The sequence below is a fragment of the Phacochoerus africanus genome, chromosome 10 (genome assembly GCF_016906955.1).
Source record: "Phacochoerus africanus isolate WHEZ1 chromosome 10, ROS_Pafr_v1, whole genome shotgun sequence".
Classification (NCBI taxonomy): Eukaryota; Metazoa; Chordata; class Mammalia; order Artiodactyla; family Suidae; genus Phacochoerus; species Phacochoerus africanus.
In genome coordinates, this window is record NC_062553.1 from 95,568,219 (window position 1) to 95,640,307 (window position 72,089).

Genomic DNA, 72,089 nt, shown 5'->3' on the forward strand with positions numbered 1-72,089 from the left:
CATCACACTTATACTTGCTTGACTTCACAACTGCAATATGCCCCTCTAGAGAGAGGTTCATTGTTGGTGTCATGAGCATCGATCGATCGTATCTAAGCTGCTCTCACAATGATTACACTGTCCCTCACTCCCCTTAAGTTTCATGGCCTAGAGCATGCCCAGGGCTCTCTGCAGGCACACTCATTCTGATCAATGCAACACTAGCATACAGCATGCGTTTATAAAGCCAAAGGCAGTCAGGGTCCCAAGGTACTCCAATTGTAGACAGAATTTCAGCTTTATTAGGTAACTGTCAAATTTGCCTTAGTATCTCTTAAAATTTTAAATCGGGAGAAAACATAAATGTGGAAAAGCCATGATATGTTAACTTAGCAATCTGTTGTAATAAACATGTGCACTATGAACATACATTATGGAAATCAGATGGAGAGCCCAGAGAGCGATAATAGAGCCAGAAATCTGAGCATAGTGAGATTACAACAATCATAAGTGCTATATATCAACAAGAGCTTTTCTTTTTAAGCATCCTGGTCAAGATTCCTACTTAACGTATTTGAGGATCAACCCACCCCTCTATTTAAAAAGTAGTCATTCAAAGAGTACAATAATACAAAGAAAGTTTGAAAACAAAGAGATATTATACACAATAAAAGTGGGAAAAGGAGGTATTACAGTGTGGAAGATGATATCCATGTGTATTTACTGTCTCTATCGAGATTCAGACATGGACAATTATTTAATTCCTCTAATTTCTTTGTCTCTGTAAGGTTCTACTATATATTCATTCCAACATATCTTTCTTTAATCATGAGCTGGAAAAGAAAAAATCCTACATCTAAAGCTTCTTTTTGTACAAGCCTCAGATGAGGGTGTGAGAGAGGGGTAGGGACTACTTCTTTAAAAGCTGGTAGAGAAATTCTTAGGTAAAGAAATGTATTGCTTAGAAAATTATAGCCTTAAAAGGCTGTTATATGTATGGATAGATTCCTTAGCATGACTAGAATAGACTGTCAATGAGACAAAGAAAACTCTGCAAAATAAAAAAGGGAAAAATTTGAGTTTCCACTAACCATCCTATAGAGGAGGATAACAGTCCTAGGAACCTGGAAAAGCAGAGGAACAGGGGAGAAAGCCCAACAAAATGGTAGGAGGGTAGGACACGAGGAGGAGAAACAGCCAGTGGGAAGTTCCTAAAGCTGGTTTGGCCATAAAATGTCTCTCTGTTGTACTCTGATGAAACTCAGTCTTCTTCCAGAATGATCCCTCATCTTCAGTAAAAATCTATTCATAGAATTGTCTTTGTGAATTTCAGGATGAAAACTGTGGAATAGGAGCTGGACAACTCAGAACAAACAGAAAGAAATGGAAAATATTATAAATGAAAAAGATCAATGGGGATTTCATCAGGCTTAACAAATTGGAATAAGTGATTAGAAGAAATGAAAATCTGAGATTCTTTGGAAACATTGATTAGTTTACCATACATGAAGTTGAGATAGATAAGGAATTTATTGAACAATGGAAAGACCCAAATAGGCTAGAAAACTTGGAGACATAGTGACAAGTGAATTCAAGATTAAGCACATGAAAATTGGCTGTTACTATATGATTCTTGGTGACATTAAAGTAGAATAAAGCAGCTGTTTCAACTCCGTCTTTTAGAGATGCTTTAAGATCTGACAAGGAATAGGAGGGTAGATTAGTGCAGTCTGAATGGGAGAGATTCTAGGTCCCTATTTCAACTAAGAAAGGTCCAATTTTACATGATTTGCAAACTGAGATTCTGTGTAATTAAATTTTGATAAGGGCCCATATGGTAAAATACAGGTACAAATAAATATTTATAAAGTTTTGACACTATTACTGAAAATACCTAAACACTGGCTGAATCAAACTAGAAAGTATTTACAGTGTGTGATATAATTTATAATTCTTCAAGAAGCAGCAAAATGGAGGAGAAAAGAAGAAAGGAGAATGAAGAGAACAGGATAGCTGGTAGCCAGTCATTAAATTCAATCTTTTTTTTTTTTTCTTTTTAGTGCCACACATGCAGCATATGGAGGTTCACAACCCACTGAGTGAGGCCAGAGATAGAACCCGCAACCTCGTGGTTACTAGTGGGATTCGTTTCCACTGTGCCACAACTGGAGCTCCTGTTTAAATAATCAATTTTTAATTCAGGCTTAATTCCACCTTCTTGCCCTAATCTCAGAAGTTAAAATTCCCACCTCATAACCTATGGCAATCTTGGTAGCAACCAGATGAATAAAGGTTTTTTGTTGTTGTTCTTCTTCTTCTATGGTCCTATGAATACAGTGAAATACTGTTGCCTAGACCAGATGGCTGTTCACCTCTTCTTCCTGGACACATCTAGACTAGCATTCTCAGCCTCATCTAATTAGCTGTGATGTTGTGACTGAGTACTAGCCAACAAAATGTGTGTGGAAGTAAACTTCACACTTCCAGGCCTGGCCCATTAAAACTGTCCATATTCTTTTCCCTACTAGCTGCTGGGTGTTAATGCCCAGGGCAGCCTTAAAGCTTCAAACTGAAGAGGGCAGAGCCTCTACCAGCCTGAATCTATGAAGTACTTCAGTAAACTGCAACTACCTCTATGTTGCTGAGCCACTAAAACACTTTAGGATTCACTTGTTATATGATGGTTATTTGCTATATTCTTGATGTATCTAAACCAGCGTAAATATTTAAACTCTCTGACATACAGTTTATTTTTTTAACCACTTAGCAAATCTCCATAAGTGTTTCATTAAATTTCTCAATTAATTTTTCTCTAGAACTGATAGAGAAGACAGTGAAATAAGTATTCATTTATACCAAACATGTAAAATTCCATTCAATTTAGGGTCTATAAATGCTACCAATTTATCAGAAGATATTTTCTGACAAGATTCCTCTAGAGCACTAACATGGTATTATGGAAGAGTGGAGAATTATCTACTCTAAAATAGTTTTCCAGCTATATTTTCTATCCAAATATTTACTATATACCCAAACAGTTTAAAGAAAGTTGAATAATATAAGCTTATCCAATAATATTTTGGTGCCTTAGCAGTTATAAAATACTAAGCAACTTAACAAATCATGGTAAATTGCCTCTTATTTTGCTGGTAGAGATGTGAAAAAGCAAAATCCCATGTTGGATATTTGGAGCAGTTCAGAAGTTCTATTTTGGAATTTTTTTAGTTGTCATTCTCAATCACTGCAGCATGCTTATTTGCAAATATCTCTTTCATTTGCAATAATTCACACTTCTTTAACATGTGAGAAAACCCTTGCACATATTCATATATTCTAATTTATAGGCTTTTCTTCAGGCATATTCAGAATAAACTACCTATGACATGGTAGATGACCTTTTGATTTTTTTTTAATAATAAAGGGAATCTGACTGAAGGGATTAACTGAGACTCTGGGTAACTTAAGTGTCTACATTTTTTCCTAAAGGACTCAGAAGAGAGGAAAGCAGTAAAAATTTAAATACAACATGTCCAAAGGAATCTGCTATAATATATTATGTTTACCACCAGTGTGAAATTCAAAATAATGGTTACACATCAGATTGTGGTGAGGTGATTATTAAAACCAAAGTCTGAAAAGCTTTATTTCAAGTCTTATCTGATTCTCTTCTTGTGTAATCCCAAAAATGTAGACACAAAAATCAATGGAAAAGACATGAAATGATGAGGCAGGTTAAGTATGGTTTCAAGCTCAAGTTTATACCGTAACCCCCACCTATAGCAACGTTTAAATTTTCCTTACGAGGAGAGAGTTTTAAAAGAGGAGAGAGGCACTGGACATGAAATTTTCCCTCTCTGCTTGTCTCAAATACATGGTGATCATTGAGTAACTTAACTTCCCTTTCTCAGTTTAGTGGAAAAATATATTTTCATTTATTTCTGTGCAGACATATAAATAAAATGCCATCTAAATGGCATTGCTTTTATAGGGATAAGCAGGTGATCTCACATGGGTTTCAGTTCAGACTGATTATTCCATCTCTTTACAAAAGAAATACACTTAAAAACAAATTTAGTTTAGAGGAGTCTAGCAATAATGGCTGTCTAATAGAAACAATTTCTTACTGCCTTCAACAGGCCCTGATAACAAAGTGCGTAACAGCTGCAAAAGAAGTAGCCCAATGAGTATCTTCTGCCGATGGTGATTGATCCAGTCTCATAATGAAATGAAAGCTTTTTTAGAGCCAAAGCAATTTTTGCCCACATCCTTTATCAGGAGAAACCATAATGAATTGTGTTAGTTGCCAGAGTTTATTGAAAATTTCATCTTAGAATGTTGGCCAGATGTCATTATACCAGAATTAAGTGCAGCCTGAGAGCCTTGCTGTAATGTACAGAATCTCTTTCCATCACTGTTCAGAAGTCAGTTTGGGTCTGCCTCCAAATATTATGGAGACGTAAAAGAAGCTTTAAACTATAATTGTTTTATGCATATCTTGTAAAGAAATGTACTTACCTAAATTCTGCATGCAGTTTCAATGCACAAATGTTAGTCTAATAAGCAAGATAAAAATATTTTTAAAACCTCACACTGACCTCTGATGTGCCCAAAAATTGTAAAACATTTAATATTTTTGCTTTCTTAAAACTATTTTATTAATGCTCTCAGGTTATTACGAAGGGAATGAGAATTACATATCATTCTAAAGAGTAAATAGTGCATTAAAAGCATTTTCATTATAAAGGTTGTATTTCATGGATTAGCTAGCCTAATGTACTGAAATCATGTGATATATTCTACTTTTACATTATTTCATGTCATCAGACATAATCACTTCCCCTGATTTGATGAGTCTAAGAGAATTACTGTCAAGCTATCTTTGGCTGAGAGAACTGTTTATGTGAAACTGATTTGTAGTTTTGCAGCTAAGTAAAAAGATAAATCCATCTGCTGTCTGTCATCTCACCTTTTTATGAAAGGCTGCAGTGTGAAGCCTAGAACATATAAGACACATAAAAAAATCTTTCCTCAGCTGCTTCATTTTCACATGTTAAACTAGAGTTTTCAGCATTTTAGATGGAATATTCTCTCAACTGTGCTTATAAAAACCATTAATTCTCATTTCTAACATCAGTATATTGAGTTGACTACATATATTCAGATGCAAAGCACGTCGCTAGCTTTAGACAAGAGTTACAGTATAAGAAATATTAAGAGTCAGTCCAGGAGTTCCTGTCATAGGGCAGCAGAAACGAATCCGACTAGGAACCATGAGGTGGCGGGTTCGATCCCTGGCGTTGCTCAGTGGGTTAAGGACCCAGTGTTGCCATGAGCAGTGGTATAGGTCACAGACGTGGCTCAGATCCCGTGTTGCTATGGTGTAGGCCAACAGCCACAGCTCTGATTGGACCCCTAGCCTGGGAACCTCCATATGCCTGGGTGTGGCCCTAAAAAGACAAAAGACAAAAAGAAGAGTCAAACCATAACATATGGCCTGATGAACTCCATGCTCTATAGAGCAGAAAAAAAAGAGTGGAGGCTTCATCTGAAGTGCAGCTAATATGTTAAATATATTTCATCCTCAGGTATAATAAGCCAAGTTATCATATTGCAACTAGCATATTACAACTAAGAAAGCTTTCAAGTTTAAGTATTAGCAGCAATATATTTACTCTTATTGAAACTGCCATTTGTTTTTAAAGTATCCTGTTCTACTTTTACCTAACAATGCCATGTGCATTAAATTAAATCTCTAAGGTGCTCTCAAAAGCTTTACTTTTTGCACATTCTAATCAATTACAATTGTTTTTGGATTAGATTAAGAAGTATAAAACCAGAAAATCCAGAAATGTAAAAGACATCTTATGTATATGTGGTATTTTTGATGAAGTTGGTGGTTATAAAGTTTGCTGTGACTGATATGTCCATATCAGAATATGTCTGTGCAAGAAATTACAAATTGTCATGAATTCAACCAGTTCATTAATTAGCTTACAGTTTTTCTATCCTGCTGGTCCAAGTAACACTTTTAGTATTATTACATTGGCAAGGGAAATGAACAGTTTATTACATATACATTCTCATACCTGAATCCATGAATAGATTTGTGTACTAAACTATGCAAAAAAAATTTTTTTTCAAGTGTAAGAGTCAAAAAAAAATTTAATGTATAACTTTCTACTTGTGCTTCTATTCAACAAACCCCCTCAGTACCTGAGCACTAGGAGAATTAAGATTTACAGTTGAATCTTATAGCTCAGAGCATGTTTGGGAAATAATGCCTCTCTGCTGAGAATAAAATACTTTCTGGTACTATGACTTGAGGGAATTGCTATTTGGAGATCTCAACAGGATGTTTCTGCCAGGAAAAGGATAGAATACACTAAGGTGCATACTGGTCTTGCCCTGAAATGTGAATCTGTCCCCAAAATAATAAACTCCTAGATTTAATACTATATAAAATACTCTTTCATACAACAAACAATTCTTCTTACGTGGCTTCCCCTCGGGAATGAAACACTATGAAACAAATGAATTTTTTTCCAACACACACATATACGAAAAAGCAGTGCATGTTCTGATGAGTGAACCCTCAGACCCATAGACACATGTTCAAAAAGAGAATATTTTTAACAATGCCTCATTATAAGTTAAAAGCATTACCCTACAGCACTATGGCATCCCTGTACAATTCGGGTGAATGTTTCTCTGCCTTCAGATGCATATTTTTAATAGTAACCAGTGCAGTCTACTTGTCTATTCTGAAAGTTCATTACCATTCTTTCCCCTTCTCTATTTAGAGTATCATATTTCTTGTACTTTTAATTTTGGTACTCCTTAGCACCTATAAAGGGTAGTAGGTAGTCTCTTTTAGAGCCTGAATTCTTCTATTCATGTACTGAGTAAAATCAGAGAGCTGTCTTCTCTCTTCTATAACCCCTTCTAGAGAGACCAGCTTTCACGGTGGGAGGTTATTTGACATCTCTTCTTGTTTGGTCCCTAGTGACTCCACTGAACCTGCCTTTGAGACCACAGACCTAGAAATAAAAATCCTGTTCATGGGGAAAATTCAAGATGGTCAGCTTATCACTCATAAGCTATTAGTTGTTTATAAGTACCTTCATTTAGCTGGGGAACTCCAGAGGAAAAGCAAACCACAAAACTGAGGCTACTTAAGCTTTCCACATGTTTTTAAAGACCAGAGATTAAATATTGTTGGTACAGATTTAAAAGAATGTCCAGTTAACTTTGATCTCTTTGTATAAAGAAAAAAAAAATCACCATTCTAATCTACCTGACTCCTACATATTTGTATTTCAGAATATATTTCCAAAGTATCAATCTGGAGAAATAAATTTCTATAATGATTTCTTAAATAGGAGTCAATATCATGATTGAATCTGTGATATAAGATTAGCTGCATTATACGTTAAATTTCTAATTTAAAAATTCTTGATTACTTGATTTCTCCTTGGTGATATCTAAATTCCACCCTTTATTAGCTTAGCTACATTTTACAGTTTCACATCTTTTCATTATTTTCCCTGTTTGAAAATAATCCATTGTGTCAGATTCTTCATCACCCACAAGTGATTGGTTTTTTATAAATCATAAATCTTATGAATTTATATGAAATAAAATATACTAGTGCCTAATTCATTAGCTAAATGCACAGGTCATGACTCAAGCAAGATCACCTTTAGACCATACAATGATGTTCAAATTAGATTTCCCCTTTTATGAAAACACATCTCTGTTGTGGAATCTTCACATAGGTGAAAAAATAATATTCTCTCCTCCAGATGAATGAAGATTTGAGCTCAGCAAGCTAAAGGTGGACAGCATATCATTTACCAATTGAGCCAGGTGCCCCTGTTAGGTAGGATAGGATACAGACTGGGACTAGGGTGATTCAAAACAGGCCATTTACTGATTACCAAGAACAGGAGGCTTGAGATCAAACAATGAAGACACATGCACACACCAAAGGAATGCTCTTTGGAGCACCTCCCTCTAAACTTTTTCCCATGCAAATAAAGCCTCCTTTCCTAAAACCAATCAGAGGATCCGAACGCACCCTCCAAACCGAGATCAAAACAACACTCAGACCTTAGGCATGGTGCAAGGGGGTTGGAACAAGAAATTAGTGGGCTTGGGGCAAGAGAATAGGTGTCCCCAAACAGGTCCACAATATAGGAATATAAGGAAGGACCCAGTTGCAGCCTGGGCCAGTCCCTACACTAGGGCCGCCCACTTTCTCAGAGGGCCTAAATAAAATTTGCTCTACACTGCTACCTGACTCTTGACTGCAACCTCCGAGGAAAGGGGCAGCAGTGCTTTTTGCTCCAGGGTGACGGACCAAAACAGCTCATTAAAAGAGCCCAGGTCAGAGCTATTACACTAAGATCTCGATTCCACGATCCATGACCCAGAACCTCTCCAGAGCCGCTTCCGTGCTGAGACCACCTGCCTCCATCCCTACGCGGCAAAACCATGGGTCTATCCCAGCGCTGTTGCAGCATCTCCCGGCTGGAACAACCTCCTGCCAGACTGTCTGCCTCCATCCTTGAGGGAAGAAGCCTGCTTGCTGGTCTATCCCGGCGCTGCAACCACGCTTCTCAGCCTGTACCTCCAAATCCCTGTTGTATGTAGGCAAGGACGGAGAGAAATAGCACAGAGCAGACGAACCTGACCACCCCCATTATACCCGCTGGCCAATGATACAAAACTGCAAAATACACGCTGTAACATGAGAGAGTTTGCTTTTACAGTGGAAACACTTTTACTCAACTCAGAGGCCATACTGCTGACAAGAATCAGCTACTTTGGAAATCTGATTCCTTAGTCATGTGAAACACCAGGTGATCTAGGAGTATAAGAAAATAAGTCAGTGTGTGTGTGTGTGTGTGTGTGTGTGTGTGTGTGTCATGTCCATGTCATATGTAGATATGTATGTGAGAGGGTGAGATGGTAACAGACATAGATGTAACGGGGAGCTCAATTCACCTCAGTGTAGTTCCCCGAGATCCTCTACATACACATACACGCAGCACACACATATGTGAAAACCCATCACGACTTCTACAGAAAAAGCCTCAAGTCATGTTTTCTGGTTTATAGCACATTTATACTACTTTTCTATACAAGTCATGGTTTTGTCACTGGCAAAGGCCATTAACAATTCCTGGAAAATAAAAACAGAATATGGATAATAAAATAAAGTCTAACCTCTTTTTTCCCTTTTCCTTTGTGGGCTAGTCTCCCTTGCTCGTAGCATGCCCATGCTGGGGGCCTGCACTCCTGCCAGAGTTCCTAGTGCGGAAACCACCACCCGGACAGTGCAGCTCCGGACAGAAAGCAGAAGCGTTGCACACACTGCACTTCAAGATGGCGGAGGGCCATGCGCAGAGACACTGAGCACGAGGAAATCTGGAGCTCCGCCCCCTCACGGCTCCAGAGAATCCAATAAAGCAGTCCCGCCCACCGCCTTTCTCCAGCTGCCTGTGATCTAGTGCAAGATAAGTTGGCATCTCCATTCCTTAATCAAAGAACCAAGCTTTCCTTTGCTTCTGAACTGACTACAGTCCTGTTCTACTGGCTTGAATGACACTGGGCAGCAGGACCCTTCTTGCGGCCCAACTCGAAAGGGTGGTTAAGTTTCGCTGGAATTTGGGGAATGAGATTTCTTTGCATTCTCGGTTCAGAAAGATTCAAGAAGCAATTAATGACTAGCATTTGTCACACTGGTAGGACTATAGAATTCTGGTATTATTACTATCGTGTGGAATGGCATGTGGAAAGTAATTTGCTCCCTGTGATCCATGGCTTTTATATCCAATGTAATATTTCTTTTTATTTAGAAATATTACTTTGAATATAAAAGCTATTGATTACAGACAAAAAAAATATACTTACCAATTACTGCCTTAAAGAAGAATATAAAGTGCTCTCCAGCTGAAGTGGTTATAGCTGGCTTCATACAATAAACCACCACACCGGTGTTTCTCAGCTCACATAGTGTATCAGAGAGGTTCCAGATTCTTCTTAAACAAATGCTTGCATGTTTATTTTTTTCTTTTAGCTTAAAATCCACGGTAGAGTTTCAGCAAAAATAAATAGGAAAACGTGAGGCAGGAATGCCTGCCGAGAGATTGGCGGTCTAAAGAACCTGCTATGTAATCAGCTAAGGCAGTTAGTGGCTTTTTACAGCTTCAAAGCTGAACTTTTTCAGAGGTTGAATTTTTTCAGCCCATGCATCCTGCCCACAATTTAAAAGAATGCCAAGGACACTGGATTGCTGCTTGGGTAAACAATGACTTTAAATATTGCAGTTGATCTAAGCCACCCTTCAGCTTTATATTGGAATGAGCGCATACAAATATGCTCTCCTAAATTAATAGATTCTGTGGTCTATTTACACACTTTCAATCAACCCACCATCTCTGCACTCAGTAATCAGCCCACAATGAGTGACCTCACCCCTCACTGCCCTTCTCTTTGGGAGAAAAGAAAATCCCCTCCGTACCCACCTTATTGATTGCCTTTCCAAGCCACAAAGAATTTTTTTTCAGTTGGTGTTCCATTTAAATGTTGTATACATTTGGCTGTGCCATTAACAACTCCCCAGAGGGCATGCCATGCCTGAGAGCAGGGTAAGGCTGCCCAAAGAAAGATGAGAAAGAATAATTTAAAGTTACTACTCATACACCCTGGGGCCAGCCCACGACTAATTTTTAACTAACAAGCAGCTCTATCAAATTGCACTGTGTTTGTCACACTGCATTTCAACCCAGAGATTTCTCTCACTACTCGATTTGCTCTCTGGCACCAACTAATTGCTGTATGCAGTAACCAGGCTCTGGAAACTTGCAGGGATGGAGCTGTAGTGACCTAACAGATAATAATACAGAAATATTTTTAAGAAATCATCTTTTCACAGAAACTCTCACTATCATCACTCCCAGAAGACATTTCAGGCAATGGTGTTCTACTCCACACTATGCCTCCTCAGAAACAAGAAAATTCTTTTCTACCTTGTAGTAGCTAAGTATTAATATATCAGAGATGTTCTTACTTGCCATCTGGCTTTCCCACAGTCTTTAGGTTTTAAATCAAGCATGAATCATGAATAGATGTAAATAGCAAAAGTCTGATAAAGCACTTCTTTAATATTTTCAGGTTTCATTTTGTTTAGACAATGTGTTGGATAAATGAAATTAGGACTTCAACACATCTCCTCTGACTTACAGTGAGGATTGCACCTTTTTCAAAAGTTTCTCTGCTTTTAAACAATTGCTGCATCATAAGACCAAAGAAATTTCTTAGGGATGGTTATTCAGCTAAGACCATTATGTAAAGACAGTTTAGATTATTAAAAGGTTTATATCTGATGTATAAAGAAGAGTAAGGAAAAAAGAAATCAACTATTAATATTTAAACTGGAGAGAGAGACTAGTAATAGGAAGATTTATCCTGGTGTGGAAAAAATACACCACAGCAGCTAAGCAATATTCATTTTTATGGCATAGTATACAAAATATATAAACCATTTGTTTGAGATAAGATTGACCAAAGGAAATATTATCCTCATGGTTTTTCTCTACACAGGTAATAACTTTTAAAGTGAAACGAGCAGATCTATAAACCAGTAGAAATATCAAACTCTTTCTCTCTGAAAACTGTCTTTTTTAAAAAAGCACCTAAAACCTGATACTGAACCTACTAGAAATATATACAAGTAAAAAAGAATTACCTTGTAAACTTTCTCTCTCTCTCTCACCTTAACACTGCAATTTAATTGAGAAACAGTGGTGAAAAATACCAAAGCAATTTTTAAAAATGTTTCTATGGCTTTAGCTATTCTCCTAAAGTGGAGATCTTCTTAAATATCCAAAGAGACTGAGGTTTTGAAATGCTCTTATCAACTTTTTAGATCAGAGATGTTATGCACACAGTCTAGCTTTGGGGCACTATTCTGAATTTAACAGATTTGAAGGAGGCTTGTCAACTGTAGACTGAAAGCGGCTGTTTCAAGATTTGTGACTGCATTTCCAGCAACGGTTTCTACCCGTTACCTACCATGCACCACTTATTAAATACAAAACCCATTGCCCTGAAGAATCTGTTCACAATCTCTGTAACTGTGGCATCTGCAGAGGGGAGCTCCAGCCACTTGAAACTCATTAAAACATACTTGAGATTGACAATGAGTAGAGAACATCTGTCAGACTTGGCCAAGATTTCAATCAAGTGTGATGTTGCTGTGTTACTTGACTACATTGACTTAATAAATGAGTCGGCTGCTGTCAGCACAAGGAAAGTTTGGTTGTAATTACTATCCAGTTCTGTTTTCTATTTTCTGAAATGTTCTTTCACTTAAATGTTCATATTCTACGTGAAATGTATGAAAATGAACTTGATGGAATAATATACCATTTAGAGAAGGAATACAAGATTTATTTTCAGCTGACTGAGTTTAACAAGATGTCCACTTCTGTAATGAGCTTGCAAGCCTATACCCTTGAAACGGCACATAAAATCACACTCATCTCCACTCTGTAGAAGTGACTCCAACTGCATGTCCAGAAGAATGGAGTCTTCACTTTGATCAATAGATTGAATGGCTATAATAAAGGCCCATATGTATGCAACTGGGGAGGAAATCAAAAGCATTTCTCAATACCAAAGATTATTTATTGATCTTCAATAAATAATACCCTACCTTATACAGGATATTAAGCTTTGTATTTATATTTCACATTTAGTGCCAGAACAACCCATTTTGCAGATGATTAAACAGAGATTCAAAGAGATTCACTGATTTACCCTGGTAACATAATTACTAAGCAACTGAATGGGGATTCCAACCCTAAGTCTGGAGCTTTTCCACTATTGCATGTGCTATGTTTGCCTTTTAAAAATGTTTGTTGAGGGCTCACATTTACGTACAAGATGGTGGCTCTGATCAATATTATTTCCAGGGGGTAGAAAGTAATAATTATTTCTGCTGTCAAGATAGCATGATCTGGGAGTTCCCGTCATGGCTCAGTGATTAATGGATCCGACTAGGGGCCATGGGGTTATGGGTTTGATCCCTGGCCTGGCTCAGTGGGTTAAGGATATGGTGTTGCTGAGAGCTGTGGTGTAGATCGCAGAAACAGCTCAGACCCGCATTGCTGTGGCTCTGGGGTAGGCCGGCAGCTATAGCTCCAATTGAACCCCTAGCCTGGGAACCTCCATGTGCCACAGGTGTGGCCCTAGAAAGATTAAAAAAAAAAAAAAAAAGATAGCATGATCTGCTTAAAGATGGAAGGATATGAAATTTATTCATAGAGGCCACGCAAGTCCAGCAGGATTTGTAAGAAACAATCACAATTCAATGAGCACAAAACTGGACTCAAAGCAGAATTAATTCTAATCTCTGCATTTAGGGCACTGGGACATCCATTTACCAGGCATGGCAAGTTTGGGCTCACCAACTAGTGGAACTGAGCCTGCACATGCCTGGGAAAACGGAGGCTGACCACCACCACCTACATACATGGGTGTGTCCATGGGGTACGGTCCTTCTAGTTTGGTGGTATCTGCACAGATGAGGTGCACAGCTGTCTCACCATGAAGGGTAGAATGTCACTTCACATATTCAACTTGTTTCCCCATGAGCAGAGCATTAGCACTTGTACCCAGAGAAAAAGGCTATCATTTGTATATTAATTATACTTCCTGATTTTCTCAATTTTTTCCCTTTGCCTATTGCCGGCAATTAAAACTACACACCAGCTCACACTTAACAGTTACAGCCCCCAAGTCTGGCTAATGCTAAGCCTCCATTTCTTTTACCTCCACTCAACCAGAGCTTAAATCCACTGAAACTATCCAGCTTTGATGTCATTACACTGCCAACCTGCAGATGCTCTGTAGTTGGACTAAGTCTATTTTATAAATAGGATGTTTTTAATGAAGACTATCCCCTATAGAAGGTCAAAGTCATTGCAAAATTAACATCACCATGGTTGAAATGAGCCACATAGCTAAGATTATCATACTGTGAGTAAAAATAGGTCAGCCACACAGTAATGTGTGAATTCTCCTTCCTCTGAACTCCCTTAGCATTTTATTTTTATCTCTCATATGGCACTTATCATTTTCTACCTTGTATGATAATTATTTGTATGCAAGTTTTATCTCTTTTACACTATTAAAAGATCACAAAATTCTTTTTGTTCCTCACGACACATAACACAGTGTCCTGCACATAGTAGGCCCTCATTAAGTGTTATCTGCTTAACAGAACTCTAAAAATAACCAGGTAAGGAAAACCTTAATGTTTAATACCTACTTTTTGGAGTTCCCATTTGTGGTGCAGTGGAAACAAATCTGACTAGGAACCATGAAGTTTAAGGTTCGATCCCTGACCTTGCTTTGTGGGTTAAGGATCCGGCATTGTCATGAGCTCGTAGATGCGGCTTGGATCTGGCGTTGCTGTGGCTGCGGCGTAAGCCGGCAGCTGTAGCTCTGATTAGACCCCTAGCTGGGAACCTCCGCATGTGGTGGGTGCGCCCCTAAAAAGACAAAAATAAATAAATAAATAAATAAATAAAACCTACTTTTTAAAAAAGTATTTGACTATTGAACTGAACTTCCTTAGAACACTTGGCTGCTTCTGTTCTTGGGCTCTCTCCCCAGAAGGAGCCACACTCAACCTGTGCACCCACACAGTCAGTGCCCAGCCAGACTGAATGGCTTTTGCCTCTCTGGTGTCTTTTACCTGCAGGTCTCCTTCATCTCACTAAGAGTTGCTCCTTCCTGTTGCCTAACTTTTTTACTAACTGCTAAACTGACTCCCTCAAGACTCAAGTTAATGATCCTTCCTCCTGGAAGCTTTTCCTAACCCTCTAAAACCACCCCACTGTATCTTGTTGCTTCCTCTCTCAAAGCACATATCACATGTAATTTCCTCTACACAGGCTGATGGGCAGATGAGAGATCAGAGCTGCAGCTGAATCCTTTTCCAAGGAAATCAGGGTAACCCAACCCAGCCTAGCACTGAGTTCTGAGTATTGGGTATGCATGGCCTCTTTGTGATCAGGTCGGCATTGCAGTTTATGTGATTTACTGGGCTAATAGCCCAACCAACATGAACAATCCTATGGGACATGTTTTATTAGCATGAATGATAGAGAACATGTTTTACACATAAGCCTTCGATGAAGGCTTTTCAGTTTAAAATAAATAGAATACCCTAAAATAGTATAGGTCTAATAGCTTAACTGATAGAGGAGGAAGAAATTTACTTTATTACTACTTTTTACTAACACCCCTGTCTTTATGCTTAAATTTGGAGAAGACAATCATAACATCTTTCTGTGGTAAGGAAAAGAGTAGAGGATTAGCATACGCTGCATAGAGAAGGTGACATATGGCTGGAGCTGGATTTGACCAAATGGAGGAGGGGAGGAAGCTCAGATTTCAGACAGAGTGAAAAAGCAGGAACACAACCTTAGATACATGAGTGTGCATATGTACATGATTAGAAATGCGTGGTTTGTTGATTAAGGTCAGAGTGTAGAAGGTGGATGTGGGAAAAGCCGAGGGCATACAGGAGATGAGCTGGAAAGAGTAGGTTGATTTAACACTACAAATAGCCTTGAACACTAAGCCCAGGGATTTGAACTTAATTCTGTAATGTGGAAGCCATCATCTCAAGTTTCCAAGCAAGAAGACACATATGCCAAAGTGTGACTGGGAGAAACAATTTGGGTGACAAGCTAATGAATGAGAGATAAGAGAAAGGCTGGAGGCAAGAAGATTTGGTTAAGATGCCATTTCTATGATTTGAGTGACCAGTTTCAGTAATTTAAGAATTGCATATCTGTAAAGTTCAATATAAATGCTAATTTAAAACTATTATCTCAATACAGTTGAGTTTAATAACCTTTAAGGCAGCAGATATTGAGGCAGGTTTTTTTTTTTTTTGTCACTTAGCTTCAAGTAATTCAGGTAAAATTGATGTATAATTTGAGCATAATGACCAAATCCACTAATGAGCTGATTGCAGGCTTTTTGTTCCTAACCATAAGAATATGGAGTACAGTTGTGACAGAAGGAAAAAAACCAAAACAATGTTGGACCTGCTGGGATGCAGTGCAGATTGTAATTCACAAAAATAAAGGGTTTCTTTCTTTCTTTCTTTCTTTTTTACTCAGATATATAAAAAGCCATGCTTATTAGTCAAAATTGGGATCTAACTGAAATCTACATATGGCAGTTTAATGTTAGTGAGAAGAAGTTCATGGTCAAAAAAGAAATTTTTTTTACAGTAGAAAGGGACATGAGTTACAATATTTCTTCTCAAGCCAGTTATACTGTTTGCAGCTTGTATTTAAATTAATTTTGTATCAGAATCCCCAAAGAAATTTTCATGTGTTAAATCCATGGGACACTTGGTACAGGACAGCTTTCCCTATTCTACCTGCTACAATTTCATGAGCATGGTTATGGTGCCAGAAAGGCCATGTGGTACTGCACATCAAGCCAGAGAAAAAGAGACTCTGTAAGCATAACAACACAGGGGAAATATGCCAAGAGGAAGTCAGTCTTGACCATGTAATTTCGAGTCTGCAATTCCTAGGACTTTAGCTAGATGTGAGAATATTTTTTCTGTTTGAGAATGTTATGTTGATAGTAGCTGCCCCTGCCTGCCTTCTTATTCCATTACCCCAGAGTAGATGTTAATGGGCATCCAGACATGAAGGAAGGGAAGTCATTGTATGCATGGACTAGCAAACACAAATGCCAGTTTGTAAGCTTATTTGCTATTACAGTAGTCTCTGTTGATTTTTTTAAAATCAATGTTACTAAGTTTCTCTGGTTGTGAATCCATTTGAGTATGATATGTAGTAATCTTAAACTTTATCCTCAATAAAATAATGGGAACACTTTCCACAGTAACTGACTCTTAAACTTGTCTCTTAGAGTAAATGAAGGCAGAGAGCTCTCAAACAGAACTGAGTCATTTTCCATATAACATCATCCTAAGATGGAAAATTGCTCATCCTAAGAATCATTACTGGAGGAGGTAAAGAAATCTGTCATCAAGGTAGGCCACCATGTTGATGAATTTGTTGTCAAAGATAGTAGTATATCAATACAAACTTATTTCAGTGCATTACAGGTCATAATTGATGAAGACGTATCACCTTGATGGGTTTTCCCGAATGAATTAAGCCCACATGTCATATGTTGCCTGGGTATTCTCTATCATTTTGGATTATAAAAACCATGCTAGAGTGAAATCTCCTCTTTATATGTTCTATAGGTATCCAAGTCATCATTCCATCATCAGTCTCTGGACCAAAAGGTGGCATTTCTGAGGCAGCACCAACTGCAACCATAGACCACTATGAGAAAAAGCAGTAGTTAATACAGTGACACATTAATAAAGGCAAAAAGAGTTAATCCTTATTGACTGACTTCTCTGAGCCAGGCATTGCTGCAGATCTTGGGGAATATGGCAGTGTGAATAGAATAAAGTCTCTGCACTGATGGTTTATATAATACATCCTCACTAATGAATCATAAGGACTAAGAGGAAATGAAAACTGTGTGAGCAAGCTATTTTAGTAGAGTTATCAAGAAAGTCTCTATTAGGAAGTGACAGTTGACAAGAGATACGAGGTAAGCCTTTGGAAGAAAAGTGTTCCAAGTAGAAGCTACAGCAAGCACAGAGACTCTGAGACAGGATCATGTTTGATGTATTCAAGGAACAGCAATAGGGCTAACAGAGTCCTAAAAGAATGTTCAAGTAAGTGTAATAAGAAATGCAACTGGAGAAGAAGTCAGGGACATGATTGTGTTTGGTCCTTTGAAATGTGATGAAGACTGGATTTCATTGTGTGACAGGAAGCCATCAGAGGGTTTTGAGCAGGGAAATGATATTATATACTCTTTAAATCTATCCATGCTAACCCAGTTCAGCAGGCTTTTCTGCCCACTAACATGAAAATGGCCAGTCCCACTTTCAAAAGCTCAAAAGGTACCTCTACGGGGCAAAAGTGTTATAAATAGGATTTTTTTTCTCCCTTCTCCTGTTTTGAAGTTGGGCACATATCAAAATCAAAGTGAAGGTGGCAGAACTGGTCAATTCCTAATGACAAGAAAGAGACAGATTCCTTGCTTAATTCATCCCTTGGGACCTTTTGGAAAGTAGGCAATGTCTCGGTGTGTGTATTCTTTTTTGCCTTTTTTTTGCCTTTTTTTAGGGATCACACTCATGGCATATGAGGTTCCCAGGCTAGGGGCTGAATTTGAGCTACAACTGTCAGCCTACACCACAGCCACAGCAACGCAGGAGCTGAGACACATCTGTGACCTACACTATAGCTCACGGCAACACTGATCCTTAACCCACTGAGTGAGGCCAGGAATCAAACCCGTTGGGTTTGTTACTGATGTGCCACAAAGGGAACTCTGCAGTGTGCATATTCTGATTGTTTGTAGACACACAATCATTGTGATCTAAGTGTGTCCTCCATCCTCCTAAGCTCATTCATATTAGAATCAGATAAATTTGAGTCACAGACAACCAGTACTACAGAAGAGTGGAAGTAAAGAGAAAAGTGGTTAGAGAACTAAATGGGCTTCCTACCTACCCTGAAAAGCCACATGGGGAGCCCTCAGCCCTAAGATTGAAGGACTCTTACAAGGGAAATTCTAAAGAATAAAGGGATCATTCTGGAATTTTCACATAGACCCCACTTCCCCCACCCTAGTTATCAATGGGTTAAAGGATCTTTTGTTTGATTTCCCTGTGTGTGCTTGACCAATCAGCATAAGATGTGTAATAATCTCCTGCCCAACCTCTCCCTTCCACCATTACAGGTACGGCACTGAGCTTGCACTCAAAACTGAGAACTTTTTACGTTTTTTCCTTCCCAGATTAAAAAAAAAAAAAAAAATCTAAGAAATCTGAGTGAAAATGTTTCCTGGAGCTAAGTATGGTCATATTGAGAAATTGATCAGGGTGGTGAGTCATAGTTGATTGAATGAGGCCTCTTCATTTGCTTTAATGAAGCTATACTTCTTAGAAGGCAGTTTGTACCTATAAAGAGTGATAAATCACTCATTTTCGATATTTAAAGAGCAAAGAAGACATTTAGCACCAGTTTAAAGAAACAGACGAAGGGAGGAAAAAGAAAACGTTTATTTCTTGAAAGAGCAAACAGATATTGGGCAATAATGCAGATAATATAAACCATGCAGGCTAGACAAAGGAAAGAAATAATTTAATACTAGGAGCAAAATTTGGGAAGAATTTTAGAGATGAGCATAGCCCGGTTACGTCAGTGAAGGCAGTTTAGATAAGTTTTAGAAATTACTTTGTCAGCAAAGTGATTTTACCTCTTTCTAAAGAAGCAACACATAAAAGGAAATACAGGACTCTTGCTGAGGTAAAATGTCACCTAGTTCCAGGATCCAGGCAGAGAAAATGTAATGAAAATCTAATGTATTTAGAGGCAAAATATACTATATTATTTTCCAAAGTGGGCCAAGACTGTTCAAAACAAATTCAGTAAAAAATTCTGAAATGGTATAGGAACTCTCCAAGGAGCCTGGAGGTCTCCCTCAGAGAATTACTATGCCTTCAGGAAAACTGTGTTCCAGTGACTACGATTACTGAACTTACTCGAGGCAAACTCCGCGGTAGTTTTTCAAGCCACCTGGAGGCATTCTTTAGCAGAATGAGGTTCTGGGGCTGCCTATTCCCATGTGAAGGGAATCTCAAAGGCCTCCTGCTCTTCATCTTCGTGTGTAAATGGGACGGGGCCTCTGTCACGACCCATAGTGACATTCTTACTTCCCTCTATTTGAGGCTGGACCTACTTCGTAACTAGCCTTTTAAGAAACCAGTCAAGTTTTTCTTCATCTTTTGGCTTCTGCTGACATCACGTATGAGCTAATGTCATTTGGGAACCAGAAACTGAATGATTTGTGTACCCTGAGATTCAGTAACCTAGTTTAAGAAGTAAAATACATCAAAAATCACACACTGATACTTTATTACAAAAGCATGGACTTAAAATAATTAAATAACTAAAAACTAATTTAAAAATCAGAAATGGGTAAATAAATACTTGTTCCCCAGAGCAAAGACTGTAAAGCAATAGTCAGACCATCCTTCCATTAAATCTGTTCATGTCTAAGTACCATCCCAGGCTCCCCTGGACCATATCACCTCTTTTTCTACACAGTTCTTGTTGATAACACTGCTGGCCTCAATAATACTGATATTCAAATGTCCTCTTTTCAAGTGGAAATCAAGAATTTTTTCTATTCAAGTTTCCAGTATCTTGATTTGTCACTTTCAGGAAATCACGATCTTCCTGTCTTCTCTTTTACCATATGTAAAACAAAATTCATAAATTTGGCTAAAGTCAAAGTGCTCTGACAAGGATTGATGACAAAAATCTCTGCAGAACATTTCACCGTATAAATTATTATGTAAATTCTTGAAAGTATAAGTTTATGTAAATAAATATGTGGAAAGGAGATTTATCGACTTTCTTTCATTATTTATTTATGGAGTATCCTAAATTAGATAAGTTTGATGAATTTAGTGTTCCTTTTCCCTAAACATATGCCAAGAAATTGGGTAATTTTGTGGTAAAATTCTATGCATGAATTTTTCAATGTAGTTTTTTTTTTAAGCTACCAGTGGTTACATACCGGGATTCCTTTTTTTTTTTTTCTGCTACATGAGTCTGCTTAACTTTGAGCTGAATATTTGTTTCGAAATTACATGACCTGCCTGATATATAAAAGTCATGATTTATAAAACCTTACGTAAACAGTGTATATAGAGTGAGTACAAATATAATTATAAATGTAATTTTAATTCTATTCTCTTTACTGGGCTACAGTATCTGTGGGTAATCTATTCCAAAATCAAAGATCAGTCCAAATCCCTTCTACCAACTCAGTCCCTGTATTCTAAGTATTTATTTAATGTCATTGTTCAGTAAGGGACTTAGAGACCTTTCACTCTAGGTGGAAGGAAAACGCAAATCTGTTAGTTATTTGCTAAGGTTCCTAAGGACACTGAAAACACACAGGCATTTGCAACTGTGAATTTCCCAGCAAATATAAAATCTTTTTCTTCCAGAGTATTTGCTTAACTGAACAAAGTTTACACAGCCTGAAGAGGATTAACATTAACAATAATACAAAATTAAACCTTTGACATTCCTCCAGTTCATTTCTATGGTTATTTCCTCTTTTCCCACATAGGTTTACCCAACTTAATCATAGAAAAATGGGGGCAGGGATCTTATAGAGTCCACTAAAACCCTCTGGGCATTAACGATCAAAGTTACTTTTGTTTTCCCTACATTCATTTCCTCAGAAACATTACTTATTATCTAAAATGGGCCAGGTACTCTGTTACATACTAAAGAGATGATGATCAATTAAATAAAATACCATTCCAGCTTTTAAGATTTTATAGTTTGTGAACAAGGGGGAAAGATAAGCTATGAATTGCAAATATAATATTACACATGCTATTCAAGTGTCATGGGACTACATGGGAGTATGAAGAAAAGAATTAGCATCTCTAATGGAGAAAGTCTGAGAATTCATGAAGGAGATGAAATTTGAGCTGGCTTTAAAGCGTAAGTGGACATTTGGTGATCTGGACTGAGAAAATATTCCAAGCAGACAGAACAGCTTACATACACACACAAAAATGAAAGTTTAGTATAAAAGTATTTGATGTGCCTGGAGTCAAGAAGTAATGGAGAAAGGAATGCAGCAGCAGGAAATGAAGCTATAAATACTTTTGTGCTATCAAGATTACAAAGTTGAGGCTCACTGGTATAGATGAAGCATAATTGATTTAAGCATTTTTGGATTGATTGAGCATTTAGACTACTTCCAATTTTTCCCAAACATAAAGTTGTAATGAACACCTTTCTGCACATATCTTTGACCACATTTCTAGTTTTTAAAAATTGGATAACCAGAAATGAAATTAGTGAAGTAAATGGTATAATTCTTTAATGTATTTTGCATCATTTGCCATAGTTTCTAGAAAAATGCCAATTTACCAGCACCAAGTGAGAGTACCTGTTTCACTGTTTCCTTTGCCAGAATGGAATGTCATCATTTAAAAAAATATATTGGCTAGTAGCATGAGTGGAGAATGAAATTTGATCTTAGAGCATTATGAATATAAGGGTTAGGAATTTTGATTTAATTTCAAATATAATGAGAAACACATTGAAGATTTTTAATCAAGGAAGCAAAATAAGTAGATCAGCCCTTTAAGAAGATTAATTTTGGCCATAAGGTAGAGAATCCTAAAGATGGGATTGGTTTTGCTTGAGAACACACACAATTGTGAAAGTAGAGAGGCTGTTGTAATAGTCTGGGACAGTATTGTCCAATGGAACTTTCTACAGTGATGGCAATGTGAAACTAATATGGTAGCCACTAGCCACCTGTCACATTTAAGTACTTAACAGGTAGCTAGGATAACTTAGAACTAACTTTTTAATTTCATTTAATTTTATTGAATTTAAATTTTAAAAGCCACCTATGGCTAATTACTGTCCTATTGGACAGCACAGACTCAAGACAGAGATCAAGATAGAGAAAACAGAGCAAAAATAGATTGAGTGAACAAAATTCAGTGACTTCTTATTTGGATGTGCAAAGTGTGGGAGAGGGAGAATCCAAATTGATAAGATTTACTATCAGAAGGAAATGAAATACCGTCATGCCACTTATAAAGACTGCAATAGAGAAAAGACCTCACAAGAGGTCAGTTTCTCTTTTTTCTCTCTCACTCTCTGCTTCTCCCCTTTCAATAGACAGCTCCTAAACTTGTCAAAAGGACATTGGAAATGACAAAAAGATTTAAACAGACCAGGAACCGTGGTTTCACGCTTTTCCTAGCTGTACTAATCTATATAAAAATGTGATAAGCTGTTGGAATTTAACCTATATATCAAACCTCCAAATACAGACTGGTACTTCTTACTGTCAGAAACTCTGATGAACGAAACTATCCTTAACACTATAGAAAATTAACTGAATTTCAAAAGCACACCACCTTAAGTATCCTGCCCCCACAATTTAAATGCAATTTCTCGCTGTGAGACACTATAGGTCAAACTATAACAGTAACTATATTAACAAAAACCTAAGTGTAAATGTAATGTAAAAGAACAAAATTTATTGAGGGTTGCAGACCCAGCTAAACAAGCAAATATTGTGTGATTAAAATAAAACAAAACAACACCAGGCTATTAGTTAAATCTATGCCGATGGGTTAAATATAAAGGAGAGTGAAAGGAAGGAACACATCTTCTACCTCCATCTTTGCACAGCTAATCATGTCTCAACTTCAAGGTCTCAGCTTGAATTCAGCTCTTAAGAAAGAACTAATTCTGTACCCTTCCAATATATTATTTCCTATTCTGTTGTTTTCATTCACAACGCTTGTCACATTATTTATTGATTTGTTTCTTACCTATCTCCATAAATGCTAAGACCCTTGAGAGCAATATCTAGGACAGTGTTTGTTATACAGGAGGTGCTCAGAAAATGTTTTTAGATAAATAAGTGAATCTTATTCACTCCAGATAAAGAAGTGATCTTCTATTCATAGCATAAAATATACACTGGATATCTTTGAAACAATGAACAGAAGATACAGTAGACTAAGATGAAAATTCTCTCAGGATCAAAGTGAATCTGTTAAAGTCACTTTACTAAATGAATTCTCCCTGAGCAAGAACAGGCCTTACCTATTCAATATGGTCATCTCACAGTTCATTCCCTGGCACATCGTTCAACCAGGAAAACAATTTCACCTCCAGCAAAGACCTTGTTGATAAGAGTGATCGTTTAACTCAACAAAAACAAATGAGCTTATGGGATATTTACTCATTACAGGACCTTCATTCTAAGATAAAACAAATCCTAAAATACTACTCATTGAAGCAATGATTAATTAAAGAACAATGATTGATCAAGAGTATATGGTTAAGCATGGATAAAATAGCCTTGACCTGTAATTTCTTGAGGCCATTTCATTTGTACCACTATTTAAGGTAAAGCTTTTTTCCTAGCTCATCAAAACTATAGATAGTCACTATTATTATAAAAGAGAAATGGAGAAAGAGAGAATGTGTATCTTTGTGTATATATGTCTGAATGAACCCTTCTGATCTTCTAAAATATGAATTCCCAAACCGTTATTTTGTCCTAAGTCTTTACAAACTTAATATTAGGAGCAGCAATGTTTTTCTTTGTATATAACAAAGTAAAAGAAAAAAAAATAGCTCTCCATATCTGCAGCTGTTCAGATCTCATGGCTAAGCCTCAGAGTTATTGCAAGCTGGTCTGATGCTCACAATCAGGTCATTTTGTTCTCCTGTTGGACATAAACAGTCTCAGAGAACATCAACATCAGAGGAGGTCACTATGAGACTATGATAAAGTGAGAAAAAAGCACAGGGCACTGTACAACATGCAAAACACAAACCATCTCCTCTCATTAAATGAGTGACTGCTGCTTCTTACTAGTTACACCTTTGCCCTCACTCTGTTATGCCGTCTCTAAAGATAAGATTACTGAGATACTCATTCACAGAATTTCCCTGTGTTCTCACAGAGTGAGTGCCCACTTCCTTAGAAGCTCTTCAAATTACCCAATCAAAACTCAAATCCTATAAATTATAACTCCCTTTTATTGAAATACTTGTATTTCTTATCAAAGAAAAATTACATCAGATGGAATTAAACATGCAAGAAAGATTTTACTCAACACCTTTGCAATAAGGGAAAAAAGTTCAACTCAATTCCACTAACACAAAAAGTAGGTGAGTTTTTAAGCCCAAGGTGAGCTAGCGGAATAGCACTGGAGGACATTAGTTGGAGGCTGGTCAACATGATTAGATCATCTGTGTTTCCTAATTAGTGCTTCTCATGGTAAAGCTTCCACAGAGACTCTGAGATAGGGACTCTATCTTCCCTGCTGATTCCATTTCAAAGGGATGGCTCACAGGCCCTTGAGAAAGACTATCTGGTTATAAAAGTGCTAAGAACCTGGAAGAAGATTTACATCTGAAAGGGTAGAGAATTTATAACAGCAAGTTTTCTAAAGTAAATGCTCTAAGGAAGGGAGGTTGGGAAGAAGCCTATCTAAAGTTTAGTCAAGCCAAGGGGAACACTAGATTTGATCAGTCCCCATATATGTGTTGTCTCTAGCTGCAGTGATAAAAAACCTGACTTGTTCCACTGTAGTTGTGTTACTAATGGTCTTTGACTGAGGGCATTGTCAAAAGCAGGGGTGGGGGGGGAGAGAGAGATCCAATGACAAGAAAAATCGCCTTTTGTGGGATATCTCGGTAGCACGCAGTGAGTTAAGGATCTGGCACTGTCAGTGCTGAGGCATGGGTACAATCCCTGGCCTAAGAACTTCCTCATGCCATGGCAGTTGCGGCCAAAAAAAAAAATTGCATCTTGTTTTCAACCCATGATTGACTAAATTTATTCTACTCAAATTACAGAAAAAAAAAATTCACCTATTAATATTTAGTTACAACTTCTTGGTCCTTTGATGGATCCATTTCAAATAAGATGAAATGCACATCTTTATGTGTTCAATTGCTAGATCACATTGATAGATTATTTACCAAAAGTATATTTGGATGTTTTGTCTGTTTGGTTGGTTTTTCTTTTCTGAAACGATTTCTCTTGTCTTTTTAAAACCAGTTCATTGCAACATTCTTGACATAAAAAAGGCAGTATATATTTAACATTTACAACTTGGTGAGTGTGGAGGTAAGTATACAACTGTGAAACCATCACTGCAATCCATATCATAAATATATCTGTCACTTCCAATGGTTTTTTTTTTACTGCCATCTTTATTATAATAATTATGCATAAGAAAAAACATTTCATTTTATTTTGTTTTTATTTATTTCTCTCTTTTTGGTCTTTTTGCCTTTTCTGGGGCTGCTCCCGTGGCATATGGAGGTTCCCAGGCTAGGGGTCTAATCGCAGCTGTAGCTGCTGGCCTACGCCAGAGCCACAGCAACACAGGATCCGAGCCGCGTCTGCAACCTACACCGCAGCTCATGGCAATGCCGGATCCTTAACCCACTGAGCAAGGCCAGGATCGAACCCACAATCTCATGGTTCCTAGTCAGATTCGTTAACCACTGAGCCACAACAGGAACTCCACAATGTTTCATTTTAAAATCACAAAATCATCTGATGTTCCAGAGTATCTTTAAAACATAATAGTACCAACTGAAATGTCCTTACTGCTAAGGCTATGATGATCTTCTAACATTCTGAATTCTTGGGAAAAGCCTCATACCTCTAGTTTAATAAAATATATAGTTTTATCCAATTTTAGCAAAGCCTTTAGTATATACAATTTTAGAAATAGCAAACAAAAAATGTTTAAACCTAGGTCAAGAGTCCACAAATTATAGCTTACAGCCCAGGTCCTGCCCTTGCCTGTGTTTGTAAATAAAGTTTAAGTGGGACACAACCATGCCCACTTGTTTATGTACTGTGTACGGTGGCTTTTGAGCTACAATGACAGAGTTGAATAGCTGTGACAGAGACCATCTGGCCTGCAAAGTGTAAAATGTTTATTATCTGGTCCTTTATAAAAAGGTTTGCCAATACCAGATCTGTTAAAAAGTAGAAAAATCATTTGCCAGAGACCTATTTACATCCTTTTAAAAATACAAAATAAGTGTGATTTTTTTTTTCCTGTATCATGTTGCAGGCTTCATTATTTCTCAACTTTTGATTTTAATTTTGATTTTGTAAAGCATAATATACACTTTAACGCACAAAAGTTATTATTACTTCATCTAATTCTACCAAGAAAAGAGAGTGGTGCTGACATGTTCTATGCCACCTGTAATAAGCTTTACCAGATACCTTTCCCACCTACTAACTGGTTTCCCTATTCACTACAAACTTCTATTCTCAAAATCCTGATATGACTTTCGGTATAGCATTTTATGTGACATTACAGAGCAAATTCTTGCCCTGGTTTTGCTAAGTTGAATATTCTGATTCCCCACTCAATAATATGACAGAAAGAAGCAAATGTCAATGTATCACTATTTTGTGATATCAAACAGAGGTAATAATGTTAGCCAACACCTGGCTTATTCCCTGATGCGAATACATAAGAAAGAAAAGAGACTAATCCTCCACATGGGACAATATAACATTAAAGGCAGTAGAAGCTGACATATGTTCTTGCTCTAGCTCTGCTTTCAGGTCAATTTTCTTAGCACAATTTCAGGATAGGAAGTTTCCCTGAGAATTTCAGGACAACTGTGGATTCTGCTCCTGACAGTTTTCAATCCAAAGTCAAGGAAAAAACTGAAGATAACCTTCTACTTTACCTCTAGGAAAAGTGGAGCTGTCACAACACAAGGAAATAAAAGGTGTCACCCAGGCCATTATGTTGAGTAGTAGATCTTTTGGTGAGAGAAGGGTAAGGAACAAAGTTATCTTATTCCTCTCAGTTCTTTCCCTTTGTATTATTTATGTGATAATATCTCCAAAGGCATTTAAAACAAAAGGTTCAAGAGAAATGCATTCAAAATGGTCTTCTCTAGACATTCAGGGAGAAGAATAAAAGGTAATCAAGGTGCCCCCAAGGATCCACTCACCTTTCCAGAGAAAGCAAAGGTTGGGTGCCAGAAATGTGTTATTTACTCCTTTGGATTCATAGGCTACCTTTTACCAGGGTATCCTCAGTTCCAGGAGTGTGACCATACAGACTCTATCAAAGGGAGAATGCTGAGAGGTATCACATGGAAGAAGTAGAACATTATATGCAAAATCTACTGTGGCTTCAGAGGCTATAATATATAAAATCAGGGTCCTGCAGTAGGTAGAGATCAGATCACTGAGTTGGGTATTTGTTCTCCTGGTTTGCTGCTGGGGTGCCTCAGACTGGCTCTTGAAAGTGGCCCTGCTAACACCAAGTTTCCTTACCAAGTTTATAAGTTTATATCTCTATGCAAAAACTTTATTCACTTGCTTGTCTCCTCTGATCTCAATATCTTTCCTGTCCCCTTTGATGTCAATCTTGTGCTAACCAAACACAACCAGAGTCAGATGATAAAGATTGTTATTGTCTATCTTAATGTACAAAAATTGCTACTGTAGATATCTTCACTAAGGTACAATCTCAGGTTGTTTTTCCAGGGCAAGATGAGTTCACAGACTCCCCAAGCAATGGACCACCTGGCCAGAGAATCATAAAGCAAAGAAATCCTGACTTCCAAAACTATGATGAAGAAATGTTACCAAAATGTAACAAGATAATAATTAATACAAGTTTTCTTTATTCTTCTGCTTTAAAACATTCCTAACTCAAAGATGGCATGGCTCTGAGACTTATCTTCATTTTTTTTCTTGGCTCCATGTAAATAAACTCTTACTTTGCTGCAAACATCCACTGTCAGAGTTTGGCTTTCTGCACTGTGGGCAGATGAGGCCTTGCTCATTTAAACTCGCAGCTTTAACCTAAGGTTAAACTTCTTTAAAGACAGTTCTCTCTACATGGCTCCTTCCTTTCAGATGGTAGTAACTGCCTCTTTCTTCTTCCCTTCAGACCTAGGGGCTGTCAGATGTCCACTATGCTACTCCCTGCATAGCACGCTACCTCTTGTATTTTCCTTGTGCCTTTCCCACACTTTTACAAAAAGTATATTCATTAAACCCTTCTTGAATTATATTGTTTTGAGTGGGCAATCTTGGAACTAGACTTACACATGGGCTTGGATATCCTAAATAGTGTACACTTGCCTTGAATTTGCCTTTAAGTATGTATTCCTTAAGAAGTAAGCAACGTGGCAGCAAAGTGTAGTTTGATCAAATACAAGAGAGAGAAATTCCTAATCTTTATGATAAATTGATAATAATAGTTACATCTAGAATGTATTGGATCTTGTTCTCCATCCCCTGTATCATTCTGGTGGAAGTAACTTAGATGATTAGGGGAATGGTTATTCTCTACAGAACCAAGGACGCTTCTGTGAAGCCCATGATGAGAAAAAGTTGGCTAGTTCAAGAATCAGGCACAGGAAAAATACTAAAACCTGTCATTTTGAAAAAGGCGCCATAAGTTGTAATGTTTAGTTCTTCTTTGATTAAAGAAAGAAGCTTCAAACTGTCTGAAACCTCTCTGATCACCCAGAAGTCAAAGAATACTCAAAATTCTGCAACAATATCTAAAAACACACTAGGCAAAGTATCACAGTTATGTCTATTTTAGAACCTGCACAACTCTTGCCAGGTAAAATCAGGAAAAAAAATGTAAATCTGATCTAAGTTAATTCTACATTAGAGAATTATGATAGCTTGGAGTTGGAGGTTCTTTTAGTGTGAGGTTTCTAAACCAAGCTTAATGCATGAAGCCTTTCATAGCACCTCAAAGAAGGGTCTAACAATAATTGGAAAAATAATCAGTGACTATAAATTAAGTGACAGAAAATCCATCATTTCTGAGTGAGAGCTTACCATTTCTTACAACTAACTGCTAAAGAAAAAAACATATATAGGTGTATGTATATATATATATATGTATATGAACACACACACACATACATACATTGGCCTCTGAAGCCACAGAGTTTCCATCTAATTGTATATTTTCTACTTATTCTATATTAGAGGGCTCAAAATTCTCTCTCCATTACCCCTGCATATCAATACATAGTAACATACTCAAACACACACACCACATATACACATGCGCTTTTCCTCTTCTTTCAGTAAAAACGTTAGTTTCTTCACCTTTTTCTCATACGGTATTTTTTTCTATAATATTTCCCCATCCTGAACTCTATTCTTTAGACATTTTTGGTTTATCACTGTCCTTATTAAAGCAGCTAATCCTAGAACTATTTTTTATTCAGATAGTGTAGCTATTCTGGGAGTGTGTTGAATTGAAAGTGATCTGGATTCTATTATCCTTCATATTATCTATCTGCCCAGGTTCAATCTATCTATTAACTGTCACTCTTTGAATACAGTCATTCAATTAGAGAGAATATCAAATATAGGAATGAAGGAACCTATTTCCACTGCTACTGTTACACAGTAACAGAAGCCACCTTAACTAAAGGCAGAAGAGGAGGTAATTGGAATGCCTGAATGTAAAGGTAAAGGAGGGTGTCTGACAGGAGAAAGGATGCCAGTGAGGTTGCATCTGCCCCCCCCCCATTTTATTTCCCATACCAACTATTACAGAGACACCTTTCTGAACCTTCCCTACTGCCTGTATCAGAGACAGCTGGATTTGCTGAGATATCTGCATATTGCTTTTTTTAAAAAATTTTTTTTTCAAAAATATCTCATATTTCCAATTGATTCCAAGGAGACCTGGGTTTTTACAGATGTAAGCATTATAGAAATGCCACATAGAAGAGTGTCAAAGACTGTGTACCTGGTGGTTTTATGGTACAGATTCCAAATGTTTCACAAAAGTCTTTATGAGAACAGGAGCAAAATCCCAGAGAGGGTGTGAGAAAGCCCCTTGAAAGGTCTGTCACTCTTTGTGATAAAAGCTAGTAAAGGAAAGAATGAAGCATATCACCAGCCAGGATTTCAGCTAGCTTCATGAGAATGAAGGAAGCTAGAATGAATACAGTTTTTGAATCTCAACAGGGAAAATTCCATCCAAGAGGTAGGAACAACGTTTATAAGGTGAAGTCTCCACCTACAATTCTCACCTTTTATCAGTTGGGCTTTCAGGTGACAGGAAGACCAACAAGCACTTTTAAAATGTAGGCGCTAATCTGTGTGTTTATCTGTGGTATAGAAACTTAGAAAAAGAACCAGACAGAAGGCTTATTACGCTGCATAAAACAACTGTATAATGAGCTTATTGCCAATCCTTGGTGAAATTCTTGGTCATAAACCTAGAAATATATGTAATTATCACAATATACCTTACCCTTTCTTTTTTTTTGTCTTTTGTCTTTTTGTTGTTGTTATTTCTTGGGCCGCTCCCGCGGCATATGGAGGTTCCCAGGCTAGGGGTTGAATTGGAGCTGTAGCCACCAGCCTAAGCCAGAGCCACAGCAACGCGGGATCCGAGCTGTGTCTGCAACCTACACCACAGCTCACGGCAACGCCGGATCGTTAACCCACTGAGCAAGGGCAGGGACCGAACCCGCAACCTCATGGTTCCTAGTCAGATTCGTTAACCACTGCACCACGACGGGAACTCCCCTTACCCTTTCTTAAAAAAGGATTTTAAGCATTTTCTAGAGATTTTTTTCTTATTAAAAAAAGATACTTTTTTACTATTGTTAAAACTATAAAATTCAGAGGAGAGGTACAGCCAAGGTAGAATCATTAGGTCAAGCAATGTAAGTTAGACAATATAAAGCTAGACCACAAATTTAACTCCAAGCTTCCTGGGCGAAGCTAGGTATGAATGCAATAGGTTTGTGGCTAGATTCTAGTCTAGCTCAGCAGAACCTGAGCTTTCCCCCAAATCTGTTTCAGGCATCCAAGATCATGTAGAGTGGGTATATTCAGATGCTACTACCCCTGTTTCAACCACAGATTCTCTCTTGGTCTCTGTTTTTCTTCAAGTCTATATGTAACTATATATGAAAATACAATACTTTAAAAATTCTAATCAACTATAAGTTTAAAAATACTCCAGGTACTGAGGAGAGATACAGTTTTTATGCTCAATTTCATGCTAAAATCCATGCAGCTATCAGAGAGATAGAACTGACACAATTTTCAATAACATCTCTAAAATCTGTGCAACAGGGATTTACAAATAACTATTTTTTACATTTCTCAGTACCAAATGAGGGCATAATGCCAAAGAATTATTTAGTAACAACTCTAAGAAAAGTCAAAATAATGTGACCGAAGCATATATTCTCAGATATTCATACTCAAGTCTGAAAAAGGATGCAAGTTTTAAATAATCTAGATTCCTAGGGAATATACAACTAGTCTTCATATCTCTAAGCAAATATTATTTTTTAATTAGACTTTTAGACCAGTATTCTCCAGGCAATGTTATCTAGGAAGTAGATTTCTGGATTGGTAATAATTAGTTACTCCTGAGTAGAAGGAAGTATCACATTTTATAGTATAAAAAGTCAAAATTGGAACACATGCCTAAATCAATGCCCCTCCACTCATATACTCCAACAACAGACCCTAAGAGCCCTCAGGCATCCATGCATTCTCAGGAAATGGTCATGACCCAACTGCATTGGTCTCTGCTTAGATTGAGATTGACCTGTAAGTAAAAAACGAAAACCACATTAATACATTCTGGGCCACAAAATGTACCTTAACACATTTAAAAGAACAGAAAACATGTGCTCTTAGACCACAGATGAATTAAATTAGACATCAATAATAGAAAGATAAGTGGAAAATCCAAAAACCATCAAGATTAAACAATATATTTTTAAATAACATGGGTCAAGAAAGAAATCTCAAGGGACATTAAAAATATATTGAATTAGATGAAAACAGAACTTATCAAAATTTGTAAGATGCAGCAAAAACAGTGCTTAGAGGAAATTTTATTGCTTGAATGCATGTATTAGAAAAGAAGAATATCTAAAATTCACAATAAATTCTCCACCTCAGGAAACTAAAAATCACCAAATTAAGTCCAAAATTAGCAGAAGAAAAGAAATAACACAAATTAGAGCAAAACTCAATGAGACATAAAACAGTAAATCAATGAAGAAAGGCAAATAAACTAAAAGATTCTTTAAAAATATCAATACAATTGATAAGCCAGGCTAACTAAGAAAAAAGAGAAAGAGGCCAAATTGCCAATACCAGAAATGAAAGAGACACTCCATGGACATTAAAATAATGTCCATTACTTAATAAATAATAAAGGAATACTATGAACAACTCTATGGCCACAAATTTGACAAGTTGGATGAAATAGATCAATTCTCTCAAAGAAAGAATCTGCCAAAACTCACATAAAAAGAAATAAACAATCTGAATAGAACTATATATATATATATAAGAAATTAAATCTATAATAACCTTCTAAGACAGAAAGTACCAGGCCAAGATGTGTTCACTGGTGAATTCTACCAAATATTTAAGGAAAAAATTATACAAGTTCTCTACAGTATTTTTTTGGGGGGAACAAGAGCGTATGTCCTTGGCATGTAGAAGTTCCTGGGTCAGGGATCAAACCTGGCACCACACTTGCAAATGTGCCACAGTCATGGCAACACTGGATCCTTATCCCCCTGCACCACAAGATAATGTTCTCTACAATCTTTTTAAGAGAAAATAAGCAGAGAGAATCCTGCCTAGCTCATTCTATGAAGCCAGAGTTACCCTAATACCAAAACCAAAGACATTATAAGAAAAGAAAACTAAAAACTAGTATCTCTCATGAACATGTATGCAAACTCCTCAACAAAATATTAACAAATTGTGGAGTTCCCATTGTGGCTTAGTGGTAATGAAACCAACTAGTATCTGTGACAATGTGGGTTTGATCCCTGCCTCAATCACTGAGTTAAGGATCCAGCATTGCTGTGAGCTGCCATGTAGCAGATGTGGCTCAGACCTGGGTTGCTATGGCTATGGTGTAGGCCAGTGGCTAAAGTTCCAATTTGACCCCTAGCCTGGGAACCTCCATATACCATGGGTGCAGCCCTTAAAAGACAAAAAAAAAAAAAATTAACTAATTGAATCCAAAAATTATATACCACAACCAAGTGGGACTTATCCCAGGTATGCAAGGCTGGTTCAACACTCAAAAATCAATTAGTGTAATCCATCATGATGTGATGATAAACTAAAAAAGAAAAATCATATGATCATATTAACAGACATCAAAAAAGCATTTGACAAAATTCAATATCCATTTATAGTAAAAACTCTTTGTAAACTAGAAATAGAGGGTAACTTTCTTTGCTTGATAAAGATGGTCTACCATAAACCTACAACTAGCATCATACTTAATTATAAGAAACTAAAAGATTTACCAGTTGGAGTTCCCACCGTGGCTCAGTGGTTAACAAATCCAACTAGGAACCATGTGGTTGTGGGTTCATTCCCTGGCCTTGCTCAGTGGGTTAAGGATATGGCATTGCTGTGAGCTGTGGTGTAGGTCACAACCACAGCTCGGATCCTGCATTGCTGTGGCTCTGGCGCAGGCCAGCAGCAACAGCTCCGATTAGACCCCTAGCCTGGGAACCTCCATATGCCCATATGCCATGGAAGAGGCCCCAGAAAAGGCAGCACAATAACAAAAACAGGATTTACCAGTAAGATCAGTTTCAATGCAAGTATGTGCCCTCTTAAAACTCCTTTTCAACATCATACTAGAAATCCTTGTTAATGCAATAAAACAAGAAAAGAAAATAAAAGACATACAGATTGGGAAGGAAGACATAAAACTTTCTCTGTTTGCAGATGACATGTTCATCTATGTAGAAAATCTGAAAGAACAGATTAAAAACTCCTGGAACTAACAAGCAATTATAGCAATGTTGTAAGATGAAATTAATATACAAAAGTTAATTATTTCCCTATATACTAGCAATGAACAAGTGGAATTTGAAATTAAAAACACAATATAACTTACATTACCACCCCCAAAAGTAAAATTCCTAGGTATAAATCTCAAAAAAAATATATACAAGTTCTATATGAGGAAAACTACAAAACTCTGATAAATGAAACCAAAAAATAACTTAAAAAATGGAGTTATTTCATGTCTATGGATTAGAATACCCAATACTGTCAAAATATCAGTTCTGCCCAACTTGATATATAGATCAAAAGCAATACCAATTCAAATCTTAGAAAGGCATTTTATGAATACTGACAAAGTGATTCTAAAGTTTACATAGAGAGGCAAAAGAACCAGAAGAGCCAACACAGTACTGAAGAAGAACAAAGTTGGAGGACAATGCTACCCAACTTCAAGACAACTATAAAGCTACAGTAATCTAGATAGCATGGTACTGATGAAAAAACAGACAAATAGAACAAGGTACAAAATAAAGTGCCCAGAAATAAATCCATATAAATATAGTCAATTAATATTTGACAAAGCATTTAAGGTAATACAATGAAGCAAACACAGTCTCTTCAATAAATGGTAATGGAACAACTGGGCATATACATGCAAAAAAAAAAAAAAAAGAAAGAAAGAAAGAAAAAAGAATCTAAATAAAAATCTTACACCCCTCACAAAAATTAAATCAAAATGAATCATAGCACAAAATTACAAAACTAGAGGATAACATAGGAGAAAACCTAGATAACCTTGGTAATACTATTTTAGATACATAGACCTGATCCATGACAGAAATAATTGATAAGCTGGGCTTCATTAAAACTAAAAGCCATTGTTCTGTGATAGATAACATCAAGACAATTAGAAAAAAACCTACAGATCGAGAGAAAATATTTGCAAAAGACACATCTGATGAAGGACTGCTATCCAAAATATACAAATGATTCATTTTTTAATGATTTTTATTTTTTCCATACAGTGTTCTGTCAATTTTCTACTGTACAGCAAGGTAACCCAGTCACACATAGATTTATACATTTTTTTCTCACATTATCCTCCATCATATGTGACTAGATATAGTTATCAGCACTATACATCAGGATCTCATTGCTAATCCATTCCAAAGGCAATAGTTTGTATCTATTAACCTCAGAGGATTCTTAAAACTCAATAATAAGAAAACAAATTTAAAAAAATACCATGTGATATCACTTATATCTGGAATCTAATACACAGCACAAATGAACCTTTCCACAGAAAAGAAAATCATGGACTTGGAGAATAGACTTGTGGTTGCTAAGGGGGAGGGGGAGGGGGCAGGATGGATTGCGAGCTTGGGGTTAATAGATGCATACTATTGCCTTTGGAATGGACTAGCAATGAGATCCTGCTGTGTGTAGCACTGGGAGCTATGTCTAGTCACTTATGATGGAGCGTGATAATGGGAGAAAAAAGAATGTATACATGTATGTGTAACTAGGTCACTATGCTGTATAGCAGAAAAAAATAATGTATTGGGAAAATTAAAAAAATAAAAATAAATAAGAAATAAAAATAAAAATGGGCCAAAGATCTCAGTACATCTCTAGCCAAAAAAAAAAAAAATGCAGGTGGCATATAAGCCCATGAGAAAATAGTCCACACTGTATGTCATTTAGGAAATGCAAATTAGGACAATGAGTTGCCACTATATACCTATTAAGATGACCAAAATCTGGAACACCAACAACATGAAACACTAATGAGGATGTGGAGTAACAGGAACTCTCATTCAGTACTGATGGGAATTCAAAATGTACACCACTTTGGAAGAGAGTGTAGTAGTTTCTTGCAAAACTAGACATACTCTTAACCACATGAGCCAACAATCCCAACTCCTTGGTGTTACCTAAATCATTGAAAGCTTATGTCCATGCAAAAACTCACATATAGATGTTTATAGCAATTTTATTCATTATCACCAAAACTTGAAATTAGTAAGTGAATGGATAAATAAACATCTAGACAATGGAATTAAGTCCTAAGAAGAAACGAGTTAGCAAGCCACAGAAAAATGTGGAGACTTTAGTGCATATCACTAATGAAAGAAGCCACTATGAGAGAGCTACACGCTGTATGACTTCTTTCCTATGACTTTCTGAAAAGGGGAAAATGATGTAGACCATAAAAAGATCAGTGGTTATCAGGGACAGGAGATGTGGGAGCTGAATACCCAGGGCACAGAGGGTTTTTAGGGCAGTGAAAATACTCTTTATGATACTATAATTATGGCTATACATCATTACACATTTGTCCAAACCCACTGAATATACAACACCAAAAGTGAATCCTTAGGTAAACTACGGACTTTGACGATTATGATGTGTCATTATAAAGTGTATCATTCTGAAGAGTGATGTTGATAATGGAGGGAAGGCTATGCTGCTGTGGGAGCAGGGAGAAAATGGGAAATCTGTGTTATCTTCCTCTCAATTATTTTCTTCCTATTTTACTGTAAACCTAAACTTTCTCTAACAATAACATCTGAAACAAAAACCCACATTAATATTTAAACATACTAGGTCTTTCATGAAGTTTCATTCTAGTTAATTCAGTCTGTAAATTTTGGCCAAGTAGAGTATAGAGTAGAAATTGTTATTTGGTTTCTGTTAAGGCTAGAGGTCAGTATGGCTTCATGGCTACTCTATACAAGGGAAAAGGTATAATATTTACCCAATACAGTAGATTATATTCTAAAATTCAGAGGTTAGAAAAACCTTTAAATTATATACAGCTGTATAGTAACCTCAATAACCTAATAGGATCACTGATATAGAGTAATAGCATAAAATGTCACAATGTACATATAATAATGTCTACGAGATTTGTGGAAATTACTATAAGGTACTTTTTTGAAAAGTGATCAGCAAATTTAGTAAAACATGTCTATCCAATACCCTCTCCTCTCTTTTTCTTTGAAACCCCAATTTTGTTCTGTGGTTTAAGATAAGAGTTAGCAAATATTTTCTATAAAGGGACCAATAGCGAATGAACATTTTCTGTTTTGCAGGTAATATGGTCTCTGTTGCAACTACTCAACAGTTGTAGTGTGAAAGCAGTCATAGACAATAAGTAAACAAATGTGTACAGCTGTAAGCCAATAAAACTTTATTTTCAGAAACAGGTGGAGGGCTGGATATGACCTACAGGTAAATCTCTTGATTTAGGAAGCATGACCCAATTCCAGCTCTGCATGTCAAATTTTTTTCAGTAGAAACCCATCAAGCTGATCTTATTCTTTCGCCAGTAGTTGTTTGAGGTGGGCATGTGACCCAGTTCTAGCCAAAGAGATATAGGGGGTTGGGGGGTTGGGTTGTCTCCTGGAAAAAGCTTCTCATTTCTGAGAAAGAAACATCAGAAGAGATCATCTCTTTGTGCTTTTTATTGTTATGCTTAGAAGTGATGCCTAGAACTGCTGCAGCTGTACTGCTACTGGGCTGAACATAAAGCCAGCACACACATGGAGGAAGCAGAGCTAAGAGACACTCAGACAAGTACAACCCTGAGAAGTCCTGTTTCTTGAATTCTTGTTAGTAAGATAATAGATAATTCACATTGGTTAAATCATTATGAGTGGTCACAGCCTAAAGCAGCCCATCTGATACAGAATAGAGAAAAGATAGGAATAGTTCATTTTCTTCCTTTGAGGTAAATTCAATATACTGCATTTTAATAATTTACATCTTCATCATATAGGCATTAAAATTAAATATATAAAACATGAATCTCACTTTATAGCCTAACAATTTTGCTTGACCCTTTGAAGATATCTTTCCATCCCAAATATCAAAAAAACTATTTAATTTAAATAAGAAAAATCAGAAAAGTAGAAAAATATAACAAAGCATCTTGAGATAAAACTGGTAGCTATAAATCACCACAATGTGTAATATCTCTATTACTTTACAAGAAAAATTAATTACATGTCTATGAAAGTGAAAGTCTATTTTGATGAAAGTTTCTCTTTATTTCAGGAGAATATCACTTTATCCAAAATAGCCAAGAAATTTATTATAAAACATTGAACAGTTTTTAGCTCTTGGATGTCTTTCTTTGAGAATTGCACACTGGTGGAATACACCATGTCTTCTAGGGATCTAGAGTCCTCTGGAGGCACTAAGCCATTGGAGCTAATGGTATTTTTCATGGAAATCTGTAATAATATATATCATATTCCCTATGATATTTCTCCATTAGGTGGTGGAATCTATGTTCCCTCCTCTTGAACCTGAGTGTATCTTTATAACTGCCTTAATCAGCAGCATTTAGTGGAAGTGATATTGCTTGACTTCCAAGGTTGGTTCATAAAAATCTTCTAAGCTGGTCTTCCAAAAGGTCTGCCCAAATCCTCTCATCTTCCACTAGAGACTTCCCTTCAATTCATACCCAATTATCTCCCTCTCCTCTCCAGGAATATAACTATCCTTCTAGGTCACACAGTAAGGGGAAAAGTAAGCTAGAATGGTTCTTTTTATTTCTCCAAATCCATTGTTATGAACACTTTAACCTGCTACCCTCCTGGCTTTCTCTTTTGATTCTCAAAAGTTTGTTAGGAAAGTTGAGGGAAAAAAAAAAAAAAGCAACACCAGAATGATTACTTCTTATTATTTCCATTCCCATGAAACAAGTCTACCTCTCCCCAGAGGCAAAGTAGGTATCCGTGCTTGGATAGAGGAAAGGTCCTGAGAGGAAAAGAGGAAAACACAGATCATAATGTTTAAAAATAATCTCTTGTCACCTCTGTCAGTGGCCACAAAGAAACCAAGACAAGAGAGTTTAGGTGACTCAGCCCAATTGTTCACATAAAAATAGAAACCAAATAATAACCAAAAGACAAGGCTACTGGAAGATCTACTGGAAAATAAATTGAGGTCACCTGCCTTTCAATCGGAGGTTAGTAGAATTATCATCATGTTTGAAAAACAAATTGTCTTTGAAAAAAAATCCTCTGTCAAGGAGAGAGTGAGCTGTCAGGTAACCATAGAGGTCATAATAATTGCTTAGTAGAATAATCTCCAAATTAAATTTTAGTGCTGTAATTTACAGTTCCTGCTGATTTAGTCTGAACCATATGTGAGACTGGCAAGAAAGAGATGTTTCCAAAAAAAATAAAAGAAAAATTAGGTTTACAGGGACATTGGTGTGAATTTCTTTAAGTGCCTTATACCAAAAGCCATTCTGCTGGCATCACACATGACGAAGCGAATGAAACTTTTAGGAAAAATCTAAGTTGCTGATGCCGTACCCCCACCTCTACTGCCATACAATGCAGCACCACCCTGCAGCTTCTAGAGAACCAGGAATAGTAGCTGACCCAAAGCCAAGAAAGCAAAAGCTGAGAATGAATTTTAAAATAAGCCAAAATAGAGTATGTATTGGAAGGGAAAGGAACTTTATAGGTCATCTAGTCTGTCCTCCTACTCAATTTCCCGTAAATCTCCCTGACAGTTGGCCATCCCGCCTGTTCCTGCACCTGCACCCGTGGAGAGCTCACACTCCCCAAGGCAGCCCTTTCCAGTTTTAAACTGTTCAGCCTATAAAGAAAGGTCTCTGTTACTGAGCTAAAGCTTGTCATCCTACAATTTCCACTCTTTGGTCCTACTCAAATTAAGCCCCTGTCTGGATCAAGATACAAATCAAAGAAAACCAGCAAGGGGCACGTCATTAGAGAAGCATCAAGTCAGCTTGCTGTGTCAGTGTCCCACATCTCTGCTTCCTTCAGAGCTTGTGAATGTTATGGGACAAAGGGTTCGTTGCTTTCCTTCAAGTTTTAAAGGTAAAGGACAACTCTTTCCCCAGTGCAGTCCTCTGAAAGTGTTCATGGAGCCCAGCTCTTCTGGAAGTACACACGAAAATGGCTTCTGCTAATTATTTTCACTGCATGAACTTTCAAACGGCTGTGCCAAGCAAATTGTGGGGAGTTTTCCTTGTAGCATTGCCCAAATGTAGATGTTTTAAAATTTTTTTTCATTTGTTTTCTGCTTTTAACATGGCCCTTTCCCCCAGGATATGTACCTTGAATTCCCTCTTGCTAAGCTATTGTTTATCTTCATAACTGTATTTTTAACTTAGTATGACCCTTTAAGAAACAAAAGTCTTTTTCAAAAGAAACCAATGCTGAATTGCAGATTTGAAAGAAATCTTTTTTTTTTTTTTTTTTTTTTGGTGCAGTGGCTTGTACACTAGAATTAACACCACACACTCAACTGGGTTCACAAAATCAAAATCTAAATTACCTCTTTGTTTCATTATTTCGTTTCTGTGATAAGCTAGCTTTTCATTCTTTAGGCCCAAGAGGTTAGTGGGCTTATTTTACGGAAAAATCAGGAATTAAAGCAAAAGGTGATGAGCAGAATATCAATAGGACCCTGTTTTTACTCTTCCCCAGCACTAAAATGTTATCACAGCAAGATTTGAATGGAGAAAAGCTGCTGTAGGTGAATTAAACACTGAAGGTAAATCAAGAATCCGAAGAGTTAAAGGAACAGGCAAAGGACTACATTAAATTTAAGCAATTCCTAAAAAAAATGAAAGAGTAGGCATATAATAATTCACAAAAGTCATGTGCTTGATCTACTCAACATCTCTGCAGTTACTACTTCTCATTAACTTACCAAGTCAGCATTGCTCCTTAGGGGAAAAAAGGAAATTTTGGCATATCAAGGAATAAACAGAATGTTGCAGCATTATTCACTGAATCATTTTGGGGGTAAATTTAGTGCTGTTTTCATGTCTTTGTATTTTTTCTAAGTCTATGTTTGTCAATGTCAATTCAACCCTCCCTGAAAACAACAGAGCTACAATTAGAGATGTAAAAAAGCAGTTTGTGTGTAATTTAAATGCTGCAAACTGGCAATCTTCTCATGAAAACCACAAACAATTACTTCCATTCTCATGCACCACTGCATCTGGTTCACCACCATTTTTTTTAATCTGGGATTGCATATGAATTGATAGTTAATTTCATTGCTGGGGTGGGAAAAGCTATATTTTTTTGACAGGGGTGAGTTATTTGCTTTTCAATTGTAGCACATTGTCATGCTATGTGGTTAATGATGCCAATTATATAACCAACTAACCAAATAATATTCTTTTCTCTGCTTAACTATCAGTTTTTTGGGGTCACCAATATCTTGTGGTGCTCACTCTTTCTCCATATGGGCCTAAATCCTGCTGTGTTGAGAACGGTCAGCTATCTGGAGCACCATGAAAATGAAGAGTGTTGAATCATATCAAAAAGGAGAAATTTTGCTTCTATTTGATCTGACTTTGCCATCCTTGATTAAAAGTAAAATAAAAAGACATTAATGAAAGTAAACCCATCTTTGAAAGATCCCCAAATAGGCCCAGTGCACTGAAGGGCACCTTCATTAAAGAAAGATTTGCAGGCCTCTTAAAAGACATGTATTTACGTCTATTTAGTTTATATATGAAAAATCACATGTGGGGAAGACATTTGAATAAACAAAACCACAGAGATAATGAAAGCTTTTGGTACAACATTGATATGCAAGAACATCCCTCAGGATCACTCGAGAGGAAGGGAGCTTTAATGCAAAGGCATTAGTAATGGACTTTCTATTTTCTTATTAGAATTAACCTTGATCTGGAAGAAAAAACTTTTTTCTTCACTGTTGAATACATATTTCTCTCCAACTAATATATTCTACTAAAACCTTTTTTAAAAAGTGGCACTTATACTGGATTTATTATGCCTGAAATGGCATTGCCAGAAACAGAATAACTGAGAAAACTATTTATTTTTGAAGGAAACAAGTTGTTTCCAAGGATCATAATAGCATTATAGGGAATGCTAGAATTTCCTTCCCAGCAGGTATTTCCAAATAGGAGAGATTCTCCCCCCTAAGGAAATGTTTAGCCAAAATCTGCCAATGGCAGAAAAACGAACTAGATTATTCCTTAAAATTCACTCCAAGCCTATTCTTTTATGCCCCTAGTTTCCAATTGCTAGTTCTTAAAATCAGAGCAGCAAGTAGAAAATGTGATTTATTAGCAAGATAGAAGCACAGCCTGATACAACTTCACATATATTTTAATATTTTAATTTTGAATTCTAATTTGAACTCAATGCCATATCATCCCATTGTGCTATCTGCCTTTTTCACTAGCTTGGTAGGACATAGTATATGAGGAAAATAGACTTACACATATATTCCAAAGTTTGTCTGATGCAGTGATTCCTTCAAAGGCTTGACAGCTACTGGCTGTTTAAACAGTAAAAAATAAGATAAAATAAAATAAAATAAATAAAATAAAATAATTAGAAGTTTAATTAAAAACTGGAGCAAAGTGTTGTCATTCCTAGACTTGATCCCTAAAGCAGAAGGGCCCCTACCTTTGACATTTTTAATCAACATGAGTATTTATTGAATCATGCTGTTGGGAATGTTAGTACAATATAAAGCTCAGTCCTTGCACTCAAAAAACTTATAGCCTTAAAGCTAAGACTCTCCCACCTTACTGGGTATTTCATAAACCCAGCCCCAGTGCCACTCCTCCCAACTAGATATATATTTCAAATAGAACCTTAGAGCTTCATTCAGAAGAACTAAAAATACAAGTTACATGGGGAAGCTACTAGAATAACTAAAAAAAAGAAGTAAAAGTATCCATGGTTGTGAAGCCCGGGGAAGATTATTTTAGGATTTTCATCCACTATGATCTCTAACTGATATCAGGCTAATGTTAGGATGCAAATACCCAACTTTTGCCACTTCTTCAAGACCTACCCAGTCATGGGCACATCACTGTTGCAAAGGTTAATGACGTTAAGTCAAGAATTCTGACTCTACATTTGCATCTGGAATTCACTCCACCGTAATCTTCATAAGGAAATTATCAAGATCCCTAGTCAGAAGTGACCCTTTTAGTATCTTAAAGATACTTTATGTACCTACAATTGCCCTGTAACTTAAATCTGGGAAAGAAATGGCTAGAGGCATTCTTCACTGAGGCAAATCCAACAGTTTATATGTGATGATTTTATTTCCCAGTATTTTCTCGTTAACAGTTGCTAATGAACTTCCAATGAATACAAGTGCAATGATTTTTAAAACTTATAAATATGTCACCTGTATTGAGTATGCAGTGTTTATAAAGAACATAACACATAAGCTTTGCCCTTTAAGAGTTGATGTTTAACTGTCTAAAATATTTTCATTAATCCTTTTCAATGTCCAAAACATATGCTTGTATGGAGTCTAAGGACATATCATAACTTGTTATATTGTTATTTGTTTACCTGAATTAATTTTATAATTCTTTGATGCTATGGTTTGCATCTTGCTTATTTTTTTAAACTCTGTAGAATCTTACACACTGATTTCCTCATAACAGTTGTTCAATAAGTACTTGTTGTCTTTAATTATTCACCACCACAGAGATCTTGATAGGGCTACAGAGAAAAAAGATTCACCTTGCCAGACTGTTTTGTAAACATAAACTTTTTATATAGATGACAATTTTAAGTGCTTTCTCGACATGTCTGACATTGGCACTCAACCTGGGTTGGCATCCAGCTTTGTCACTGCATACTATCTCGTGTTTCTGTTCCTTCAAATAAAAGCCCTACTTATATCTTGTTGCTTTTTTTAACTCAGGAACAGTTCAGGGTTTATCTTGCTGGGATACATTTTTCACCTATTTCACAGATAAAATCGATCAGTTTCAGGAGGAGTTCAGTAGCTCTGTGGGAGCAATGTGAAAGCCCACGGTGGGAGACACAGTATTTTCACTTTCTGCCTTCCACACACTTTTTCCTGCCAAACTTTTTAGTAGGTTCTATAATAACACCCAGTCCTTCTTTGGAGAAAATGATAGCTTTACCTAAAGATAGCAAGATGTGGCTACTTATCATGGCAAAGAATGTTAGCAATACTAAAAGAAGAAAAGTTGCCAACATTATTTACAAATATGCATGTGATATTTCAACAACATAGGTCTGGAAAGCAAAATAATTAACCAAAAACAAGCTCCAAATAATACAAGTCAGAATTCAGTGGAGCTTGAGTTAATTAGAAAGTTTGCAGTGAAGGCTGAATGACACTGTCAACTTGGAAGTTGTTAAGTACTGAGCTGAAATTCTATGCTGGCTTTCTTTTCTGACAAAACATAATCACCTTTCTACTTCCTCCAAGTTACACAGCCAAGAGAAGCCACAGAAAATCCCAGAAGACTGGGACCTCATTAAGAGATAGCTTTGTGGACAAAATATTTTCAAGAGCTGGCCACCTCCATAACACTAAGATACAGGAATATCACACATCTGGCTAAATTCCGACATACACATTCATTTATATTCAAAAATTACTTCAGCAACAATACTCACACTGCAGTGAAAAAATAAAATAAAATAAAAATTAAAAAATTAATAACCAGGAATTCCCGTCGTGGCTCAGCAGTTAACGAATCCGACTAGGAACCATGAGGTTGCAGGTTCAGTACCTGCCCTTGCTCAGTGGGTTAAGGATCCGGCGTTGCCGTGAGCTGTGGTGTAGGTCGCAGACACGGCTCGGATCCCGCGTTGCTATGGCTCTGGTGTAGGCCGGTGGCTACAGCTCCAATTAGACCCCTAGCTTGGGAATCTCCATATGCCGTGGGAGCGGCCCAAGAAATAGCAAAAAGACAAAAACAAAAACAAACAAAAAAAAACAACAAAAAACAAACAAAAAAATTAATAACAAGTAGGAAATTCACTCTGACAGAATGACTCTTTTTTTTTTTTTTTGGTCTTTTTAGGGCTGTACCCATGGCATATGGAAATTCCCAGGCTCGGGGTTGATTGAAGCTACAGCTCCTGGCCTACACTGCAGCCACAGCAACATGGGATCTGACAGTGTCCGCAACCTACACTACAGCTCACAGCAACGCCGGATCTCTGACCCACTGAGCAAGGCCAAGGATCTAACCCTCTTCCTCATGGATACTAGTTGGGTTTGTTATTGCTAAGCCACATAGGGAACTCCCAGAATGACTCTTTAACTTGTAGTCACAAACTTGTTTTTTTTTAGTAACACTTAGTCACTGTCTGTTCCTCCAAGGCTAGAAGATCTGTGGGCCCTTCCAGTTCTAAAAGGCACATTTCCAAGAACTGGATTCCAGACCATACCATCTGCTACTGTTGTTTCACAGAAGCCCACAGTGATGGTCTCCAAGTCAAACCAAGGCTTCAGTTTTTGTTTTTTTTTTTTTCAATACCACAATAACACACCAATGAACCTCAAACACCTTACAACAAAGAGTTTTGTGACTTACAAAGAAGAGTATATATCGTATTGGACTGGAAAAGTTTTTTCTTAATGTAGTTTATCTTTCATAATTAGGAGTTACACATGAAGTTAGCTTTATGGGATGAAAGAAACATGAAATTGGGAACACCTGCCTGGACTAGTTATAGGAGAGAGAAATAAATGTCTTTTGAATGTTTATGTTTTTGCATTTATTTGTTTGAGCAGCTGGCCTGCCCTTACTAGTTAAGAGCCGAGCTTTCAGAAAGGGGGTTATAATGATATATACTCTCCCCATAGCCCAATCTGAGAATCTAATTCAAGTCTTTTCCATATGATATGGACATGTAGACAAAGAGATTTGGAAAGTTCACCGATGATAGCATGTGTGGTATAATGATATTGACGGTCAAGTGGTCCAGAGTAACTGGAAGGAAAAAAACAAGAGCAAATCTCAGCATTCCCACTAACCACCCTCTACTCTGCAGAAAAGATGTAAATGGCCAGCACTGCTCCAGCAAACAGCCTTGATTTGACTCACCCTCACTTTGAGTTCCCAGTTGAAAATGGATTATTTTCCCTAAACAAACTGGGTTTTTCTCCCTGTGACTTTTGCCCAAACTCATTTCGTGTTTCTGAACAGCTTTAACCTATTTAAATGGGATGAAAACAAAAACATAAATTATAAAAAAGCTCAGCTTTACAAAGTCTTTTTTTTTTCCTTTTTCACCTTCCGCCTCCCCAGCCAGGGATCCAGGGATTGACGAATCCTGGCCAGAGCTGTGACCTATGTGCACCACAGCTCCAGCAATGCTGGATCCTTAATCCATTGCCCTGGGTTGGGAATCAAACCAGCATCTGCACAGAGACAAGCCTGATGGTTAACTCACTGTGCCACAGCGGGAACTCAACAAAGTCTTCTTGATGTGTATACATAAGTCAGAGGAGTAGTACATACACAGAGGGCAGAATTAGAATGAGAAAGGACATCTATGTAGAGGTACTCAGAGAATGCGCTCTGGCTTACTCCCTTGTTGATCTTATTGACATTGTCTAGGCACATTCTGTTATAGCATATCTATCTTTCCATTACCAACCATATGTTACCAAAATAGGGAGGGAGAGGAAAAGGGCCCTGCTGCATTCTCTTAAAATTAGCAGTGACCTTGCTAATTAAAACATAACCGTGAGAGAGCAACATGTAGATACCCTGCTTTGAAAAACTGGCATGGATCCCCACTAATTTAAAAGTTGTCACTGATAAACCCAAAGAAATTGGCTTGTTAAAGTGAACACTAATGGAAGGTTCTGTTGCTCAGAGATGACAGGACAGAGGATTGAAGGGAGGAAGGAATGAATGTGTGTGTCTTGTGTTGCCTTTCATTATCTGAGGAGAAGCCTCTGACAGCAAGAGCACCGTCAGGAGAAGGAAAACAAAATGAGTGTGGCAGGAACCACATTCTCCTAGTTTATTAATATGTATTATGTATAGTTCTAAGCCACTGGGTGCCACAGATAGGTGGGTTATTCTGTTTAAGTATATTAATTTTAAGCAAGTGTATGAAGAGAGGTTCAAGGACAACACAGTTTGGTGTATTTTATTTTTCTGTGTGACTGTTTAGGAAGACCTTTTAGTCTGGCATAAGGCATGAAAGTAGATTATTCTTTAAACAACTGAAAAATTCAGTGAATGCATTAACCTGTCTTCTCAGTGAGTCATCCAAAAAAACTTCAGCAAATACACACACATGCACAGGCACAGGCACACAGATTTTATTTCTCACTTTAGTGTGCATTTTACCTTATTTTTTCCATGCTACCCATGACTAACCTCATAAAACTTATGGATGTCAATGCCTAATATTCTATGTTCCCTTTTATTCTGATGTAAGCAGCAGATAAGGCCACCTTTCCCATCCCCACCACCCACCTAAAAAAGTCTTCTTTAGTAAAGAAAAAGGAATATCCTGCCCGATCTAACACATTAGGTTCCTTTTGATTTGCTCAGTGCCTATCTGTCACATTCAAGTGAATATCATGTAGAATTCATACCTCATTTCTGTCCAAACTCATATTTTTAGGTGCTATAAAGACTATAGTGGCAAACAGCCTTGGCTTTGTAGTCAAGTACCTTGAATACATATGTTGGCAATGCCACTTCCTAATTGTGTGATTTGGGGTAATAAAATTAAATTTTCTGGGCTTCAATTTCCTCTCTTTGTCAGATTATTAAGTTATCATCTTCTTAAGTCTTCAGTAAAGCACTTAGCACAGTCCCTTCAACATGGTGATAACTCAGCAAATATTAGCCTTTATTCTTATTATTCCCTACTGGACAAGCCACATGGCTCTAATCTTCTTTTCTTCATTCTGCTTATTTTCAGCCCAACATCTTTCCCTCATCCTACAACTGTTGACTGTTTAGAAAACATTCCTTCCCCATTCTTCCCATAATATATCCCACTCATCTGTCTTAAGTATTCTTCTCCTTGCTTTTAGGCTAACGAAGTGGTTGACTGAATCCCTCAAGGATGCAACGGTCTAGCAAGCCATATGTAAAGAAAATTCTATTCATAGCTGACCTATCCAAGATAGGAGATTTAATGGGGAGTGAGAAAAAGTGGCAGGAAAAAAAAAGGAGAAAAGCCAGAAAAACTAAATGTGGAAAGAAGTAGAAATGCTAACGAAGGTTTTTATCAAGCCTCAATTCAAATATAATCTGTCAATGGCAGCTCTTACAGTGAGATGTTTAAGGAAGTCATGAGAAAACAGTTTGTGCTTCATGGTTGAGTAATATTTCACTGTATATACATACCTCATCTTTATACATTCCTCTGTCAAAGGACAATTAAGTTGCTTCCATGTTTTGGTTATTGTAAATAGTGTTGCAATGAACATTAGGAGCATGTATCCTTTGAATTGAGATGTTCTCTGCCCAGGAGTGAGATTGCTGGATCATAGGATAGTTCTATTGTTTAGTTTTTTGAGGAAACTACACAGTGTTTTCCACAATGGTTACATCAATTTACATTCCCTCCAATAGTGTAAGAGTGTTCCCTTTTCTTCACATCCTCTCTGGCATTTCTTGTTTGTAGACTTTTTGAGGATGGCCATTCTGGCTGGTGTAAGGTGGTAGCTCACAGCAGTTTTGATTAGCATTTCTCTAGTAATTAGTGATGTTGAGCATTTTTTTATATGTTTTTTGGCCATTTGTATATCTTCTTTGGAGAAATGTCTATTTAGACCTCTGCCTATTTTTTGATTGAGTTGTGTTTTATATATATATATATTGAGCTGCAGGAGCCACCTACAGTCAACTAATCTATGACAAAGGAGGCAACAATATACAATTGGGAAAAGATAGTCTCTTCAATAAGTAGTGCCAGGAAAACTGGAAAGCTACATGTAGAAGAATGAAATTACAACACCTCTAACACCATACACAAGAACAAACTCAAAATGGATTAAAAACCTAAATATAAGACCAGATACTATAAAACTCTTAGAGGAAAACATAGGCTGAATACTTTATGACATAAACCACAGCAATATCTTCTCAGATCCACCTCCTAGAGTAATGAAAAAAGAAACAAAAATAAAAACCAGAACCTAATTAAACTTCAAAGTTTTTGCACAGCAAAGGAAAACATAAACAAAATGAAAAGACAACCCACAGAATGGGAGAAAATATTTGCAAATTAAGCGACTCACAAGGGATTAATCTCTAAAATATAAATATATATATTTTGAAAGAAGGAAAATTTAGGTACTATTATCCACATTATCATCAAAATAGGACATATAATGTATCCAGAGGTAACAAGTCTGGATCTCAGCTCAAATCTCTCTAAAAACCAAACCCATTTACATCCCTCTCTGCTTGACACCATTGCAGCCACCGCTCTGGGTTAAAGGCATCCTCTTTAAAAGGTGTCCTTTCCTAATGGACACTCCTAGTAGAAACTTATCAATCACTGCACAAAGGGAATACATTTAGTGAACAGTAGTTGATTGAAGTACCTAGTAGAAACGAAGCATTTGAGGAAAAGAAGGTTCAAAAAGGTGAGTTTTGATTGAAGCAAGGGAGTCAAAACAGAGCTGAAGCTAGAGGCAGACCTGGCTGCACAGGGCAGAGGAAGCTCTGATAAATCAAGGCTGTGCATTGAGGATAGATGGTGAGGCGAAGAATCACCCTACCATTCTCTGTAGACCAGCCCTGACATACAACCATCATTTTAAATGTGAAGTGCTACTTGGATCTGATTCTGAGGGTTTCGGTTTTAGGATTTCACTGAGATTTTCACTCTGAAAGGTCATTAGAGAGTAGGTTAGTTGGAGATAACTCTGTCTCCGCTCAGTGTGCTGCTTCTATAAGTGTGCCCTCCTGAAAATAAACTACATCTGGCAACCACTTGTGTGAATTACCTAAATAAAAGACTCACACTGTTAATGGAGCACTTTTGTACTAGAAAAAGAAACCATTAGATTTGATGTTAAAAGGAACTGCTACTGTCACTCGCTTGATTGATTGCATCTTTTATTAGGTCTTCACCAAATTATTTTATAGTATTTCTCTTTTTAATCTGCTTCCCTTTGTTGGAATATTAAGAATGCATATTTTGAAAGTAGTGGGGAAAAAATGTTGAGAAGTACAAAATTCAAGATCATAAAAGCCTTTTCATGGGTGGTGTTATGAATGTAGCTGTCATGTGGAGTCTGGAATGTAGGTGTAAATTTCAGGCCGTGAGGATTATGTACTAACGGGAAAGGGAGGTATAAATTGGAGCTCTAGGTTGGTGAAAGAATGGGAATGCAGGCAAAGGAAAGGTAAGAGTGGGGCATCTATTACAATCATTACCCGGGGGCCTCCTTCAGTCGAGACCTTCCCAACTAATGGTTTCTGAAGTAATATTTTCAAGGACCAGATGTAAACTCTGCTCAGCAGTTGTGCTCTGTTTGAGCCCCGTCCTTTCGTCACCCAGCAGAGCCTGTGATTAACCTGGATAACACCAGAAAAATGTCCCAAGTTTAAATATATGTGCCTCGATCACTGGGGGCCCTGCTGTAGTGGGTGTAACCGAGCACCTGAGTACCTAGAGGACAAGGAATCTGGCACACGATGAAACAGACCCAAGTGATACACACAGCGAAGGATGTGTACTAAAGAGCTGTTAAAGAGCACGGACTGGATAAGTGCGTAGGGAGCTAGGAGCTCACAGGATCTGGGAGACAGCTAATAATCATTGTGCCAGGCTGTCAAGCTTCCAGTTTTCCCTTTCCCATTTGCATATTGACCCTGAACTGGGTGGCATGTTCATTTTCTATGCCTCACCACATAGCATCAGGGCTGGGCCAGCCCTGGCTGGTATCTGCTGCTCACTAACGAGCTGCCGCCTTTGACAGTTGTGGCAGAACCGCCTGCTTATATTTATAAATGCCGAGCACAGAGACTCACACGGGTAGGCAAGCTGCCGAGGGTGCCACACCGATGATGTGCAGAGGATTTCAGGTGAGCAGAGAGAATCTCATTAGCGAGGTCTCCCCTGTTCTTCCTGCCTGACTGCCAGAAAGCCAATGAGCCCAGCAGGTCCCCATACAGACACAGGAGTGGTTGTTTGCTGCCTGTTCTTGGAGAGCTGGCCTAACCTCCCTACTGGTCACTCCCGATTCAGCAACTGAGACAATTCTTGAATTCAGAGCATTCTACATTACCTTAGGCTGAATTCCCCAAAAGCAGACCCTCAAATAAATCACTTCTGAAAGTGATTTATTAGGCAGTGTTTCCAGAAGAAACCAATAGGGGGATTGGGGAAGTGAGACCACAAGGAAACTGTGGTAGCAGAATAATGCCTCCCCCCAAAGATGCCCACCTCCTAATACACAGAATTTATGACTAAGTTGTCAAAAAGCAAGTAAGTTTACAGATGGAATTGAAGTTAGTAATCATCTGGTCATAAAATAGGGAATTATATGGATGGGCCCAATCTAATTACAGGAGTCCTTAAGAAGGTAAATCAGGAAGATGGCAGCAGAAGAAGGGCTTGATGCCCTGTGCTGGTTCTTAGATACTGGGGTCATGTGCAAGGACCAGAAAGAGGCCTCTAGGAGCTTAGGGTGGGGCCCTGCTGACAGCCAGCAAGGAAACAAGACCACAGGAACATGGGAAAGAATTTCTGCACAGAAAAGGATCCACCCATTCGGAGTACAATTCCTGCCAACACCTCCACCCTACTGTGATAGGACTTCTGTAGAAATATAAAATTATAAGTTTTTTTTGTTTCAAGTCATGAATATTGTGATGCTTTGTTACAAGAGCAATAGGAAACTAATATAGAGGCGAAATGACGATGTAATAAAAGGACCAGAGAAGGTAACCAGCTCAATTCCCTGGAAGAAATCTGGTGACACTATAAATGACACCTCAGAATTTTATATCAGGGACCAAAGAGCTGGGTATTAAACCATGGCAACCTTTAGGCACTGCTTAAGGGCTAGGAGTATGGTGTGGCAGTAATAAATCTAATTTTCCAAGAATTTCCTAGTCTTTGCCCAGGAAAGTACACTCTTACAGCTTAAGGACAGCCTTCCAACAAAGAGATGCAAGTGCTAGTTGTAAAGAAAGACCAGTGAGAGCCCATGTGCAGGAAAATGGGACCTAAGGGGATGTGAGCAGAATGCTGACAGTGTGTGTTACAAGCATCCATCATAATAAATATGCACTCTCCAAAAATCGTTTTCATAAATGAAACTACTAAATAGCTCGGGAAACACAAGTTTTGTAAGCAACAGAGTATAGTCAAATTCCCAACTTTTATTTGTGACCTTGGGTGAATTATCTATTCTCAGTAAGTTTTAATTTCTATTGATGGAAAGTATGAATTATTAATGGGCAACTCTTTTGGCAAGTCTCCGTAAAGATCCAATAAGGGATTAAAGGGAAAGCCCTTGTACAATGCCTGGAAATTAGCTAAAGTTGGTTCTCTTCCTCTTTTCTGCCTTGACCTTGGACTTTAGGGCATAACACATTTTATCTGGCATAGGAGGGAAAGATCAATGTAGAGTTTTAAGCTGGGTCTCAGGATCCTGCATGTATATTTTTTTCTTCAGTTTATGAACTTGCCAGTTTCCTCCCAACTTTACAAAAGCCCCCTCTCTTCTTTAAAGCTTCCTCTAGATACTGAGATCTCTTTATTTTTTATAGTCAAACTTATTAAAATAGTACTCCAGTCTCTATTATCTCCCCTTCTATTTGCTTTTAAATCCACTAGGATCTGCCTCCTCTTTCCACCCTCTGATGCATTTGTCCTTGAAAAGTGTCACACTGTTTGCTGAACCTACTGTTTCTTGAGTTCACAGTACTATCTGACATTGTTGGCCACTTACTCTGAAATGTATTCCCTCCCTAGTTCTAAGTTGCTCCTTGTTTACCCCCAAAGCTCCTGATTCCTCTCACTTGTTTCTTTCTAAAATGTTAAATATCCCTCATCTGCAATCCTCTTTTCAGCTCCCACCCTAGACAATCAATTTAATAACAGCGATAATAGTAGTCAAGATCAATCAGCATTTATCACGTGCCATGCACCTGACAAGGACACCTGATATGATGCATGAGGTAGTTACTATGATTAGTCCCATTTTACAGAGAATGAAGTCAAGGTTTGGAGAGGTGAGTAACTTTCCCAGAGTTACACAGCCCATAAGTAGTAGAGCTGGGATTTGTATCCAGGAAGCCAGATTCATACCCATTTCATTTAGCTTGTCTTCCTGGCTATCTTATCCATTTGTAGATTTTCAGCACCCAGATTGCCAGTGACCTACAAGTCTATATCTTTGGCCTAACATCTCTGCTGAGCTGTAGAGACCTATGTGCTCACTACTTCCTGGACAGAGTCTCTGACACGGGCCACAGGCATTTTATTCTGTCCCCAACCCCAACCTCACCCTTATCAGAAAACCTCTCCTTTCACTTCCTGCCACAGTAAATGATACCAATACAGTTGCTGAATGACATTCTAGTCTGCTTCCTTCTTCACATCTGGCCAGTTATCAAGTCCTATCAATTCTAAAACTATGACAGCACTAAGCCCCCTCTATCTATCCCCAGTGATTACAGCATTGTTTCAAGCCACCCACATTTCTGTGTAAACTACTATAGTTGATTCTTAACCCATCTCTTTGCATTCAGTTTCACAGCTTCCCTGCAAACCACCCTGATTGCCCATGTCAGTTTTCCAACCCACAAATCTCTTTATACCATGTTTTAATGGCTTCCATTAAATTCACAGTAAAGTATAAAGTTCAAGTTCGGCTGAGAAGGCTATCTGTGATCTGAGCCCCAACTGCTTTACCAGTCTTCTCTCTCATGTTGTCCCCCTTTACTGTACCCAAACATTGCCATTTCCCAAGAGAACCTGTTTTCTCACTCCTCTGTGCCATTGCCATGCTCTCTCCTCTGCCTGGGGTTTCCTTCCCTCCCTGACTGTCTGGCCTGTGACTACCTATCCTTAAACATTAGCTCAAGCATTGCCATGCCGGGAAAAGTTCTCTGCCCTCTCAGTTCGAATGAAAAGCAATGCCTTTGTGCGTCCTTTATGATTCTTTCAGTTTGTCTTTTTCAGAGTAATAATCACACCAAATTATATAGTCACTCACGTTTTTATCCATCTCCCCAACTAAACTCTAAGCTTCTGGAGAGTAGGGATTGTATCTCATTTAGGGCAGTAAGCCCAGCATCCACCCAAAGTAGGAACTCACTGAATATCTGCTAAATGAAAAAAAGCACAAATAAATGAACAAATAGAATAGCACACTATGACTGCACACCAGACCCGTGGGGTTCCCATGAATCTCTAACAAATGCTCTTCAGGTACTTATTATCCAGAAGCTGTTGATGTAGATGTTGCTCTTGACACCATATGGCAGCACAATCCCAAATACCCATCAGGAAACACACCTGAAAGTGCTTTAGCTGAGACACAGTCACAAAGAGAAGGGGATGCAGCCATCTTTAAAGAGTGATTTCCATGACTCCAGTTACAATGCAGGAGCTACTCAAGACATTAGCCAAGCCAGTCAAACAACATTTTGCACTTCGAGATTAAATCCAAGAAGATGCTGATATGAAGAGAAGAGAAGATCTCCAACAGAGCAGAGAAATCCACTGTCTTCTCAGGAAACTGGAATAAGGATACATTTTTTTTTCCCAAGGGCAAAAATTACATAGGGCAAAAAAGAGGGATCAAACATTCCGCCTCTTTTTATATTTAGGTATACCTCGGAGAAGAGTCCCAAAACAGGAAAAAAAAAAAAAAAAAAAAAGGAGAGGATAGGGATTTTTCCTTCTTCTCTTTGCTAACTGTGCAGTGGCAGAAAATTGATGCTAGTGACAGTGTTATTATATAAAATATAAAGAAAAAAGCTCCCTGGAAGTCTATTTATAAAGCAAATACTTGGATAGCATTGTGCAGTCTCCTGCTTATGGCAAGGAAACATGTGTGGCCTATTGGAAATAGACCAGAAGGAGGCCGGGGTTCCAGGACTAACACTGCCCTTATTAGCATCTCCAGTGAGTGTTTCATGAGATTCCTTTTCCCAGTCTACAAAAGAAGAGGTGAAGCAGATGATCCTTAAGTTCTCCCTAAAGCTATAACTTTCCAAGATTCTCTTTCTTGGTTCTCTCTTAGCAGCCAGATTGATCACTAGACATGATACAGGGCAGGCTGGAATCCAGCCAGAGGAAGGCAAAGAAATACCTGATAACTGTGGCATAGAAGACTCAAGAATGAGATGGATGTGACCACCTCAGAAACAAGCTATTGCCACCCTGGCTGTCATGAACAATGGCTCTGCAGTTCACCGCAGCAAGAAATTTCAGCAACAGGGGAAGGAGAGTGAATGATCCTGCATTACCCACTTCCTGATCTAAAGTCATGAACTCCAGAATAGACCACATAAACCAAGAGAAATTTGGTACGTGGGTTGGTGAGTGGCTAGCCAGCTCATCTTTCAAACACGCCCACAAAGTAAGCTGTTAAACTGAAGCTATAAAAAAAAAAAAAAAAAAAAAAAGTAAAATTCTATGTGCCTGGGTATGAGAGGGTGTCATTCACAGAGAAAAGATAGACGTCCAATTGTGCTGGGGTTCTGAGAAAAAGCGTAGGTGATTTTCCCTGGTACCAGATTGGAAAATGCCAGCCAGCAGCAACTATACTATAAAGATGAGACAGGTTTTTAAGGAGGCAAATAAAAAGTTACTTACTCATTTTTTTTCAAACATATATGAAACTATCTGAAATCAGAACATTATAGGGAACTCAAAGGAACTCCAGAACCTGACAGTTTTAGATGCTAAAAAGAGCGAGCAAGTTCACACATTCTCAATCCTCTCAGCAAATTAAAATAAACAGCTCACAGGGACCTACAGAAAAGAATGCATCTTTGTACCCACTCCTGATGCAGGCTCTGCCATCAGTGCCATGGTCTTCTCACTGTATCTTCTTCCATATTTGTGTTTTAGTCCTATTTATGCATACATACATAATGTATTTCGTTTTACATTTCCTTCTCCAAAACATGTCATCTCTATTTTTACCAGATTTTTTTTCATCGCTTAAACAATACATAAAAGGGAAAGACACAAAGATACTAAGCCAAATGGTTATATTGTCCCTTCTTGGTGGCACCGTTGGGCCTGCCATCACAATATGCTCTTTTGCATACTTAGGCTAAGATAAATATGTCACAACTGACTCTTCTAACTTTTGTGCCTCCAGTGTAGATAACATATTTACCATTCCTTATTTCATTCTCCCTTCCAAGCAACATGGTGACTTTCCCTGGGAATCCTGTTACAGTATTTATTACTCTTGTTGATATGGCCATGTTTTGTTTCTCCATAATTTTGTTGTTGCTGTTACCTGGTTTGCAGAAACATCTCAGTACTGAGTCCTCCTTTTCCTGGTGCCTCATAGCTTGTTTCCCTGCCCACTTGCCTGCATGCAAGCCTGCTGCTGGCTTGCTTCGGCACTGGTCTCTGAGGTCTTCCTGACTCAGGGTCTCTCCTTTGCCTTCTCTCTTTCCCTTGGTTCCTTGGTCTCAGCCTCCTAGACACCAAGCCTCTAACCTGACACTCGAGCCTCAGACATCTGCTGCCCAGTGCCTGTGGGCTTGTTCACTCCCATCCCAGTGCCTCCACTCTTCACTCCCCAACCTTCTTTATTTGAAAAGGGAAAGCATAGTACCTTCATATACATAAGCCTGAATATGAGATTGATGCCATAAATCTCATACCAAAATAAAGTCTTAGTGTGTTATAGTCATAGCCTTTGTCTGTTTATATCCCTATTTAGATATGCATATAGAGATACTGTATTTAGATTTTTATTTCCTTCCCCTACAACTGTCATTCTATTTTTAACCAATTTTTGACTCTTCAAATATGGTAGAAAAAGACTGAATTATGCAGGTAAGGTGCTGTTGCTATAGAACAGGAGGGAGCCAAGAGTACAGGAAAAAATTTTTTAACTTTTTTTTTTAAGTGTAATTTCTCTCAAGACTATTCTTCAAGGATTGGAATTTAGAAAGTGATCCTAACAGTCATAAAATCTATAGTCTTGTGAATTAAGAAATTTAGTTTTTCATGCATTTTGAGAAGACAATGCTCTATTTTGAGGTCATGTCCCTCACTCATAATTCAGGCCTCTTGGGCATTAAAATGGTAGTAACAGTCCCCAGACATTTCAACTACACACAAATGCCTCCTATTGGAGCTGATTAGATGATTTCATCCAATTGGATGATGTGATGATTTTAGTCAAAAAGGCACTTGTGCAGAATGGCTTAAGATTCTCAATCATTTGTGAAAGAGGAAGGCAATGAGATTGATGGCATAGTGTCATGATTTCTAAAGTATTAATTAATCTTACATGTAACATTTTGGGCTTATTTCCTAATAATTTTGTCCAAATACTAGTTGGTTCTCTCAAATCCGTTCTCCTTCTCTTCCATAAAAACAAGCATTTGGGGTGGGGGGTATAGGGGAGGGTGGAATGACACAATGGAAGAAATCTATGTCTACCACTGAATTTGAGTAGCAGAACTTCCCTGAGATCCTGGACCAGCCAAACTAAAACTTCTCATATAAGTCATATCTTGGGATCTCTTTTTTATAGCAAAAATGTTTACCTTGACCTAGCTTGGTTAATATAGAAATTAGCACCTAGAAGCAGGATACTAGGTAACAAAACCTAAAATACATATGTAAATGGATTTAGAAATTGGCTGGTGGGTAGTGAAAAGCTTGCCTGCTGGCCTTCCATATCCCTATTACGCCCAGTAAAGCATTTAGCAAAACTCTCACCTGTGTCAATTCAGAAAGCATATCCCAGGGGCCTATGGCTGTGGAGGAAGTGGTGAGAAACACCCAGAAATTTAGAAGGTAGTTGTTCCTTGCCACTCTTAATAAGATGCAGAAGAGACAGACTCGGGCAAGAATTTGTCAGTTTGAAAGCAGACATGTAAAGAGCTACAAATCTGCTAAGTGAGACATTCTCTGCCCATCTAAATCACCTGAAAATCCAGAAATTTGGAGACTCACAAGATTGGAAACACAAGCTGGATTGGTTCTATACCGAGAATAGCAGAACATAAGTCAATTACCTGGATCCTCTCTCAAACACTTCCTGTGAAGATGTCTTGGCATGAGATGCCTCCAGTATAGACATCAGAGCATTATCCTTCAAGCCAAACCTAACTGAAGAATTGGGAGATAGACTAGGTAACGATGCCAGAATAAAAGAGAATCAGCAGGCATAAAACTATATCTAGGGGAAAAAAAAACCTTTATTAAAGGTTACTTATCAACAGAAATTAATGAAAGCAAATAGGTTGAAGGCCTATATTTTTAAAAAAATTATATGACCAAAGAAATCACCAGTCTAGTAACATGTTAGGTCTTAGGGCTGCTTCTGTCAGAGCAGATGGCAAAACCTTTACTTTTTTCAACACCCACTCCAGATAGAGAAGAACTATCATGTAAGACTTTTATAAAGAATAAAGCTGGGGTCCACAGAGGAAAATGGACAATGTGTCTCTTCCAAAAAAGCACTAAGAGAGGTGGCCAGATGGTTAATTACAAACTATATTCCATTGCTGGGGTAGGACATGTTTGTTGTCACTAAGGACTGCTCCATTTCCAGCTCTTCTGTTGTATGAATAAAAGCTTTAAATTGAAGTTATGGTATTTTAGGCTGATAATTGGTCTATTGGTTTATGTTCACCAGACGACAAAGAATTTCATTGGACCTGTTGAAGAGAACCCTCCCTCATTACCCAGAGTTCCTCAACTTCGATCTGATGTGGTAATGGATGGGATGCTGGACTTTCCCTTGGGACACCAGAAGATGGTAAGAAATGTGTATGTGGATATTTGGGGGGACAGAATGGCAGACTTCTAGCCATCCCCCTAAATCTGCCCTCACATAATTTCATGGTCATCCATTTGAGATTACATTTTCCAGCCCCCAGTGGAATGTGAGTAGAGGTAACACTTGTGTCTTAAAAGTTTGTTGTCTCTTTGTTAAAAATAAATTTCTTGCTCTGGACTTTTTCCCTTTGCATGAACTGGAGCACAGCCATATTTACACCTCAGATTCCACCTGGAGCCTTGCCAATTAGTACAGTAATCTAGAAGATGGTGAACATGGCAGAACACTACAGAAGAAATTTGGGTTCTTCAAGGACTCTGTCCTTGATGATCCATTATCACTCAGGCCTGGACTGGCCAAGGTATTACCTAAAAGTGAACTCTATGTTAATCAATCCATTTTATTTCTGGTTCCCTTGTTATAACAGCTTAGCCTTTGCCATAACTAATATATCATTCACATTTCTGCCCCTTCATAGGGACTATGGGGCTTTCTTGTCTAAGGTAGTACATTTCTGGGAGCCATGCCCAGAAATAAAGAAAACCACAAATTCAGAGGAAATAAACTGAGATATTAAATGGGTGAAAAATCAAAGTGGGGCCCATTTTACACCTTAATGAAGACCAGAGATAACTATTATTATAAAGAGTGAAAATACCTTATTGTTTTGAAAATTCCTTTTGTGTCTTATTTGATAGGCCCTGTCTGCCTTCCTTTACTTGTGAGAACAATACTTGCCACCTGTTCCGTTACTTGTTAGAGTAATCCAACAAAACAGTACATAGTGCTGTGTGCATCTCCTACACTGAAGCACACACTCTTTTCTTGGATTAGAGACAAGAATGAGAGTTATGTTACAGCATTCATTTCCAAGTGGACAAGGGAAAAGAGCATCCCAGAGAGAATAAAGGCCCATCTCTGATGGGTGTGTGAGAAAAGCAAATAAGGCTCTGAGGTCAGTGATCTCAGTGGGTCCCAAAACAGCAGAATATCAACAGCATACACCATCATTTAGCACTTCTCCACTTTATTTTCAACAGTCCTTTTATATGATTTGCCCTTCCTAAGCCTTCAGAAAGTCAATCAGGCTGACATCATAGTAAATTATAAATTGGACAAAGGAGCAGTGGATTGGGGAAAATAATTATTACGTATTTGAAATTTTTATACTCTAATTCCAATCAGGATATAAAATTTTTTCCAAAGCTACATTTAAATTTTTACAAGTGAACACTCCAACTTACAGGTGGATAGGGAACAGTGAACACAGAATTGTTTGATCCAGTAGGTTAAGTAGTAGGCAGAAGATAATAGAGAATAAATTGCCAGCAGATGTTGTTGTTGGTTCAGAGCCTGAGACTGCCAAATAAGAATAGGCTGCTGGAATATCACGGAATATAAATGACTTTCTCACTCGGGGTGATTTAATTTCACTGAATTGAAACTTGCAATTCCTTATTATGGTGTACCCGATATAGATGAAAATTTTTAAAGTTTTAGAAGTATTTCTTGACATGAAAAGCAGTCAGTGTGGTGGATGCTGTGGGACATTATCAAGATCCTCCCACCCTCCAAGGTCTAAACCGATGATGTGCTGGGACTGCTCTTCCTGCTTCCTGAGAGCCAACTGTGAGCATTTCCTCCCAACTCACATTTGATGACATTGAAACAATAGTTTGAAATCAGCCATGATTCTGTACACTAGAAATCAGCATACAAAAAAATAAGGATGGGGAAGAGGGGTTGGTTTGGTTTGTTTTTTCTTTTTTCCAGAGTTTGCTGGGAGTATTGGCAGCTGAAGTCTTCACTGGAGTCAGATAACATCCCCCTCCTAGGAACATCCTGCATCCAAGACTGGCCCAAGCAGACAGTGTTAAAGGCCTAGCCCTCCAGCCCCAATTCAGAACAGCTCTAAAAAGCCACCACAGCCTTTGTTGACTACCTCATGACTGACTTCTCCCTATACTTCTTCCTGCTCCCTTTACTCCCTCACCAGTGTGGATCCAGACACTCTCTCCAGCAAATCTCCCACACACAAATTTCCAACACAGACACTGCTTCTCAAAAAACCCAACCTGAGAATTGCTGTTGTGGCTCAGATGGTTCAGAACCCCACACAATGTCTGTGAGGATGTGGGTTTGATTCCTGGCCTAGATCAGTGGATTAAGGATCCAGCATTGCCTCAAGCTGATGAGTAGGTTGCAGATGTGGCTTGGATCAGGTGGCCTAGTGGCACAGCTCCAATTAGACCTCTAGCCTGGGAACTTCCATATGCCACAGGTGCATCCCTAAAAAGAAAAAAAGAAAAACCCAACCTGGGGCAAATGGATAAGAAAGAGTTTATTACCCAGTGATAAAATAGAAAATTAATCATCCTAAAAAACTAACTAGTTATAATACAATGTTTACTTGACTTGGCACTGTTTAAAATAATGGCTAAAAACGGAGACAGTAGAACAATGTTGTGGGGTTTGTAGGGAGTTTTTTTGTTTTTTGTTGCTCTCTTTTTCCAGAAATCTCTTCTCTTGGGGAAATTTTTAATGTGACATTAAATGTAGGAAACCTCTGAAGTTTTTGTTTGAGGAAAAAATTCAGCATTTGGGTTTATTTAATTTCAGTTATTTAAAGAGGGATTACCTCCATCGTTTTATCCTAAAATCAAAAGAAAATTACAAAAAGAGATCAAAAGCTATCAAAGGAACCCAATAGAAATTAATTGAACTGACTTTTGGGTATAGACTACTACTTTTTTTCCCCAGTCACTGTTTTCAACCTTGTTTTATCCAACATTTAAGCAAGTCTCCTGCATTTCGGTTCATTCTCAATGATTAGAACATGCTCCAGTTTAAAACTGTTCTCACATCTCATTTAGATATGATCTCTGTCTCAGCTCTCCCTTGGCCAAGGCCAAGTCTGCAGCTTCAAAAGCTTGGGTCGGGAGAGCAGGGCAGGTCGGCTTTTTCACTCTTAACCAGCATCTTTGAGGGGAAGAGAGTAGGACACTAATTCATCCTTGTCCTTTTTCAAGGCTGTACTTCTTTGCATTTGGAGTAGGTGAGAGAAGGGATGGAAGGGAGGTGCAAAGTTCTCTAAACTAAATGCCCCGACTTTAGCCACCTCCTCATTGCTTGTCAATGCTTTCCCAGTTAACCCTGAATGGCCATCTATGTGTCCTCAATATCAGAAGGCCAAGTGCCAACCAACCAACCAACTGACCAACCAACCTAGAGGGTTGTCTTTCAGAGTTTATCAGGAGGCCTTGGGGAGTCGTTCTACTGTTCAGTTTTCTGAAAAAGGAAGCAAGGTCTGGTCTTATCTTCCAATCCTCTCAGATCTTGTTTTCCCCATATACAAGGTGGATGAGGTAGGAGCTGACAAACACCCAGATGTCCCATGAGGAGAAGAGGGACACATGAGCCCGCGGGGCTTCTCTTACTCTCTCTGCCTCCTCAGTTCTCCTTTACACAGTCTGCTGGAGTGAAGGCTGGGCTTCATGAGCTAATAATTTCCAATGGAGATTTCAGGCCCAGTTCTTGCTGGGTCTTAGAAGTTCTCTCTTTAAACTCGGGGCTTAAAAGCTTTTGGTTCTAATCTTAGAGTACTAACCATCTATTCTATTCTAGGTCAGTAGGAAAACCTCACTAACTTCATAACTTGAAACTGGCAATTAAAACCAGTACCTGCATCCACCCACCCCCCACCCAAATGCCTAAATTATATAGCAAGGCAATACAAACTCCCTGAATTTCTAGCATGGTTGTTACCTTGATTAATGTTTGAGAAAAGTATAGCTTCATCTCTTTCCTTTGTATTTGAGAGACAGAACAGCATGGTAGAAAATTTGAGGATGACTAGAATACCCACATAAACAATACCTTATTGGTTTGGTGGGACCGCCTAGTGCATGACATGTGATTATAACATAAGTTGCTTTAAATCTTCTGTAATTATTCTGTTTCAGTTCCACACATTGAATCCTGCTTTACATGAATTCCAGCACAGTTTCAGGTTTTATCTCATAACTAGATGCCATCATTAATTTGCTTTTGTGTTGTTTGAAAATAGCCCTCCATCACACATAGTTTGCTTCATAAAATTTTCCTAAACAACAACAAATTGAATCCTTAAGGGCATGTCTGTCAGAAGTCTATAAAATTGAAAAAAAGAGAGAGAGAGAGTAGCATCTTCCCTGTTTGTTAGCAGCCACAACCTTGGTCCTCAAAACATCAACTTAAGAGAAAAAAAAAAAAAAGCACTATTGCCAATATAGTTTGGTCTCCCTTAATTTCATGCACTGTGACTTCAACAATTTCTCCATTTCTCATCTTATTTCTATAAAAGTAGCTTCATTTAAAAGCAGGGAAACCACATTTCATGCTCTTCAGTTTCATTAAAGTTATACAAAAGGAGCCTACCAAAAGGAGCCTCTCCTAATTAAACAGTTGTAGCAGATGAAAATATTGAAATGATGAATCTGAAAGGAAGCTGACACTATATATTCCCTAGAATTTTTTATCATGACATGAAAAAAGGAACTGAAAAATTAAGATCTGAATCCCAGGGTGAAGTGTCACATATGTCATTATAAAAAGAAGAAATGAAGCCTCCTGGCTTCTCAAGGTAGCACAGGTGATGTGAGAGAAACAAAGAACAAAGGTTTCCTCTGATTCGTCAATAGGGTAGACTGTATAGTTCCTGGAAGGGGCACTTCACCTTGCTGGGTATGATCAGAAACTCATTCTTGTAAACTAATGGCAGTGGCTGGTTGATGCAGATGCTTTTGCCTCCCACGAGAGTGCTTTCTCATAATTCAGCTCAAATTAGAGAGTGTGCTGGCTAATGGGCACTTGAGATAAAGTGTTCCTGCACATAAGAGAGAGTAAAATTTAATGTGTTATCCTCCCCTCCAGAACCTGCAAAATAAGCTTGCTTGATTGACAGGCTCCCCTCTCAAAGTAGCAAGAGTAATGATATGCTTCTCAGAGGTTTAGGAATGAGACTGCACTCTAGATGGCTTCTGCCTCAACTCTGAAGGCATGCAGAGTAAGATTTACAAACCAAAGACCACTTGTTCTGATCTTAGTAGTTATTTATTTGAGTTTCATTTCTTACAGCTCAGATTCTCAACCACTTATTGAGGTCTACTGAGTAGCTTAGAAATCTATAAATTTCATATGAAGTTTTATGTTAATGAGCTTGTGGCCTAATTAATCACCATCTTTTTTCTCTGTCTTGTATTATTTACAAAGTTTTCCTAAAATGTGATTTTCAATCCCAAACTTGTTAAACCAAAATTTCATTAGTTATAAATAGTACTGATTTCTGATTTCTTCAACCCCTTTAGCTCTTTAAAAACTCTCAAAAGTTGAGCTCATAAAGGCATAAAATATTGATCATATCTTGTTATCCCTGTTCCTCAGATTATCTGAATACTGCAGACCACTACGTGATGTTGTGTATGTTTCTTAGTGCATGAGGGCGGCCTATCTGAGGGTCCCTGATTGTTTGCATGTGTCTATATATCTGTAGATTGATAGAATAATTAAATATGTGTACATGTGTTTCTCTCCATATATGTATGAATTTAAATATAATGACAACTTTTGATATGTGACAATGAAACTTCTTGTTCCAACAAAATTTGTATATCACAACAACTTCCTGAAAGTTGAAAAGAAATTGCATGAGTAAGCCATAGTGCTGAATATTGCTGAACAAGTTCTAAACTGTATGACTTAGATGCAGACTCCACATGAAAACAAAACAATAAAGAAATATGGCTAATGCTTATTGAGTGTTTGCTAAGGCAAAATTCTGTTCTTCATGCCTTTAAGTAGATGGCAGGATTTTCCACATTGCAGGTGAAAAAGTTCCAGTTTCAAGTGACTAAGTGACTCCATGATTATATGGTTTATCATCTAAACCAGAACATTTTTGAGAATGAAAGGAGGAACTAACAGGAAAGGAGGCTAGGACAGTAGGTGTAAAAAGGGACTATCCTGGGTAAACCAGAATATATGTCATTCTACCCAAGAAGGTACAGCTGAGATTCAAATCCAAACAGACTAACCCTAGAGCCTGGAACCAAAACCATTATGCTATACTTAATGGTTACTACTTTTTCAAGAAACAAAGAAGAAATGTGGGAATCATGTGCCTAGAAAGCATTGCAGTATATTGTGTACAAGTAATCAAATATTAATAAAATAAGATTGCACTGACATGTGCAAGCAACAAATTAACTGGGACTAGTGTCTTGCTGGGGGAGTGGGGCTTTAAAGTCAGCAAGGAATGTGAAAATTGAGTGGAGTCAAATTTTGCTTAAAAATCTTCATAAGAACCAACACCATATGAAGCACCAGGAGGACTGATTCCAACTGCAGGAACATCGGATTTCTACTCATCATCTTTTGCTCTTTCTCTGTCTCTCTTCCTTCTAAAGGTCTGCAGTTTGAGTCATGAGTTAAATGAGCATAGTGTATGATGCCACTGAATAGTTCTGAGTAGCTAAAATCAATGGTCTGAAAGTATTAAGGAAAATGACCCCAAAAAGGGTAGGAAAATAGATTAGATGACACTTACATAGAGGAATTGCATTTGAAGTGAGTACATGAAGGATGATAATTAATAATAATAATAATAATAATAATAATAGAAGGAGAATGGAAGTTAGGACATAACAGGCTGAGAGAACAATGTGAGGAAAGACACTGGGATCTTGAAAATGTCTATGCTGTAACATCAGACCCAGAGAAAGATACAGTTAAAGAGTAAGATTATAAAGAACTTTAAATGTCAGCCCAATGAGTTTGCTCCTCATTCTATTATCAGTGTGTGGCAACCTTTGGTGTGAATCACATTCACCCACGAAGCATTTTCTTATGAGAACTACTATCCAGCTCTATGGAGCTAGCCATAAAAGGAATGAAAGTCGTTCCTGAGTCCTGGAAACAGTTTTGTTGGTGAAATTTGGACTTTTGATTTTCATATTGATGCCCTGTGGTGCTGAGTGGGGTATTTTTTGTGGGGGAGGGGGTGCCTAGAGGGGGAGATTATCATGTGCATGTAATCCTTTATAATTAAAAAATTACATATACACAAAAAACTTATCTGCTCAATACTCAGCTTAAGAGCTTCTATCCATGGTGAAACATGAGTGTCTGCATGTTTAAAACACTTCAAACCTGAGTCTTATGGCCTCATGGGCACAGAAGCCAGGAACAATTATTATTGGTAATGGTGAGCCACTACAGGTTTTTGTGATATGATCTATTTTAACATTTTTTCCTGACAATTTTCTGTGAAGGAAAGAAAGTTGAGGATGGAGAATGCTTAGAGAGAAGTTCTGCAATAGTTTAAGGATGAGTGGCAGCCAAAGTACTTCCTAAATACAGATTGGCCAGCAGTTGACGCTCTTCTCCATTACATAAGCTTGCAGGAATAGCTTCACATAAAGTTTGGATGAGAAAAGAAATCACCACGATAAAAAACTGTGCAAGCAAGAGAGGTGAAATTCTGCAAGCAAGAGAGTGTGTTTCTATATTCTAATATATATTCCAGCTGTCAATAGACCTAATTTCAAATCCTAGCTCTCCCATTTATCAGCTCTCTAACCTTGCACAAGATCCTGGATCTTAAGTCTCAGATCCTCACCTGGCAAACGAGTCATAACTCATTTGATACCAGAAACCTCTTTGATACCAGGAACCTCTCTCTTTCTATACACTTAGGGTTCTAGGGTAATTTAAACATAGGCAGAAGCCAATATAACTCAAAAAAATCTTGGGAAGTGTTACAGTCATCAGTACTGGTTAGACATCATGGAGGCTGTACATGGGCAGCTCCCACTTGGCTTAAACTATGGAAAATCTCACCCAGATACATGAAAGGATGTACAAAGCAAAACAAAACAAATGACAAAAAACAAAAACAAAAAACAGTGTTTCTGCCTCAGGATCAAACATTTCATGTCAGATGTGTCCATGGGAACTATGTTCTCCACAGCCAGAAGATAGCATAGTCTCATATGGGATATTTCCTTTCTAATGGTATTTTTCCTGCCTTTAGCCATCTTCCCACCTGTCTATGCCAATGGCCTGACCCTAAGTCAATGATCTTTTTCCTCACTGTTTTCACATTCTCTCTTTTACCCAAAGCCAAGTTCTAGGTGATAGATACATCTGAATCCTACTCAACCCATGGGCAAGTACATCTCTTTCTTGTGATACAGCACATCAGCCTAGCTAGTCTGCCTGCCACAGGTCTAAAACTACTTAGGATTTCTGTTCATCTTCGAAACCTCATTCTTATGACTCCCAGAGACAACTCCCTTAGTAGGTTGTTGAAAATTAATAAAGATATATATATAGTCCCTAGTATAGCACAGGTACTGAATAAATACCATTTATTAGATTCAGGTTCAAATCCTGGTACTACTGACAAACCATTAGACAAGTTCCTTTACTTGTAAGCAAAACAAGAGCAATTACTTAAAAGAGTCATTGTGAGGATTAAGTGAAAAAATAGGATAACAGATCTGAGCATGTCAATTACAAAGGGGCTCTATCAACATTAATTTCCTTCTTCCTATTTTCACTCCTCCAAAAAAGCACACTGCCATAGGATTCTGGAAAGAGTGAAAAGGAATTGAACATTTGGTATGAGGATGGTCTCAGAAGTCAAACAATCTGGATTCAAACCACATCTCTCCTCAGCTCTGTAACTTTGGGTGAGTTATTTAACCTTCTCATGCTTCAATTTCCACATCTGTGAAAGGGGATAATGATAGAATCTACCTCAGATAGATAGTTGTAGCATTAAACCAGATGACACACATAAAGTGCGTAGACTAGGACTGGCCCCTAATAAGTGCTCAATAAATGTTAGCTGGTATCATTATTTTGTTAAACAACTTCTCTGTAGAGTTTAGACCATAAAAACAAAGAATCAGTGGTGTGCACTGTCCTTAGAGGGGAGAGGTTGCTGTGCTCTTCTCAACTGTTACGGGTGAAAGTGCTGTCCTCTGTGGCATTCTTAGATTCACCTACTTCCAGAGCTTAGCTCATTGTTCTTTGTTTTAGTTCCCTAGGGCTGTCATAATAAAGTACTACAAACTAGAAAGGCTTAAAATGACATAAATTCATTCTCTCACAGTTCTGAATGTTACAAGTCCCAAATCAAGTATTGGCAAGGCCATGATCTCTCTGAAGGATCTAGGAATGTGTTCTTTGGCCACATGATGGACATCCTTATGGCTCCTTGGCTTATAGACTTATCACTTCGGTCTCTGCCTCTAACTTCTTGTGGCTTCTCTCCCTGTGTCTCCATGTGATCCTCATCTCTTCTTATAAAGACACTCTAATGACCATTTCATAATCTTACCTTGGGTACATCTACAAAGACTCTCTTTCCAAATTAGGTCACATTCTGAGTGCCAGGAGTCACGACATCAATGTATCCTTTGAGGGGACACAACCCAAATCATAACCCTCTTATAATAGATATTTAGATACAAATCTCATAATTCTTAACAAGAGCTCTTTCAATAACATCGCCCCCACCAAGCCCTGAACACTGCATAAAAGTAAAACTACATCATCCTGCTACCATGAAAATGACACTTAGTAGCAGGGACTTTGAAAGTATGCTATAATCATCCAAGCTGGTTTTTTTAACTGTCAAAAGAAGAAAAATGTTTGAAAAAAAGTTTCTATATTTTAAAATAACAATAACTTTAGGGCAAACATCATTGGTAAATAACTGGTTACACAAAACCTCAAGAAAAGAACCATTTCACAAACCTGATATAGAGAACACAACCTGAGTGCTGTGTGTGTACGTGTGTGAATGCATGTACTTGCTCACACATGCACACATAGGCACATATGCTATCTGCCTCTGTGTCCCTGGAAAATATGGAAATGATCTGAAATCAAGCAAAGCAGATGGCTGAGTGGGCCTTGTGAATCTCATTTATCCCAAGGAAGTTAAGAAGACATTGCAACATTTTTTTAAGAAAAAAAGAATCTGAATTCTTCAGTTTCTACACTTTGTCCTGTCTATCTCTATGCAGCTTGAAATAGTCATACTTGAGATTCTTTGAAGGCTAGGACTCTGAGGAAGACTTACAGTCTAAATGAAATAATACAAGAGCCTTTGTCTTTGTCCTTGAAAACCAGGAACAGAGGTGTGCTAACGGCATACAGCGGTGCCTTGCATTACACTCCAGTTATGTTTCTGTTTTGTAAAAGTTGAAGAAAAATAATCTTAAACTCACCAAAGTGCTCACTGTTCTTAAAAGAATTTTACTTTAAGCCTCTTATAAAGCAAGAAATTTTTTGTGAACATTTCTACTGTTCACAAATGTAAATAATTGCTATTCTTTACATGGAGAACTGCCCTACATGTGTGTCAGAAGGACTTGACCACATGGATAACATATTAATGTGACAAGTCTCATCTCCCTTGAAACATCTCACACACAAAAACCAGATGATCTTTCCTAGCACATTATTTTGCAATGGTTTCTGACTGGCATAGAGGGGATTTTATAACCTTCCAAAGCCTTGTAAGAAGCTTGAATACCCTTGATCACACAACTTGATTTCTCCTCCTTAAAAGTTTTTTGCATGGAATTTTAAAGTCGCAATCAATTTCTGTCTTTGTCTCTAGCATCCTTTGTGATTTATCTTGCATTCTCTCCTTGAGGGTTTCTTTGGCACTCACAGCCCCCCACCACCCCCACACACAGGCAATAATGTTCCTATTTTGCGAATACCCATGGTGTTTATTATCTCTCTGTGGACTTCCTTTAAATCCTTCCTCATATAATCTTTTCACAAGTCTTAACCAATTTTTTCATTTTTTGAGGGTAAAAATTTATAGTTTTTCATTGTGCCTACATAGTCCCTGAAATACAGTCGGCCCTCATGTTATTTGAGGTTGGGTTTACTATCAAACACACAGTCTGTGCACAGCACTCGCTTGATGCCAAAGGAAATGTGAGGAAGACCCAGGCTCTACCTCAAGTCTAGTCTGCTGGGGAGAAGGGAAAGATTCAAGCAAATACAAAAGGCAGACTATGTTAAGAGCTTTCAGGAGGCCACAAACAAGGGGAAGGCCAGGGGCAGACAAAGCAGACTGGATGGCTTGCAGTAATAAGGAGCAGAAGGGGCTTCATGGAGAAGGAAGTTTTTGGACCGGACCGTTGAGAGAGTGCTAGGATTTTAACAGGCAGTAAAGGAAGCCATTCAAGAATCTGAGATTAGACTGAGCATGGGACCCCTGGGTGAATACCCCCCTTTTTGGTAGGAACTGAGTTATGAACAGTTGTAAACAGAAAGTGTTAAACCTAAGGCTGGTTAGCATAAGCAATGGTCTAAGGATCTCCAAGTCTGGGTGAGAATGTACAAACAGTAAGTCACAATGCTCCGAAATTACAGTGTGCCTGAAATTCTAAATTAATTGAAAGCAAAGCCTGCATTAACCAAACCCAAGAGCTTGCACTGTTTTCTTCAAAACAATAAATCAGAACAAATCAAGACAGAGGCAACTGGGCTTCTTACCAAACATTAGTGAATTTCACCCGAATCTTTCTGTCTCAGGAAAGAAAAAAAAAAAGGATAAGCTTTCAGTTACCCACATTTGCCAAGGGGACAGATTAGCTGTAACTGTGTAAATCTGTCTGCTCAGTGCCTCATGTATCCTTGCATGTAGTTGGATAATTGATTGATTCTTTTCTCATCATTTGTAACAATGGCTCATTTCTAGGACGAAGCCATAACATATCAAGTTTCTATTCCATATTTTATATGACAAATAACAACTCATTATTTTCATCATGGTTCAAGCACAGAGAGAAAGAGAAAAAATTTAAAACATATGATTTTTTGTGTGTATATTTAATCACAAACAGAAGAAAAGAGTAACAGTAAATGCTTAGGATAAGTTCTCACATTTTTTTCTCAAACCAGCTACATGCATCTCAAACCAAATAGATTTTCAGATTTCTAAAAATTACTTAGAAAGCCCCATATTAATAATGGAAAAATCATCTTTGGGTCATAGTATACATTTTCCTACTGGTCAGGAATACTTCTCAGTATATTTTTCTAAGCTTGATTTAGTCTGATTCCAAGTGTGTCTTCTACTACTCAAGAGACTTTTATTCCTTTCTAATAATGCTGCCCTTCTAAATTTTTTTTCTCATATCCAACCCAAACCTTTCTTTTTCTGTACCCTGTTTCAGAATATATACTCTAAGGATGCCAAGCCACAGAGGACTACATTCTACTTGCTGAGATTTGAAGTTGTTGTTGATTTGAGTTTTCTTTTTTTTTAAATCTATTAGCCACATTCTCTTTTCGCCGCAGAGGAACAGATGTTGAGCTTCTAATAAGAAAAAGCATGAATCTCAGAGGAAAATAGTATCTCCTGGTTCTAAAAGCAATATCAGAACAGAGCAAAGATTCTAAGATATGACAAATTTTTTCTTAAGAAATGAAAACCCTATGGTCTCTTCTGTGTACATTTGCTAATGTTTTAGTCTAAAATAAACTGGCAAGGCCTTCTTAATGTTGAAATACATGTCCTTCCTGCAGCAAAATGAACTGTGCTTCATTCTAACCCTTAGCATTTCCCTTCTGTGATTAGTTTACCATGCTTGCAAGCCTGAACTTACTATATATAGAGTAGGATGGAATATAGAAGTGCATAATCGTTCCTAAATCATAAGAGGTATTCTCGGTTCATGCCATACCATAGAAAAATAAAGTTTAAAGTGCAATCAGGTACTTTG